This window comes from Limanda limanda, chromosome 7, assembly GCF_963576545.1.
Source record: "Limanda limanda chromosome 7, fLimLim1.1, whole genome shotgun sequence".
Lineage (NCBI taxonomy): Eukaryota > Metazoa > Chordata > Actinopteri > Pleuronectiformes > Pleuronectidae > Limanda > Limanda limanda.
This window is the reverse complement of record NC_083642.1, coordinates 24,970,165-25,042,253: the sequence shown is the minus strand read 5'-3', so window position 1 is coordinate 25,042,253 and position 72,089 is coordinate 24,970,165. Positions and strand designations below refer to the sequence as shown.

Sequence of the window (72,089 nt, the reverse complement as noted above, 5' to 3'; positions counted from 1 at the left end):
ACCTCCGGAGTTCATGTCTAAAAAATTGCTTATGAACGTGAATAAGCCTCTTTCACAATACCTCAGCTTCTTCCTCTGAGTATCAACTGGACCCAGCTGCATGCAGACTCCGTCGTATTGTTCATATGACCATCGTTTGCTGACCACAATTTTCCCTGCACACACGGAGGGGCTAATCATGCAAACTGTCTTCAGAGTCAGATACGGAGTTGAGAATTTGCATGGATTGTTGGTGAGTCACCCCTCCTTCTTGTCCGAGTTCATTTGACTGCCTCAGTTCAACACTGAGTCATCTTGAAAATAGGACGCAGTCGGAAATAGCTACCACAGCCTTTGAACAACAGTGTCTATGTTTAGCTTTTAGAAGAAAAGACACATTGATAACTCATTCGAGTCTCCTTGGAGAGGCCTTATGAGTGATAATGAGTGTCACTTGTCGTGTTCACAGCACACAGGACTGTGACGCAATATGGCCTCGTCTCTTACTCATTCTCAGCAGGCGTTGCTGGCTAGAGGCTTCTCACCAACACGAGCTGATTGGCTCATCTTCGTCTAGTTCCCGTAAGTCTTGTGCTACACCTTCTTCTTATGAGAAAGACAGAAATCTCAGCTGTTGCATAATCACCCTCCTCCGTGTTCTAACTGTAACAGTTTTAGACGCAGAGCTGAAGCTGCTGGGTAATGTTGTCAGGAACTTCCTTCCTTGTCTTTACCCCCCCTCACAACCGCCGCCCCTGTCTCTCTCTCCATCACTGTCGCCATCTGCACGTTTGTTCATCTGCCTGCTTGATGAATACACTTCAATCAGGAGAGTTTTGATTCGCAATTTACCAATGTTTATTTGACAAGTGCACACAGTAATGTGAATGTTTTAGTCTTTGGCATTTTAGACCCCTGTGTGATGTCATCCGGTTTAGAAAGGGGGTGAAGCAGAGCGCAGAACAGGAATAACAATCCAGAATCCATCGTCATGATCCATAATCGGCTACCAACATGATACAGGATTATACATATGAGCATGATCAGTTGAGGTCTGAGGTGAAGATGATTCTGCTGAAGACTGAAGGAGATCCGGGTGGAGGTGGAATATGCACGTCAATGAATGATTGGCTGAAAGAGACCGTGGCAGATCTGATTGGCCATTTAGGAACTCCCACACTCAACTGATCAATAAGCAGGTTATGTCTTCCTGACTGAACTAACGCTAAGCTTCATTACAGGAACAGGCACACACATTCTTACGCAAACACACTTAGCTAACAGATGAATGGGAAATCACATGTGTTATATTGTAGAGTGTGAAATATAATATTGAGAAATGTGCCATGAAGTAATGAAATCTCGAGAGTTATTCTATGTGTAATAGATTAAACCAGAGGTGGGGCTGCAAACGTTGAAGCTGATTAACACCACAGTTACAAAACAACAGCTTTATTTTCAGCTTAAAAGTACTGATAAAGGTTTTTTACTAATTGAGCTTCTTATTGACCTACAACTTGATAAATGTTTGCTTGTTCTAGTGTCTGTAAAGCCACATATTTTAAGTAAAGACATATGATAGAGAAACAGAATATGTATAAAGTCAGGGAATTTTTTCAATACATGTTGATGATCAATCTGTAAGAAGCTAACAAAAGTTCACTACTCTCCCACCCCCTGTTTTTGTAAATCACTAAAGGGCCTGTATGTAGGATTTGGTTGCCTCTAGTGGTGAGGATTCAGATAGCAACAACTGGCTACCCCTTGCCTCACCTAAGTGTGTTGGAGAATCTAAGGTGGCTCTCAGGCAATACAAAACATGAAAGTCCCTTTCTAGAGTTTGGTTTGTCTGTTCTGGGATACTGCAGAAACATGGCAGTGTAACATGGCGGATTCCAGGGACATGGCTCACCCACGATAAAGGACTCCTTCTAAGGTAACACAGCCAATCTGATTACACAGATTAAAACATAATTCTGAATGATATATTAAATCTATGCTGAGAGATCCTCCTAAATCCTACACACTACACCTATAAGAATGATAAGGGGAAGCAGCTAAATTAAAATGATTCTATTTAAAATTTCTGGACATTTTCATGGAAATAAAAGGATGTGCAATTGCATCTGCAGAATTTTTTTTCCTGCAGCTCAACTCGGCCCTAACTCAATGGGATCGTTCATGAAATCCTTCCTGCCTGGTACATATCCATATCTTTCATTCTTCTTGCCTCCTGTTTTAAATTAAGTCTAAAAGACATTATACAGAAGTGTCAAGCCGCCTCTTAATGGAACAACACAGTTTTCTAGGTGTCACTGGGGGGAATTCAGGCTCTGAGTCGTATTTTTGTTAGGTTGCTAAAATTTAAAATTACCTCCCACAGATCAGGAACTCACTGTTTCCATCTCTTCTCGGTAGAATGAGTCACACAGTGGTGCAGTGTTAAAAAAGTTATAACAATGGCCACCAGCTGCTGATCATTTATAAATAATATATTTGCCTCATTCAATCAGCCTGTGCTTAATTTAGTCCTATTGCCTCCAAATTAGAAGTTATGTGAAACTGGGCAGCTTCCATTTTTTAAATATCCATTGTGAACCTCCTTACTAGTTTAGTGTTTGCTTGTTGTCAGAGTCAGAACCTTTTAGGAAAAAGCTCTAACCCGAGTGTCTACCGACCTAATTATTGTAAAGCAGGGCGGGATATATCTTGGGCTCTTGGAAGATAGTAAAACTGTGTTTAAATAAAATTTAACATGTTGTTCTAGGAACTTCTTTCAAGGAACTTCAAGGTCAAAGAAGACAGATACTTGCCTGCATTTCCAAAGCGGTCTAAACACCAGGAGAGATGTGGCGAATTAGCCTGCTAACATACGACCACCAAAATGCAAAAGAGTATACAACGGTGATAAAGCTTCATAAATTGAGCGACACTACAACAAAAGTAAACATGGACGGGATAACAATGGTGCTGCTGACGATAAAGACTTACTGTCTTGCAAAAAGCCTTGAGTCAAAACAAAGCATATTCAAAACACCCAAAATACTTATTTACTTACTTAAAGTAAGGACAAAGATTTGAGAAGTTATTGCAGACAAGCTGGCATACGATGCAGGAGAACTCGACCAATCAGGCTTCTTTAGAACAGCAAGCCCCTACCCAAACTGTTATGTACTTTCCTTTACTTGTTGGGGGGAAAAATAGTCCCCTGAACATCCAAACTTCTACTTTGTCCACATGCGATTTGGCTCCATATCAGTTTTAATCCCTGTCCATACTTACATCTGAAAAAAAACACATATTGGTGTACACATACTGCTGGAATAACAGCTTCTCTCCTATGCATGTAATGTATCATTGTAAAACACAGAGTTTAAATGAAAACACAGCTGTTAGCAAAGACAACAGGGTCAGCAACACTTGTAATTGATTGCCCATGTTGTGTTCTCCACTGGTAGTCGAGGCTTATGATGGTTGTTTTCTTCTGGAAGGGGGTCATGTGACCGGATCCCGAGGAATCAGCGAAGGCTATGTTGTGATTGAAAAGCCCAATCAGCAACGGGTTGTGTTGATGTCATCGTTTGCAAATATCTGCCTGTTCTACTGAAACAAAGCCAGAAGGGTTCACAAACATTTAGCAGCTCCAACTTCACTCCACTTATCTAAAGCTAACGTGTCAAATCTTCAGGAAGTGGGACAAGCCAATAGGAGGCCACTATCCTTATAGGAGATTCAAACACTTGTCAAATAGTTCCAGGCTTAATTCTATGTTTTTGTAGTTAATAATTTATAACTTCCAAGGTCTCCGATTACAATGAGCTCGTAGCCTAACAATCGATCTTGCTGAATCCACAGCACGGAGCAATAAAGTGTTCTCAGAGCACCAATGGTGATAATTGTATTTTCTGTGAGGATTATATCTGCATGTTTGCAACAGCCAAGTGTGTAATTAATGACAGCAAAAGCACAGCATTTGTTCATCAAGAGATGTTCCCACGGCGCTGTTATTTATCACCTCATTAAATTCAAACGTTTTCCTCTGTCTTATGCAGAAGCACTTTCGGTTGAGTTTCATCTGCATGAGAACAGAGGGGACAATCAGTCTTACTCGACTTGTAGTCACATGAAGGCAGTTATGCTGTTGACTTTGTTTTCACATTTTTGTGAATGACTCAGACTTTAATAATGAGAGAGGGAGGAGAGAGAGAGGGCAGACAGCTCTCGGCCTCACCTCAGCAATCTCTCAACGGCTTTACTGAATCCCACGGGTGGTGGCCATCCCTGACCGTGTTGCACCTCCATGATTAACAAGCCTGGACACGGAGAGAGTGAGGAGGTCCATGGCTGTAGGTGTAGGTTCAGAGCAGGCTTATGCAAACATGCAGGTATGACCTTATTGTGCAAGTGCTACTGTTGAAACATTTTTTCCCACAGCTTGTCAGTTGAAGTTCTTCCAAAGAAATGTTTATCATTTTGACATTTCTGAGGAACACCATCAAAAAAACTGACAGTTACTATGTAGCTCCAGATAAGACAACCCTGTTATTATTTTTATTTATTTCTGCAACTATTGACTATTGCAACTATATAGGATGTGTCTATTTTAACTACAACTACGATCCTACATTTGGTTTAGCTATAATTTTGATTGGTCAAGATAACATCATGCTTACTGAACTAAATATCAAGGTCTGGACACATTTTATAGACAAACTGATGACTGAAGGTAACTGAGTCAGGTTACGGCTTTGTTGGTTTATCATATGAGTAACATCTGTCACATCACACATATAGAGGGAGTTCATCGTTGGGGCTAGGGAATGGTTCATTTGGATCAGGGCCAGGTGGACAAATCAGAATTCATGCAAATCGAGATGAGCTAAACTTCCCTCCCAGAAGAATACAACAGATAGACGTTCAAACCGTGGAAGGTATTAGGAGGTCTGAGCTGACACTGACCAGTGGGAGCTTCTCACTGAACACACACTTGAACAGCCTCTTCTCTCTCTGTTTGCCTGAGGTAAAACATGTTCAGTTGAGTATTTTTCCCAGGCCAGGCTGGGAACTGTGGGAGTCCAGGAACTCAGTGTGGTAGCTCAGTGGCTCAGTGTTTGTCTCCAGGATGCCTGTTGGGTTTCCAGGGTAGTGGGAGTAACTTGTCTGAGCCAGGGGTGACCCTGACTTTCTCTTTGGCTAATTCCCTGAGCAGCTGATAGGCTGCGGGAGGGGGAGGCAGCGGATCCTTGAATCCAAAAGGTTATGGGAAGGAGAGGTTCAGGAAGCTCTGAAGCATGAATTGGGACAAAATCACCAAAAAATGTTCAATGCTCTGCATTCACGATGGTTTGTGTTCAAGTTAATGTCATGACCTACGCCATGTCATTCTCTTTTCTCTGTAAACGGCCAATTACTGCACAGTCTTAAAGGAGCAGTTCAACATTTTAGGAAATACTCTCATTAGACTAGGGTTAGGGGTTTAGACCAATTCATGCTTCTGCATTGAAGCCACGCTGTATGTTCACACGCAGCCTAGCACAGCACCGAGCATTCATAGTAGTGTGTCAGGTGTGTGTGTGTGTTAGTCGTGCAGCTATTACACCGCTGAAACGCAACTGGTGGTAGAGTTTCAGTGCTGGTGTTGAGTGTCGTCCGGTTTCTGGTCCACTTATTTACAAATTCTCTGGCGTCTCTGTTTACTTCAGAACAATGGTGAGTGTTACTAAGCGGCTCATGTTGGAGGTGGGGGTAGATGTTGAAAAACAATTACTTTTTATTAAAGAACTGCAACGAAAGACCTCATCTGTGTTCGTTCCTTCAACTGAATTAAAAAGTCATGGGTCCGTTCAGGTTTACGGCTTACGGCTCTGCATAGGTTACACGTCTACGCATAGTCTACAGCGTATCTTAGACGTAGACTTCAGTCCAGAGTTGTTTAATATAGCTTAGCATAAAGAAAGAAAGCAAGGGGAGAAGCTAGAACAGCTCTGTCAAAAGTCAAAGAATATGTTCGCTGATAACAAGGAGATGTTTTTTATTACCAAAGCCGTTTTCAGACATGAACTCTGGTGGATGGCCACAAAATTGGGGCCGGACTTTCTCTGGATTTTGCTTTTTCACATGTGAACTACGACAGCAGGATATTCTCCAATCAGACTCGTGCACAACAACACAGATATCTCTGGAGCGTTGAGTGAGGGATGAAGCAGAAGGCAGAAAGGTATAAATGTAATTCTGCTGCAGAGATGATGTGGTTTTGTTGACAGACCATCAACACTTATATACTATACTAATCATTATACTAAGGGTCTGGCAAGAGAAACTGTGCAGAATGTCCTGAGGCTCCCACTCGGAAACTTGCATTCTCACTTATAGTCTCTCGGGAGAAGTTCCTGACATTATCTGGAGTCCAGCGAATGTCTTAAAATGGCTCAAGAAATATATCAGATATTAAGTAGAGATACCAGGAGGTCACTGCACCTGACGGCTGTTTGCCAAGAAATGATCGCAAATGAACCTGCTTAAGTTGTTTTGTTAACACAGCGAAGAGTAATAACAAAATACAGTAATACTAGTATACCGTAGTGTTTTGTTTCTCATTTAGAGAAGACTCTTCCTGTGACCTTCATGGGCGTCCACTAGAGTTATCTGTCTATGGGAATTGGGAAGTAAACTTTTCTATTGTCTTCCTGACAGGTTAGACCTGAGCTTGAGGGAGTGGCATTAGCTGAAGGGTTGTTCAAGCTGGCAGTCAGGTCGACCGGATCCAAAACTCTAATCCAGTTGGGACACTCTGGGTGGGGATAGTAATTGAGTTTCAATTAAACCAGTTATTATGTTAATGACATTGTAAACAGGAAACGGTTGTGGCGGGAAGTCTGCATAGTGTTTTATATAGTTGCCTCTCCATTTGGGGTTCTGAGGATTTCTTTTCACAAGAATAGAGCAAAGGTAGATCTACATGATAAGTTAGCTGTCATCAGAGGGGATTAGGAAGAGAATCATGGGTTTACATTAACATTTCGTGAGTCCTCCCTCCCAGAACGCCCCCCTTCAAATCACATCTCCCTGTGAGAACCTGTACGAGGTTTCCAGGAGATGCCGGTAGGGGAGTGCCACATTCCTCTTCGCTGACTGACTCACCACATTACACAGGGAGCCGGCTGCTGCCACGTCCTTTGAGGGAAAAGGTCAGGCTGCTCTTCCTCTCTGTCAGTGTCGGATAAAACAGACACAGCACCACCAGACGTAGAACAAACATTATAACAACAGACACACACAATCATGTCTGAACAACACTGTGTGTCATATGTTTGCATATCCTTGCAGTTTGTGTGTGTGTGTGTGTGTGTGTGTGTGTGCTTTGTTTTTGCACTCACACATTCCTGCGTCTGGAACATATTCAACAAACTTTTCATGACATTGGAAAAAGAGGGCAGCGTTTATCTTTGGCTCCAGCTGCAATAGTTCCCTTTTTGAAAAATCCTTCAGTTCCCCAAACAAGAGAGTGCTGTGACATTTCCTTTCACAATGACAGGCAGGTTTGACAGAAGACAGTGTGGGGACTGAGTGGACACTCACGAACTGACCACAGTGTCAGTATGATGAGAAATGTGATTATCCAGCCTCAAATTTAATTAATATTTCCACCTTTGCCTTCCTTCTTTTCCAGCTCGTCTTGTCTGTCTTAACAAATATTTGTCATAACCTCCCCACCCACGTGCATTCCCACCAGGCCCTCCCTCCCACACTCGCTGGCTTCCCGTAAAGATGCTGCCTCACTCACTTCCTCATTCCTGAAAAACCAATAAAGAACAGTGATGTGGCAACGCTCATGCTTCTGCTTGCTGGTACAGGATGCAGGTCTTTGATCCTCGGAGAATGTTCTTCTGGAAGTGAGACGTTGGTTCACAATGTTCTTATATTATTGTTAATCTAGGTCAGGTAACTGAATCTTTATCGAGTTATGCCAAACAGTGACGCATGAACGTGATATAGGTGCAGTAAGCAGGTATGTTTACACTGTCTGTTGCAACGCCTGTGAGCTTTGCAAAGCGGTGCAGGTAAGGACACATGACGCAGGAAAATAATTTTCAAGCAATATAGGATTTATGGGCTCTTTACACTGGACAAAAACAACATAGAGACCGGTTTTAAATAAAACATAAAATCAATGATTATACGTCAGCAATGAATGAAAAAGATCTTGGCAAATACCTACATTTATGCGAAATAAAAGTCAAATACAAACCAAAAAAAAATTTCTCAAATCAGGGAGGACAACATCTACGCGCCTTTGTGGGCCGCCTGAAGGCAGAACTGAAATGAGACGTCTTGAAAGTTTTAATTCTTTTTTTTTATGGTCATCCTTTTATAATAAATCTTTACATCTTAACATTAGCCAAATGTGGAAATAAGAAGGATCCAACTGAATGCTCACATGACATTATAACTAATGAGCAGGTGTATGAGCTTGTTGGATATGGTGATTTAGCAAGTGGTACCTTTTTATCCTGAGCAGAAGAAGGAATACAATGACACATAAATCCATTTGATATAACTTGTAAATGCGTTAAAGCAGGGAGGCTGGGGACGACAGGTTTATGTTTTCAGTTCTATTACAGAAAATATGTTTTATGGTTTTATTAGGCTTAACATTAAGCCTAAAAATTAGCTTCTACAAGAGGTTAAGTTTTTACGTCATCTGTGATTACTTTTAAAGGCAACATCACACACCAAGCGCATCACATGTTTAACGCAGTTGTCATTTCCTGTCCAGCAGCACAGTTTAAGGAGTAAACTCACCCGTGCTTATATGGTCACCATGTGTTTGTTTTTCTCAAAATGACGTGTGGTCAGTGCGTTGTTGGTGCAGGAACATTTTATATCTTCGACCAACATAAATCTGGCCTGAATTAAGTTGTGCAGTATTTCATGATTATTGTAACACACAATATCAAGATAGTCAAAGATGATGTGCCTTCATAGGCAGGTGCACAACACATGCACGCTCAATTTATTATGCCTTTGTGCTGGTGACAGCTTGTGGCCGGAGACATTAGGTTTCCTGGTTTGTCCGTCTGCCCCAGTTTTGTAAAACAACATCTCAACATCTACTTCAAATGTGGTACAAACATTTAGTTAGACTCAACATTAGAATTTTTTGGTCAAAGGTCAAGTTCACTGTGACAAGTACATTTGTGGCTTGTGAACGCGACATCTCAGGACGCCCTCCAAGGAATCCATTCAAATTTAGTACAAATGTTGACTTGGACTCAAAAGTTGATTCGATTTTAGTGGTCAAAGGTCAAGGTGACCCTGGAAATAAAATTGTATGTTGACAGAAACTGCACTGGTTGGCAGAGGCATAGACCGGTGGAGAGGTAATTTTAGTGACACAAATGATCTGTTCATGTGCAAATTGTTATTTCCTCCAGAGACATGTATTTTTTTTGTTAACTTGCAAATGCACCCTTCTAATCACAATCAACCAAACTGATGGTGCATGTTAAGACTCACGAATGATCAAGAACCTGAATTCAACTGGTGCACCAACATTTACCATCATTAAACTAACAAATGTGCTTTAGCTTATTCATTTTAATACACCCATTATCCTAAGAGGCTCTTGGATACAACACTCAGTAAATTAATGGTGTTGTAACGATTCAGCAAAATTTCATAACTATCCATCATGCATTCTTTAGCTATAGGTTGTCTTGAGTTTTTTTTATGCATATATTTTGTTCATTCATCAAGTTTATATTATAGTGTCAAGATTGTCTTCACAAATTTGTTACACATACATTTTGTTAAAATTTGTTACACTAATCTATTAAATGTGTCCCTAACAGACTGGTAATTAAAGGGTAATAATTCGAAAAAATTAATGAATATGTGTGAGCTATATTCAGGAATGATGATGCTTTAAAAATATCAATGACTGAAAGTGCAAATCAATATTAATACATACTATTTGTAACGATATTTGATGCAGGTAGAGTACTACACTATTGTCTTTGAACAATAAGTAAGAACATATATTGAATGTAAGCCAACACTGTAGGTTAAACCCTGAACTTTTAAAATCCTGGTTTGACCTGTTTCCTATTTTATACACTGACACATTCTTGCTCTTTAAAGAACTTTCTCTGTGAGAAAAAACCTTTTGAAAAGGTTTTTTCAAAAGGCCTTTTGATCCCGTGTTTAAACAGCTCATTTTCCAGCAGTGAATAAAATAATATAATGAATTTCCCGTCCACACACTGCCAGTGAGTACAGGCTCCAGCCAGGCTGATAGTAACTGCTGAGTAAGGAGGGCCTGTCAGTGGCCACTGAGCATCTATTTTATGAAGCTCCCCTGACTGAGTTTTCCATTGGGCTGTTTGTTAATCAGTCATTGATAGCAGAGGAAACGGGATTATGTGCTCTGCATTTTGTAGTAATGAAGAAGTGGAAAATGTAGGAAAACAGGAACTGACCTTGAGCCTTTCTACCGGCTGTTTGTGTGAGTGTGTGTGTGTGTGTGTGTCTGGTGTGTGTGTGTGTGTGATAGAAAGAGGGAAATAATGGTTTTATAATTCTTCTTTCTCTGAGCCAAATCAGGTGGACAAAGCTTTGAGTCTTCCCTACTGTGTGTGTACGAGTGTACGCGCGCGCGTGTGTGTGTGTGTGTGTGTGTGTGTGTGTGGCAGCTGGAATCTACAGTACATGGGAGTCATGGAGTTTCCAATGTGTTGAAAGTGTCTGTCACTGTATTGACTGTTACCGGCTCCTGTCACAACAGCAGACAGGATATTATCATCACACAGCAGTGACAAAACAGATGGTGCTAATAAACTACAAACTGTACAAATAGGCCTTGTGATGATATGACTCTACAAATATGAGTAATTAAACACATGCATGCTGTCAGACATTGTTAATAGTCACCCCAGTGCAGCCCTACAGCACATGGAGACAGTGATAATGTGGCAGATGTAAAGGTCTGACGGGAAAACGTATATCTAGATTACACAGACACAGAGTTTTCAAGTGAATTCTACACTAGAATTATCATTTTTACACATATAGACGACACAACTCTACTTCCTGCCTTTATCCAGATAAGAAGCCAAAACATTCCGAGGCAATGTTGCCATCTAAATGGTAAATGGTCTGGGTTTATACAGAGCTTTTCTAGTCTTGGTTACCACTCAAAGTGCTTTACAGTACAGTTATTATTTTCATTGCCATTCACCCATTCATACAGTTTACCTATAGGCAGGTTTTGTTTTCTATGATAATGTTACAGCCGCAATTAGGGGTTCAGTATCTTGCCCAATGACACTTTGGTATGCAGACTTTGACTTTGACTTTTTAGTTTGATCCATGTCCCATCCACTAAGATGAAGAAGTGTTTATGTCCAGTACTGCAGCCAGCCACCAGGGGGCGATTTAGATGCTTTGGCTTCAGTTTTGGGGAGCAGTCATGTCGTCCATCTTTATGTACAGTCCATGGTTGTACATCAGGTTCACATGGCTGAGACCAAAAAAGTCAACCATTAACCAGCAGACTATTCCTTCATCATGAGCCATTGCTGGCACACGGAGAAGACATGTTTACTATACAGTTACTAGAGATATGGAGAGAACCATAAACCTAGAGAGTTTAGTGTGGATGTATCCAGTTCATGTTGAGATATTGCACTGTGAAAGGAGAAGAGTTGGTGAATCACCAAATTAAGTGGGAGTCCTCCTCTGACCATGAATGTGTTTTAAAAAAGCATCAATGTACAAAACACGTGATGAGAATCTCAGTTTGGATCAAATAACCCGGCTGACCAATCAACTGACAGATGAAACCAGGTGCATAAAGTAGCTAAAAACAACCATATTACCTTTCTGCAGTTTATTTTGGGCATAAAATCAGTTGCACGAGGAGGCAGCGATAAAAAGCACAGTTGTAAGTGGGCTGCCGGTAAATCTGCATTTCCATGGACTGAAGGGAAAAGAGGGCGGCTGACGTAAGCTGCTGGCTTCATTCATAGATGTTTTCTAGAATTCAGAGCAGAAAACCAACAGTGATACCACAACAGGAAACGGGGAGTTGTGGCCTTAGCAGTGAAGGTACAATGAGGGCTGGGGGACACATGTTCCAGTCACTGACAGCATCAGTTTTACTTCCAGCTATTCTTGTTGAGGGGTGTGGGGGAAGTGGGAGAAACATGGCAGCAAGTGATATGTGCTTAAAAAGAAATCTCCTGTCTCCTCTCTGTCTCCCCATAACCAAGTCTAGTGTGATACCCGGTGTTTGTTTATTTCACACAAAATAAACAAATAAATACAATATAATGTTTTGATTATTGCAACGCTCTAAATAAATAATCTTAATCTAAATCAATCTTAATAAAGCCATTTTCCAGTTTCCTTTCACACCTGAACAGCACAGCAGGAGATTTTCCGCACAGATGCATTTACAACAACACACACATACTCTGGAGTGTTCAGGTGAGGAACTAGTGCAGCAGACGGGGGAATAACAATTCTGATAGGGAGATCACATGTTATTATTTACAGTACTTTGGCCTTTATCATCAAAAGCTCTCTTGACACCAAACAGCTGCAAGATCAAGATCTGACACAGATCTGCATCATTATTATCATTTGTACAACTATTACGTGGTGTTTATATCATTAATAACACCATTACAGCTAAGAGAGGGACATTTTCATTGTAACAACCAGTCCGACTGCTTAATAATAAGGGTAACAGAACTACTCCCAGTACCTCCCACCACAGAGCAACCAATCACACTGACTCTGGTTCTGATTTCGAAAGTGTTTGCTCATGTTGGAACTGTTGTCTCGACTTTGTTATGTGTGTTGTTGGCGCTATGCAAATGAAAGAGCAGGGTGACTGTGACCTACTTCCATTCCGCCATGACCTACATCTTGATTCTCTTCCACATACTTTAATCCACACACCCTCTACTAACACTTCAGAGAGACAGGTCACCAGCTAACTGGGCCAACGCTTGTGCAACTGGCTTATAACACTGCGAATGTTCGGTCTCGAGCTGCATCATGAGCATTTAGAGCTGAGTAGTGGGATTTGCAGAGGAAACAAATCAGGGAACTGCTGAGTTCAGGGAGTTCTACAGAGTTTCTGCTGAACGGTTCCTCTAACCTGACCACAAATCTAATAAAATATGAATGAGGAGCATTAATCCTCACTTTGGCCCAGGCAGACAATTTAAATGTGCAATCGCTTTGGATTATATCGTAAACAGTTTTAAAGGAATGGACACATCAGCACAGAGTCAAAGTAGAATTTGTCAACAGACACTCGAGTTGGTTGGTTTGATCTTTTCCATAATGAACTGAACACAGACAAGGGATTGATTGAGGCCATCCAACTTTATAAACAAAGCTAACTACCAATACTCTCGTCTGTAACTTTACAGTCACCCTCTCCCTGGCTCAACAGCATCAGGGAACAAAATACAGAGCTGCTTTCTGCTGCTCTGGTAGTTTCCTGTGGGAGATTCTCCGGTGCTGACGGCCGTCGCTGACATTGACCCTCATCGCTGGTGGATGACCTGAGATGTGTCACATTCTCATGTCAGCACCAAAGAAGAACGAAAACAGGAGGTGTAGAAAATAACAGAAATAGTGCGACTGGATTGTACTGGATTGGATATTATATAAGAGATGATACGCTATAACAAAGACTGAGTTCTATGACTGTAATGGATGATGGGGAGCAAAATGTTATCCTTTACTTTTACCAGTCTGGATTCTGATTGGCTGGAGGACTGAATTAACTTTCAACAGTCCAAGTTTTTCCTTATTACATGCAAAGTCATTGTTTATTGGGGTACCAGTCCTCTATAGAGGATAGCTATAGAGGACTGGTACTCACTTGTAATGAACATCACAGACCTTTTGCAGTGATCCTCAGGTAGGATATGTCTCCCGGATCTGGGGGATGGGGTCCCTGTGGTTGGGGTCCCCTTTTTTTTCCATAGTGATTTTCTGATTGTATGCTTTATTTATGTGTATTTGTTTGCATTTATATGTTTCTTTGGAGTATTTTTTTTTATTTTGAGATTAAATATTGTGACTAAATGGGGGGGACCAGATACGATACATCCTCCGTACTCAGAAACAGAAGAAACAAGAAAGGGGCTTAAAGTAAAGATTAGAATGATAAATTAAATTAGATTATACAGTTAGGTTATTGTACGCAAGTGTATGATAAAATAAAATTAAAGGTCTGTTTATCTCTTGAATATTAAATCTTGATCCGGTTATATACTTAAAATGCCTTTTATTGTGCTGCCACCTTGTGTTCAGCCTGTGAAAATGCAGGCTTCCCTTTAGTTTTAAAATATCTACATTTCAGATACCTTCAGTTTCCAGCGCTATCAAACAGAGAGAAGCAGCCAGTCATCACAGAACAAGGACTGGAATTAGAGAATGAGACACACATGGCTTCTGTGTCTATACTGCTGGCTCCATAAACTTATCCCAAACCAAGCAGATGTGAGCTGTCCATCAGAATGTGAGCGGCTCTCCCCCTAACCAACGCAGTTCAAATTAAGAAAGATTTCAGAAATGATGAACATTATGACATCAACATTGCACGCCATGCAAATACACCTGATCCATTTTCATATTAAAAACCTTTATCCATGATCTTTAAAGGTTCAGTGTGTAAGATTTAGGTGAAAGGGATCTACTGGCGGAAATTTAATATAATATTATTTTATTGATGTTGTCACTAGGGCGTTTCATCTTAATTGTACGGTTTGTTGTTTTCTTTACCCTATAATGGGCCCTTTATATTTTAATACTTAATACTTACTTCGGGGGCGGGTCTTCTCGACAGGGGCCGCCATGTTTTTTAAGGGAGCCCAGACTGGACAAACTAAACACCTTTAAAGTGCAGGCGACCACAGGTTCTCATCTCTGGAAGGGGAGGGTGAGGTGAAGGGTATTCAGCTGCAATTTGCAAATTCACCAATAGATGTCACTAAATTCTACACTCTGAGCCTTTAAATAACTGAATTTCAATCATCAAATAATTTAAATGCTGTTTAAATCAACATCTGATAATCTTTTACTTTAGAAAGGGTGAGTCCAGTCACACGTGGGTTAAAGAATAACTGCTTGGGAATATTATGAGATGTGATTTTTTTCTCTGCTACTCTCCTGTCGATGGCCATACATTTTCCTGATAAAGGTTACTCACCTTGGTCACCTCAGGGTTTTCTCAATTGATGGATGAACAATTCCAAACCTTCTCTCAACAGGCAGTTTGGTTTCTCCTCTTACTTAACTAATACATCATCTTCTTTGACACATGAAAAGCTTTTCAAATTCCCCAACAGCAGACACTAAGGAGAAGTGTGCTTTTCCTCATCATGTGGGGTCTCAGCAACCCCATTATCAAGCTCTCGCTTCAACTCCTCAAAGGGAGATCTGCCCACAACTGTGTGGGCATTTTTTCCTCTTCATTATCTTCATCCCGAGCTAAGGGGTTGTCTACTGTAATCTGTTTTAAGTTCTCTTACAGTTTTCAGAGTGACTCCATCAGCCAGAACGTTATCAGTGGCACAGATTTTTCATTTGTCATTTGACAAGTCCAATACGGATGGGGGAGGTGAGGTGCACCTAGCCTCCTCCAGAGAGTTAGGGACTCAAAAGTTAGGGACATCTTGTTTCTGTTCTGTAAACATGTGTTCACCAAAAGGGATCAGCTTGTCTAGTGACTTTTCCTGTTGTTTCCAAGTCAAACCCCTCACTCCATTTTGATTCCTACTCCCTACCATCTACAGCCAATGAGGGGTTTTCCTTTTGGTTTTGACCATGTAGGGTCACAGAGAGGTCAGACCAGTCAGAGGAATAACCAGCAAATTCAACACGCTTCGTTGATATAACCAAAGCTTCCAATCCAGCAGGTATTGGTAAGTCTTTCCTCTGAGCTCAGCTTGTTTGATTAACTCTGCACATTTATCTTCAAATTTCCTATAACCCAGGGGAAGGGAGACACACAAAGCCTTAATTTACTCTCAAAATGTATATTAAGTTTGTGGAGTAAGCTTTGGCTAAGAACTAAAAAATAATAAAAAAAATTGAATTTCTTTCCAAATGATTTATTTCTGATATACTGATATAGTCTGACTCTTGGCGCCCCCTATCCATTATTTAAGTCCCCTACAGTCTCCATCAAATAAACTGAAGGAGAATTGTCTTCCTTGAACGTTAATGTTTTTTAAACATTAATAGGCATGCCTTCGAATTCCAAATAAGGCATTTGATTTAATGTATATACATTTTGCTGAATCAACATAAGACTTACTTTTGTAATAACTTATAAGGCTTACTTTTACCCTTGATGTCAGAATGACCAGTCATGACCATTGTAGTGTCTCAGTGTCTCAAATATTCCTATTGTGAACTGCTCTTACAGGAATCTGTTAATCCAGGAGACTCAACATGATATGATATTTTGCTGTAATAGGCCAGTGGGAAGTGGAGTGGTTACACAGATTCAAGAATGTAACATTTGGAGTCTGTTAACAGAATAAATATATTAATACACCAGAGAAAAGACAAAATGTTTTTTTATTTCCTTCATCATATGTTAACAATTTCTCTCAATGTGTTACAATCACAGGATTGACCCTATTATATGGAACAGCAGGTCACAATATGTGTCACTATACTTTCAAAAGATCCACAGTGTGGCCTGTATGTAAAGCCCAGCACAAGTCATATAGTCTCATTGCAAAACGGACCTGAAACTTTAATAGGACATTCAATTTTCAATTTTCAGTAGAAATGATAATCCGTGCTGATGGATGAATGAATGTCAAAGTTTTTATTCCAGTGTCACTGCCACTTAACCCCAGAGCTTTCAGCTCAGAACCTTGAGCTGGATATATTTTTGGCATGAAAGGTACAATAGAAATTTGTTATAATGATTATTTTTGTTAGATTATTGTGGTATTGTATGTTCACTTCACCAGCTGTGGTGGCTGTTAATATGATTAACCTGTGTTCATAGATGTGTTAGAGGAATCTATTTACAATGAAGAAAGCAAAACCTCCGTGTTTAAAGTTCTTTTAGTACTTGGCATAGTTCAAGTGATAACAATAGTGAAATAAATCTCAGACAGCTGTTAATTAAGGACACTTTATCATTTATTTTTTATTAAACTAGTTATCTAGAGTATTCCTTTTAATATGGGCTTTCCTAAACTATAACTGTATCAGTGGGAGGCTGCAGTTAAATTGTATTGCACTATGTTGTAAGACCTTTTTTAACCAGCTTTTAATAACAGAGGGTGGCCACACTGGTTCACAACATATTGGAAAATGTTGTAGTAACATTTGAGTACCACAAGGTGGTGATTTGGTCCAATTTTTCCATGATTCTACTTTGAAGTGATAGTTACAAAACACATTATCCTATAAATGTCCCCATATCAGTATTTATTGCTATTATATATTAAATGATGCTTTTAAATCACTTAACATCAAGAAGTTTTATAACTTTCCTAAACACTTGAGTCTGTATATGAGAGCAGCCCTGCATTGTGGACAGATATAATGTAAAAAACAGAAAATTGGTCCTCACAAATCACTTTAGAGCTATAAATGTAATATATACTGTATATCTCTGACCTATTTCCTCAGTCTTTTCATGCTGTTGAAGCCAAAGTTACAATGCGGCTCAAAAGTGCAACCTTGTTTCCACCGTTTACCATTTGTGCATTTTGTGATGAAAGCCCAGCGAGGAAAAGAGTAACTTCTCAAAAGAGGAGAGGATTGTCCAGCACAGCGACTCCCGCTGCTACGCCTCCATCTGCGTGTTCTGAACTCTTGGTCCTCAGCAGATGGCCCACACACTCGTTCATCACCATGTCTTCACCTCGTCTGGAAGCAAACAAAGACAAACGATAAAGCAAGACGAGCTTAAATTCACTGTAGCTGCTGTAAGTCTCATCTAAAACACACGTGAATGTTAATAAAGTATAATTTATGTATCTTAAACTAAGGGTTTTACAAGGGAAACAGAACTTAAACATATTTTTTATTCCAAACACTCTCTAACTAGTGATTCACTTTATGTGTAAAGTATAAATCTACAATGTAAATTTGAATTCAAAACCTAAAAAGGAGAAGTTTCTTGTTGTATTCTCATACCTTGTGTGTATAAATGTAGAATAACGTATTTTAGATAAGCAGTACTCATGCAGTGTTGGCGAGGGAGGAAATATATGATCATGCCAGCTTGCAGATCAAGGATTATAGATTTTGTCATACACTGAGATGAGGAACTAATACTTCAATTGTACAGAGACCAGGAGTCTTCGCTGCACTTATGAGTGAGTGTGATATCAAAATACATTTCATAATCCTTTAAAGCTGTTTTCAGACATGAGCTGCGGAGGATCTGTGGAGAACGACACAGCAGGAGGTTTTCTGCTCAGATGAGGGGTGGAGCAGCAGACAGAGGTAGGTTGTAACGTATTAATTAAACTGCAGGGATCACGTTATATATTTTTTTTTTACAACACATCTACACCTTTGTCAGCTCTCTTGATTTGAAAGCAGCTTAAGTAACTTAGAATTATATAGCTCAATGTATCTTAACGATATGCATGATCTGAGGTATTAAGGAGCAGTTGAAGCTGACATGAATTGACTAGCTCTGACAGCACAACCTGTTTTATCACAATATCCCACAATATTTTTTATACCAGTGAAACTGTGAAAACATACCTGACATATGCTCCAAACGCTCCGAGTTCACAGAGACAGTTACAGATCTGGAGGGGAGCATCTCGTATCAGCAGGTAGTTCTTTGAGGGGGTGGGATGGATCTTATCCATCAGAATATAGGCCGTCCTCTCTGTAGGCTCCTTCATTCCCTCCAGGATCTTGCAGATCTCTGAGCCATAGATGTTATTACCTTGGAAAACAGCATTATAATAATGTGTCAATAAACCATGGAGAAATATGAACATAATATTTTCTCAACTTGCTGGAATAAGTATGGTTAAAAAAATACGGGCTTCTAGATTTTTTCAGAGATTATCCGTCTCATGTACTACATGTACTCAGTTTGAGCGAATATTTGACATAAATATTTCTGAAAATGTTCCCTACTCTTGCTTTAAGAAAAGTTGAGTATTGCCTTTTTTGTGCTCTATGTTTTCCCTTCCCCCACTGTTTCTCCTTTCCTGTGTGGCTTCTACCTGGAGCTGGGAGGGACCTGCTGTTGAATACCTGTGCAGCTGAGCTTCATCTTCTCATCAACTCCACCTCTCAGTCTACAAGACCTCAGCTCACCAGTGTTTTAACATATCTCAGCTTTATGATTTCCCCTCTCATGCTTTTTGATGCTTATTTACCCCGTGCTGCCTTTTTGCCACAGAACTAGCTGCGCACCATTCGTTTGTTCACCTTAATCTGCGCCGGCCTCACCCTGCCAGGACCTTTGGACCCCCCCTGCCTGCCACCCCCACCCCAGCACCAGCTTTTGAACAATAAACCTTTTTTTACTACCATCTTCCTGCTGTGTTTGTGTTCTGCACTTTGGGTTTGCAGGAAACAGATCATAACAAGTAAGGTTTCAGGGGTTTTAGTATTTGTTCATTTTAAAGTCGTTTGTGTAATCACACCTCCTCCTTCTCGCTGGGGCTTCAGGACAAACCGGTCCGGTGCTGCCAGAGCCATCGCTACTGTTTGGTCACCCTCTGGGCCCTTCAGGCAACAACAACAACAGATATGTTAATGAGGAAAGGAAGCCATGACAGGACAAACAGCATTAGCATAGAGAATTAGAGTTTAACTTTTCAGGCCAAATATGTTATGACTTAATACTTTTTCACAAGTGCTGTGAAAGTATTTGCTCTCGAATAACTTCTATTTGTCACATTATAATGATTCCGACAGAATATAACTTTTGAATTACAATTTCATTGAGAGATCTTAAAAAACCTAAATCAGCCATGTGAAAAAGTAATTACCCAACAAATCATAATTGTTGTGTCACTTTTGGTAGCAACAACTGACATTGAAAATGTGCAATAACTTGCTATGAGTCTTGTGCATCAATGTGGAGGAACTCTGCCCCACTCTTCTTGCCTTTGTGCTCAGGATCATTTTCCTGCTGCAAAAACCTACTGCGCTTTAGATATAGGGAAAGAAATTATAGGCCGACATGCTCCTTCAGACTTTTCACTCATCAGTTCACAGAACATTATCCCAAATATCTTGGGGGATGATGATAATGTTTTTGGAAAATACGAGACAAGCTTTTGTGTTCTTTTTGGTGAGCAGTGTTTTGCACCTTGCAGCTCTCCCATGGACGCCCAGTTTCTTTCTTATTGTGGAATCATCAACACTGACCATTTCTGTGACAAGTGAGGCCTGTGGTTCTTTAGATGCTCATTTAGGTTCCTTTGTGATCTCCTGCCTGAGTCCTTGTAGCGCTCCTGGAGAGATTTTGTTCAGCCAGCCACTTCTGTGGACTTGTCTAAGATAATGGTTTTGTAACCCTTTGCAGACTAATCTTTTTCATGACTTTGTTTTGCTTCTATTATTGAATTTCTTTAGTCTGTGGCATCACGTGCCACATCTAATATGGTCAATTGTTTAATTAGAAACTGAGTGGGAAATACTTTTTCACATGGGGCAGGTAGGTTTTGGTAGTTATTTTCAATCAGAAAAAGAAATCATCATTTATAAAATGCACTCTGTGTGTACTTGGGTTATCTTGTCTTATATCCAAATTAGATTGAGGCACCTTTTCACAGCATTCCATACAAATTCAACTTAGCACGTGTCACTCTCTTACCATGTCTAAAGTGTAGAGGCCAGCGAATGTTGCTCTGATCTGCTCCACTACCTGTGGCTGGTCGGGGAAGAACTTCTTCAGAACTCCAGGCTGTGCGAGCACCTGCTGGACCTTCTTGGTTCCAGCCAGGTGGGTGCCGATGTCTGGACACTTCACAGCCAGGGAGCGCTCGATCAGAAGACGAGCATCCCAATACTACAATAAGAAAAAAACATAAATCTGATTCTGGATGCAGGCCCACCTCTACACATAGTACAGTTTGGCAGAATAGCATGTGATCTGATTTACTTCCCTCATAAAGAAAGTTACTTTTACTGACCACTATTTGCAAAAAGTGATGTACAGACACTCAACTGTGTGTAAAAAAGAGCAGCAATCATTACAATTGCTAAAATCCTTTATGGATCCTTATATTTGAGACAATCAGCATTGGTTGCATGAACTATTCTTCCAACTGGGTCCAAGAGGGCTTACACAGTTTTGGGGATATTTTTGATGCCTGCTTTCTCTTGGTGGACATTCCTGACAAAGCAGAGGGCCCATTGGCCAGCAGAGCATGAAAACTGTTTGTTTTTCGTTGCAGGGGCAGGTATCATGTGACCTCAGACTGATGGACACTGACAGGAGAATGAAGGAGAGTAACACGCGGCCACACAATCAGCACTTTCAAAAGCGCATCAGCAAAAGAAACATTCTTGTGATGTGTGGTCACTATGCAGTGAAAACCCGACCATCGGTCACAATAAAATCTGACTTAAACTAACTTCAATTCAGCTGTGTGTTTGTTACAAACTCTGATCCAATAACTTTGTCTTTTGCTTAAAAAATCTAAATCAATATTGACTTATGTGGCTCTTATCAGATATTGACAGTTTACTGTTCATAATAAAGATATGCAGTGTGTCCTTCATTGCATTCAGGATGGTAAAAGTGATCAAAATAGACCAGAGTAAACAGCTTTTCTGTGAAAACATTTGACTGCATTAACATACCATGATTAGTTTTTTTTTTATTTTCTATCATGGCAATTAATTATTCTGCCAATACAAGTCCAACTTCCTAATTTATTTTGAAATTACCATTTGTTTGTTGCTGTTTTATTTTCTGTCTTTGTGTACTTTCCCTCCACTTGTCTGTAGCACCTGTGTCTTGTCAGCCATTTAGTTTCAGTGTAATTGGACTCTCAGGTTTGTCACCATGCGGTAAGATTCTTAGTTTCTCGCTGTTTGCCCAGCACGACTCAGCTAGAACCAAAGGGAACGTCCAGTCTACCAAAGCATCTGGGCTCCCAGTCAAAGTTTCCATTGTTCCTTAGCCTCGTTCCACTCATTGTTTTATTTCACTGTAACAGCCCCACTCACCCTGGAGCATTTGCTTTTGGGTCTCTCTCTTGTATCTGTTGCACTGGTCTTTACATCACCTGTTCTTTGGCAGCCCCACGTGTAGTTTGTTTTACGGTAACACTTGTTTAGGGTTTGTAACAGATATGGAGAAGTAGAAACTAAGTTTGCCATCTTGACTGCACTTCACATATACATCACCTAAAGCTAGGAGTAAAGAAATGAATCAAGACCTGTTCGGAAACGTAGTTCTGAGGCATGTAGCCATTCCTGAAGTACACCACTGCAACCTCCAGGCCATCACTGTAAAAAAAAAGTGATGTGGATCCACAGTCAGTAAAACTTATTGTAATATTCATGAACATAAATGTAACTGAAATAATCATTCTTACACAAAAAGCTTCTTGTCCTGAAGTGTTCCTGTTTTACAGACATCGTCAAACCGCTTTCTTCTTGTAGGAATGTTTCTGAAACACAATGAGATGAACCTTCCTGGTTAGAATGCGTTCCAAAAGGTCCACTTCCAACTGAAATGATGCCCACACGTTTTTGCACACAAATAAAACATTTCTAGAAAATACAGGGAAAAAGGCCATTAAAGCTAAGGGAGCGAAATATGTGAATCAAGGCACAAGGCCAAAGCAGCCATAACAACCAATGATGTTTAAGGTGAAATCAAAGATTGTGACATTTCTACATTTTCCATTAAAATTGCATTGCTTTTATATCAAATGTTGGTTGAGGTAACTGGTAACAGCTTCCTCCCCAGTACCAACAACTTACTTCTTCCACAGTTCATACTCAATGCATCGCTGGTCAAAGATGTTTCTTTGGGTGTCTTCCACCAAGAACATGACGATGGCTCTGTAATGACAAAAATTTCTCCTGTAAAACATCATCACCACTAGTTTGAACATTATTCTGGACAATCAGAAGATTAAATTACATTACATATAATTTAGCTGATGCTTTTATCCAAAGCGACTTACAATAAGTGCATCAACCATGAAGGTACAAACCCACAACAACAAGAATCAAGTAAGTACAATTTGCTTCAAGAAGGCCAAACTACAAAGTGCTACATGTAAGTGCAATATAAGTGCTACTAAATATATATATTTAAAAAAAAAAAAGAGATGTGTTTTTAGTCTGCAGCGGAAGATGTGTAGACGTTCTGCTGTTCTGATGTCAATGGAGAGCCCAATTCACCATTTGGGAGCCAGGACAGCTCGCAGTGAGGGAGCAGCAAGCTGATTGGCAGTTGCAGAGGGGAGGGGACAGGCTGGGGTGTAAGGTTTGACCATATCCTGATGTAGACAGTCTATGATATAGACTGGGCCCGATCCGTTCATAGCACGGTACGCAAGTACTAGTGTTGTGAAACAGATGTTGGCAGCTACTGGTAACCAGTGAAGGGAGCGGAGCAGTGTGAGTGAACTTAGGTTAAAAAACCAGTCGAGCTGCTGCATTCTGGATGAGCTGCAGAGGTCGGATGGCACTAGCAGGTAAAACCTGCCAGGAGGGAGTTGCAATAATCTAGGCGTGAGATGACTAGAGCCTGGACCGGATCCTGTGCCTCCTCTGAGTGAGAAGGGGACGTATTCTCCTGATGTTGTGCAGCATGTATCTACAAAAGTGGGTTGTTGTAGTAATGTTGGTGGAAAGGAGGAGTTGACTGTCGAGTGTCACACCCAGGTTCCTAGTAGTCTGGGTGGGGGCTAACACAGTGTTGTCAAAGGTAATAGTCAGGTCATGCAGGGAGAGCCTTTCCCTGGAAGGAGAGGTCTCTCTTGAATTTATTTTGACAGGAAGCTTCTTACAATGCGGATAAGTCTGTCTGTTTAGATTTGAAAATCTGGGACCTGTAAGGGTGACTGTCCATAGATACCAAAATTATATTAAATAAATGTGCTGTAACTTTATTCCTCCACGTTTTCTTCTTGATTTAATTTTGACAGAGGTTAACTTTTAATTCTTCAGTCGTTACAACTTTGTTCCACACTTCAAACAACAGTTTTGTTTGTGTGAAATGCAGCCTGGGCTTTCTGGTTTTGTGAAGCACCGGGGGTTTGCAAACTGTAGTGCATCGTCTTGAGGTTCTATTCAGGAAGTCTTATCTTAAACACCATGAGGAAAACAAGTCCGCCTACGCCCTGAAGAACAATCTCAGCTTGTAGTGCAATCATGAAGGGATTTATTCTTTGTCTTGCAAATGATTTTCTGCTCTTCCACGAGACCTGTTCTCAATCTGCCAGCTTGTTTGCCTTTTATTTTTTCCTTTCGGCACAGTTTTAGAACATGCCCACTGTTGACTGTGCAAAAGCAACCATCTTTGATAGCACTTTTATTTATCTTCCTTCGCCATGATCATCTCTTCACTCCTCATATTGAGACCACTACACCACAACCTAAATAACACATGTCAGCTATGAGTCAAATCTTAGTGTGAGCTCTTATGTCACACGTTGCTCAAGCATCATTTCATAGCCACATGCTCAGCTACTTTTGAACCCTTGCAATTACAGGGTTCTATGAGTTGAAAGACCTTCATCTCATTTACAGTTCTTTCTGTATTAACATACATTTTCAAGTTAAAAGTTGAGACGCAGCACTTTAACTTAGTATTAATTAATACCCAAGCTAAGGAGGTAATTATTGTCAGCCCAGTATGTTGATTTGTTGGTTTGTTTGCAGGAATATGCTCAGTCTATTGGACAGATTACCACAGTATTTGGTAGAGGGATGCCGGATGGGTCAGGTAGGAAACCATTAAACTTTGGTGCGGATCCGGATAAGGGTTGAACCAGGGTGTTTTATCCCCCAGTTTCATTAACATTTTTAGTTTTCAACATTTTAACTGATTTCCCAGAGAAATCCCTAAAAAAACAGGCACATGTAGGGGACTAAAATCTGAGTGTGTGAAATCTGTTGCAGCCTGATTGAATTGAATGGGACTGTTGGGCCGTGGCAGGGGCATTTGCCCTTCTGAATATAGTCTCACCTCTCTGATCCATACAGCTCCCAGGCTTTAGCAATTGCTCCAGCCAGACCAGCAGCAGGATTATTGTCGAGGATGCGTTGACTCTCCTCCAGCCGGCCGGCTACCTTAAGTATTTGTCTGTCGAGAAACATGAAGGAAACATATAGTTATCTTTTAATCAGAGCAAACCTGTAGGGAAACATATTATTTCACCCTTTGTCTACTATTTCTTCTTCTAATTTAAGCAACAACACACTGTCAGTAGCATTATCAAATCAGTTACAGGGCAGATGGTTTTGCTTTCAGTTTTGTTTTGACTGTGGGGGGGTCCATCATCAGACAAAGGGAAAAGCATTATCATGAAATGGATGCTGGTTTACTAAATCTGCCTGTTGAGTCCTTATGGGTGATCTATCATGCATGGCCATCCATAACAATTGTAAACTGTAGCAACATCATAAACTACAATCTGTGAGGAACAAATTAACAACTGACTTACCGATGTAAATCTGGCGTGCGTGACGTGAGACCTCCAAAACTAGCAGCAATGGTGTTGATCTCTATCTGTTTTAGAGATGACGTCCCGTCCTCGCTCTGGTCCAGCATGTAGTCAGAGCGATTGAGACCCAACACAATAGACTGGGAGGAAGGCAAAGAAACATCACCCTGACATTTAATACATCGTGCATTTCTGCATAGTGACAGAAACATCTTATGTCGTTTGGATGGTGCTCTGCATTTTTCTTCACGTCATGGATACAGGCAGGACATTTGCATGAAGTCAACACAAACACATTGGTCCAGATGATAATTTGGCTGCTGATCAAAGTAAATTGAATTCAATATTACGGTGTTTGAATAAAGAAGAGCAAATACTCCAGTCTGTGTGTAATCCCCCTGCTTTATGTCGTCATGACATGGCAATTTAAAAATAAGAAGTGTTAAGTACATACTTGAGACCTTCCTTCTTTCAGGATCTGTTGATGGATCTTGAACAACCTCGCAGTGAAGTCATCCACTGCGATGGTGCTAAAACAAATGATTTCACTCAGTTAACACAGACCCACTCAGAGAATTCATCAATAACATGGTGTTTAGGTGAAGTTGTGTATTGCCAAACGTCTGAGGAGACCATCATTATAGCAGCCTTATATACTACCTAGCAAGAGCTTCCTGCAGAAAGTCTGGATCCTGGCTGATCCTGTCCACCAGGGTGTTGTAGTGAGTTTGCACTGCCAGAGCCTGATGGAACACAGCTTTAGGCACAGGTGTGGGAAAGAGTGTGAATGAAGTGTAGGTCACCAACTGAAAAACAAGAGGGAAAATGTAAGAATAGAATGCCGACATCAAAAGACCATTGATCGAAAAAACAAAACCACTGCACACGGTATGAGAGGAGAGTGATCATTTGGAATGAAGCACAACAAATTCCTGACATGACTTCATGACCACGCCTGCTTCATCAGCCATGGCTCATCAACCCCTGGTGCGGTATCGTGTGCTCTTTCATTGCCTGGGGCTCATGTTGTATAATCACAGAAAGCATGCAAGTTATCTGACCCTTCTCAGACTGAATGTGTTACACTGTTGTCTTTTTTGTCATTTAGATGTCATCTAACATAACCTAACATGATCCTTACAGCTTGTTTAGTGAATATCGGAGACGATATGGTTAAGAAGCACGATGCTCACATAGTGTTTTGCAGCTGAGAGTGGGTGGGATGTAGACATGCCCTTCTTCCACAAGTATTTTAACAAATATACTGACAAACCAATTAAAAAGCATGTATTTGTATTAGATTGTATTAAATTGTGGAAAGAGGGACTCTGAATTACAGTGAAAAACATACAGTGCTGGTCAACTAAGGCTACATCCATACTCTGTTTCTGCTCCTCCAGACTAAAACTCTGCCCAAGGGTTTTCAAACTAGAAAGCAGCCAGAAGTGTTTCCAAACTTCTCTGTTTTAGCCGCTCTATAACTCTGAGGTAGTGTTTACTCCAGGCTTATCCGTAGCAATGTATGTGCATTTTCAAATGAAAACGTAGGAGTCTGGATGTATCCTAAATTGTGTGTGTTTCCACCTCTCACCTCCGATGAGTTGGGAGTCTCTTCGATCCTCATTAGGACACCCTGCTGGAGGGCTACATCTCTGGCCACATCTGCCAAGTCTTTTATCAGAGCAGTATTCATCATCACCTCATCTGGTGTTCCCTGAGCCATTCTGATTCACCTGCGATTTAGAGGGAAGTCAGAGTCTGTGGTGAGACAGTACCAAAGTGCAATACAAAAACATAACAAAATGGCTCGTCTGTGAAGATTGTCATTCATCCAGGTCATGGTATCTTCAGGTATTGTACATGTGTACTTGGGCGACTGGACTTTACCAAGAGGCTTCATCAAGTCTAACTGAATAGTGAGAGGAACCGGTTTAGGGGACACATACAGGATTTTTTTCCCCAAAAATGTTCATTGAATTTTGTGCAGATCCAAATAAAAATCTGTATAAAGTGAATTTAAATTTGTTTTCATAAAGTTTTTGACTGTCGTGCCTTAAAGTACGTATGTGGTTAGTCCTAATGATGGACAAGCTTCTGCCTGGGCTACGGCTGGGCTTATCGTATGTGGTGCTTCTGCAACTCCAGCAACATACACAAAGTCACATTATTGTTTAACATTTTTAACCTAAGTCCACACTGATCTGACCTGTTTGAACAGCCCTGCTCAGCAGCCCCAGGTACAGAATCATGTACTAACATGATCCACATTCCAAAAACCTGTTTTTTCATTTTTAGATAAATCGAAATTCTGACAAATTAAAGCCACCTTTCATATTGAATATGTAATGACCTAAATCATCACTGCATAAAAAAAACTCTACTACTAGTTGTGTGTTCACATTGATAATAATTAATTTGTCACACAACTTATTTACTTATTTCAGAAGACAAATTACTGAATTTACATGGTGTTTTGGTCTTTTATCTCTATTATTAATCATTATGATGAATATTATTTATGTACCTCCATCTCTATTTTAACCAGTGGTTTTCTATTGTATAGCACTTTGTACTTTGTGTTTAATGGTGTTTTACAAATAAAGTTATTATTATTACATTTATTAACTGATCATTACCAGTGTATGATCTGACTGCACTGTTTCATGAGTCCTTCTCAGACTCTGAGCAGTAACAATGCTGCTTGCATTTGTCTCTCGCTCATTCAGACATTTCCTTTCATTTGAATGATGCACTTTATCTAGAAAAAGATGACATGGCACAAAGCTCACCTGGTATTTTGCATATGAGAGACATGCTGCAGCTGAACAACATATTATATTATTATTATTATTATAACACTATAATTAGGATAAAGGAAGACGTGTGATTTCAGCTCCCTCACAGGTTGGGTCACTGTGACAATTCCAACCCTCCATACCTTTTGAATAGAGTGAGCACGACTCATCTTTGAACTAATGTCACCACTTGAAGTAGTTGGAGAAATAACTCTTGTCACTGTTCATTCATATAAACGAGAAGCCTCCACAGAGTGGAACCAGGGGCTGGTGGTGGCAGCTAGCCTAGCACACTTAGATTCCTACCTTCCGGGCTTCCGGGTCTCCTCGGTCAAGGTGTATGTCCGGTTCTAGAGCACAGGGTCGATCTGCTGTCAACTCGCTCGTCTTCCTGCAGTGACGCTGGGAGACGGACCGTCAGGAAGTGGACGGACTCGGATCCAGGAGCCACCTGTGAGGCACCGACAACAAGCCGGAGATGGTGTACTTCCTGGCGCTGGCCGCCACTGATTGGTCGGTGTGGTCCTGCACCCGCCTACACCGCAGCTACTGCCCGGTGACAGCGAATCATGGCGCAGAACGTCACAGAATACAATGCACGAAAAGTTCAGGATCACAAGTGTTCACATCTGCTCATTGGTCTAAGGGGAGGCTGTCATGTGTTATGACTAAACTGTGATAGTTTCACTCAGTGGTGCAGAGGTCATTACCTTTTTCTCCCTTTTAAGAAAATCTCTCGGATGAATACATCAGGCTTAGCATAATTATAGAATCAAGAATTGTAGCTTGAATAGATTTGCCTTATATAAGTCAGTGTGCTATAATGAGTGTAATCAGCGCTACAACTTTCAGGGAACATCTGATGATACATTGTAAACATTGCATGTCCGTCAAGCTCATCCAACGTAATCTGTAGAAACAGCAAAATCCACTGGGCAGTGGGCGGGGCCATGATGTGATGGAAGTTGTGGGTATATGAAAAGTAATTTTCAAATAATACTGAGAACAGATGTGGTATAAGTACAACATATGTGGTATACATACTACATGTATGTATGTCATACATTTAATAGAGGATAATTGCTCACAGAGAAAAACTTATTGGGACAATATCTTTAGAAGCACCAATTTGCAGAGGATATGTCTTATTACCATTTAAGTTCTGTTTCACCTCTATGATTAAAGAAGCGACATTTCAACATTTTACACACCATACATCCAACTAATCTATAATCCCGACATTGAAGAAAAATGTAAATTCTGCAGCAATGAACCAGAATCTTTGACACTTAATCTATGGGTTTTGGACGCTAGTGAGGATAATTTATTGTGTAAAATCGAATCTTGGTGTCAAATTTAATTAAATTTTAAAGATGAGGATTAAAACTGGAGGATTTCAAACTGCACTGTCCCTTTAGCTGTGTATTTTCTATGCTGAGCACATATTTGCAACATTTGTGCACATACAAGTTTCTAAACAAAAAGATCAGTGGCCGAGATGTATATTCACCTGTTGTCACTGCATACCCCACTGACCTTAGTTGACAGCATGGGGTAAAGCAGCTTTCACATATATAAAAAGATAAGTGAAAAAAGCACCTAAAAAGAGCAAGTGTACACACACATACACACAAAAACACACACAAAACAGTAAGAACAACTGCATCTGCAAACAGTGATGAGGAGGGGAACTGCACCTATGTTGACAGAGTCCTCCCGGGCCTCCAGGGTTTCTGTCACAGTCAACACGTACACATACGTCCTATGTTTCCGATCCTGGTTTTGCTTTAGAGACGAAAAAGAAAGAAAACCAGTAACTCTGTGTGCTGTAAATCAATCAACCCCTTCATTCGTAAAAAAACTATTTCTCTTCAAATTGATTTGTACAGGAACATAACTTCTGCCAGACAGAGGTGGCCCACTTTGACGAGACACAAATCTTTGTGTAGTTCAACCAACAGGTCAACATTTACAGTTATCCCGTAAACCATACACTGTATGTAAAGATGGATACAATGAGGGCTCCCCATAAGTGAAGGCCAATGCATCATTAATTTCAGGGGTAAGGTTGATTGGAGACTCTAAATTGACCATAGGTGTGAATGTGAATGGTGTTTGGTGTTTGTCTCTAATACTTATAATAGTACTTCTACTACTAAAACTAATAAATAATAATAATAACCACAATTGCTCAACCCTAGAAAGTACCAACTATAAAATACAATTTCTAGGGCTGCAAAGCACCACTGGGCGGGCCCGAGCACATGCATAAGCGTTGCATGCGTTTTGGTTAGGTTTGGTAGTAATAATCTGTTTATTCATTTATTTATTTAACTGTTCATGTGTTTGTGAGGGACAGTCTATATTACAACTGTAAATATACACTGCAACATAAGCAAATTTTCATCTGTGTCCCTGTCCACGTGTTTAATCATCAAGAAAAGGTGTATGTTATGTACATATTCTATGCAGTTTTATTAGATTATTAATATAATTTTTGTAATCTTTTGCTTTCTTGTCTACCTCATTCTGACTATTGGCTGATAAAACAAGTGAATTTCCTCTGCATGGGACCAAGAAAGTTTTATCTTATCTTATCTTATTTTATCATTAAAGCAAAACACAAACTCTGGCAAGGAAACAATGTAACAAATCAGCTTTGCAAAACATGAATGCTATGAACCCATTGTTGCATTTTTAAATGAATCCTTCAAAAAGTCTTCAGTGATCAAATTTTTTGACTTTTTGAAAATATGATTTTCTTCCTGAACTGCAGACAGACAATGCAAAACAAATAGCGATGAAAAATAATAAAAAATCATAGTGAATATAACAAAAGGCTTTAAACATAGTTACAAAACAATGGTGGAGGTGTTCCAGCATCCAGGTCACATAAAGAGCAAGGTTATCACTGATGGAGACATTTCAAATAGGCATCTGGGTTTGTTTTTAATGGAACATCTTGAAGAGCAAAGAAGTTCCAATTTCTTCTCAAGGGTGAGAAGAAGTGTGTTTGAGATTAACTGTCCCCAGTAAATTAGGTGATGCTGTCGTTCTATCAAACAGATTTGATCCTTTTGTTCCAGGTTGAAAATAATAAATCTTCCCATGTTGTCATTCAAAGACAAATGAGAACAACAAAGCAGAGATGGTTCAGCATTACTCTTAGATAACAGCTTCACAGCTTTAGGATTGGTACTTTATAATAGCATATTCCTCTGAGATAACAGCTTTACTCGAAACAGTAAAGAAAACAGATGTTAGAAGACGTTTTGGTCGGAAAGTCATCTTATTAAAAGGAAAATAAAAATGGAGCGTGTGTTACTGTCCCAATGATTATGAGAAAAAGCTCATATGCCACCAGTTTATTCACATGATCAAATATCCATTTCTATTTCGGTTTAACTCATTTTCCTCTTGTATACCACAGCGGCCTACAAAACTGTCTATTTGTGCATGTATTAGTATACGTCTATTTCAATATCTCCTTATACTAATGTAGAAATACAGTTTACATCCTCCTACAATCATACTGTTCCACTCCACTTTACGTAAGTACATTTATCTACAAACAATATTTCCATATGTAGTGAAAGGTGTATAGTATGTACATGTTCTCTGTATTTTTATTTGAATTATTATTCTATTGCATTTTTCTCTCTTGTTTTCCTCTTTATGACTTTGAAGGGAATTTCCCCAGCGTGGGATCAATAAAGTTGATCTTATCTTATCTTCTATGAATACAATATTAAAAAAAACGTAAACAAACCATCCAGGAAGTGATTCCAAAATTGTCAGCCTCCTCCAAACCAACAGAGGGAGCAAGAGCTTTTCTAATAGGACAGGTGACTAAAGCTTCCTGGTTGGGAAGTGTCTTCCTGGTCCTGAGGCCTCCACACTGATCAGCAGTGTTCCACTCAGGTCTGTTGAGACATTGAAATGCTTAAACTGACAGTGTGTATTGGGTGATGATGTCACTTTGGCAGCACATGACAGTAATCCAGATACACAGAGTGATTAGGAAGCACTGTGTTGTTTTCTCACTGTGTCTTTGTGTGTGCTTGTAGATGGCGAGTGGACAGCTGTCGAGGGCGGAGGCGTTGGCGTGCTCCGGCTGCTTGCATGCGTGTCACGTATTGCTCTACTCTGACACACCACGTCAGCTGTTTGGGAAAATTCCCATTAGACATATCATACTGGTGAGGAGGAGGAGGAGGAGATGTGTGTGTGTGTGTGTGTGTGTGTGTGTGTGTGTGTGTGTGTGTGTGTGTTGCTCATAGGGTCAAAAAGCAAGTCCCTATAACATAAATCATTATATTCTAAGGTTACAGGATGTTAGGATCTGGTTTGGTTAAACTAAGAGTTAGATTAAGGTTCAATTAATGTCAGGTAAAGCTTAGAGCTAGATTTAGGTTAGCGTTCGATTAACGTTAAGTTATGGTTAGCGTTAAGATAAACGTCAGATTTATGTTTGGGTTGGGTTAAGGTCAGGGTTAGGTTATAGAATTAGATTTAGGGGTTAGGGTTAGGATAAGGGTTAGGGTTATTAGGATACATTAAGATCAGTTTAATGTTGAAGTTAGGTCGAGGTTAGGTTTTTGTTAGGTCAGGGTTGGTCTCCAGGAAACCAATGGAAGTTAACACAATGTCCCCTGAAGTCATAGAGACAGGACTCTGTGTGTCTGTTTGTGTTTGTGTGTGTGTGTGTGTGTGTGTGTGTGTGTGTGTGTGCGTGTGTGTGTCCCAGTATTTGCACAACCGTACACACGTGTGATATTCAAGCCACCTTTGTTTTTAATCCCTCTGCAATTTTGGTGTCTAAGATTCTCTGCTGCCTGCTGTGTTTGTCTGTGTTGTGTGCGTGTACGCATCAGTGTGTGTGAATGTTTAACAGCCTCTGTCATTTTCCCACAGATGCAGATGCGCTTTGATGGTCTGCTAGGTTTCCCCGGAGGGTGAGTCTTTCCTGGCGCTGCTTTTGTTTTATTCCTTTTATGTGCACAGGTTTGTTTCGCTCATGTTGTTTTTTTCCTCACAGACGAGCCCAATCAAAAGATGTAGTAAGCCCTTATGGCACACAACATTTACTCTCGGAATCTCATACCACAACAATATACATATTTTTTAAGATACGAAAAATGCGGATGGCAGGTTCCTCTGTAAGGTGACTTGTCTTGCCTTGAAAAAAAAACAACGTAATTACAAATTTAGATTATCAGACAAATACTGATTGTCTCGTTCTCAACTTAATATGAATCACTTTTGCCTTTTTGCAGCAGTCGACGCTGCCAGAATATCAGGATATCACTCGCCAATACAGTGAGATTATGTAACAAAACAAGAAGAGAAGTCTGAAAAATTTAGGGAAACTGCGACTTCAAATAGGAATAAAACGTGTATATATATATATATAAACGTATATAAAACTTATATACTCCACACAAAAATTGCAATAGTTCATAAAGCTGTTATATCCCCTTTTGAATGTTTTCCTCTGATGTTCTTCAAGTGTTTCATAGGGAAATAAGTAGGTTCATACCACCTTTCTAACTATGGCAGCAGCATGAATCCCCAAAAGGATGAATGCTACAACTACACACTTCAAGTTTTCAATATGGAGCTATCATCAGGTCAAAAATTGTATTTCTTATTGCTGTAGTTTATGAAAAGGGCGGCACAGTGGAACAATGGTTGGCAAGAAGGTTTGAGTTCCAGCTGGGGAGTGGGTCTTTCTGTGTGGAGTTTGCATGTTCTCCACGTATTTGCTCGGTTGTCCCGGGTTACTCCAGCTTCCTCCCACAGTCCAAAAACAGGCAGATTATTAGGGTTAGATTATTTGTTATTTCATGACCCCTGTAATTTATTTGCTCACAGATTCACATATATAGCAAGGCTCCACTGTTCCATGCAGATATTATAATATGAAGCAAACACAGAAATTAAATAAAATGTTACTTCATTTTCTATTAATTTTGAGAGCAACATTGTGAAAAACTTTTTTTAATTTAAAGTTCCATTGTTTTTAACTTGAGACTTAGGCTACATCCAAACTAGTTTAAAATCCGATGACCTGTCACTTTCATGTGACCTGACTTTTGGGCTTTTTTTCATCAGCGTAGTTTATTTAACTCCAACAACAATACAGCTGAAATTGTGTATCTACTCTATATCTGATCAAGCATGATCTGATCATGACCCACCACCCCCTCCCACACTTTCAGGCTGGTTAACCCCGCGGAGGAGACCCTGGAGGCAGGCCTTACCAGGGAGTTGTCGGAGGAGCTGGGCGTGGCTCTTCCTATATCGGTGGAAGACCATGTGGACTCTTGCCATGCTCCTGCTTCATCCCCCTCCTCATCGCCGTCCTCTCGTCTTATCACTCACTTCTATGTGAAGAAGATGGAGGAGGAGCAGATTATAGAGGTGGAGAGAGCAGCTACCTCCACAGCTACAGATCATGGACATGAGGTAATGTGTCTGCGTGTGTGTGTGTCTGCAGGTGCATGTTTCCAAGTGGGAATAAGCTGATTTTTGGGGTCAGGAGGGGGGGTATGGAATCCTTTTCCTATCACGGACCATTCCAGTTTTTAGAATATCCTTCCTGGACCACACTAAATGATTAAACACATACATCACACTAACCTAAGAGATCACTGCAGAAAGCCATTTAGAAAATGACTCTCATTGGCAGGACATCTGATGCCAGGTAGTAGTGAGGATAAAGCTGCTCACAGATGGTTTTATCTAAAACAACAAGGCAACAAATCACCTTAAATAGAGACATACATGAATTGCAATTATTGCAAAACACATTGAATTCTCCCTTGTATCAAACTCTTCAGGGATATCACACATAAATACAGCTAAACTGTTGGTTTGCTGTTTCTCTGTAGGCCAGACAGAAAATCTCTAGAGGCGTTCTAGAGTTAACATCTTGTGCCATATCAGTAATCCGCTCTCCGACTGTTCTTTCAGACAATCTTGGACTTATACAAAATGTTTTACTTGGTCTGGTTCTGGCGTCTTCTCTGCAGCTATAATGCTCTTTCCTAGATTCCCACTCTGAATGAGGTTTCAGCCTCATAGCTTTTCACACAATCACCATGAAACATGTGATCTCTGTCAGAATGTGCTCTTGTGAAAGCGGCTTGGAACCAAACTCCACTGAAGAGTTTTAACTTTATTCAAGTACATTTTCCCTTGTAGTTCATGCAGTGAAGCTGTATGTTTTCAGCTGAAATGATGCTGAGTTCGGCTTTTTTCCTCACTGTGAATACATTCCTACAAACCTAACACACTGAATTGTCATTTAATGCACTTTAACAAAACAATGTTAGTTTGTCCATTTCTCTTGGCAGGCGTCACGTTCTAAATTCTTGACAGTCAGGCTGCTTTCAGACATGCACTGAACTACGGAGAATTCCAGGAGATTCTACGGAGTTCAGTGTGTGTCTGAAAGGACTTTGTGTGAGAAAGCAAATGTCCAGGTTCAGGATTTCCTTTGGTGTCTCTCCAGCTCTTGTAAAAAACTGTATAATGTCCAAATGAGCCCATGTGAGAATACAGCAGGAGATTATATGAAAGATTCACCCCGAACGATCGGTCGTGTTGACATTTCTAACATTTGATCACACAAGAGAGCGGAGACATATTGTTGTGAACGCATATGATGGTAGAATCTCCTGCTGCGCTCCTTTATATTAAAGTCCAGACCCCACTCTGTGGACATTCTCCGGAGATCATGTCTGAAAACGGCGTTTCGGCTATGTTTGTGTTCATTCACCCTGACCATGACCTGGCAGGCATACAGCCAGAGGGGCCATCCTGAAGGACATGTTAGCTAACTATTTTTGTTATGTATTTGTATTCATGAATGGTCTTGTGGTTTAGAGGCTGGAGGTTCCAAGTTTCCAGGAAATGACTGCAACAGCCATGGCAGCCGTTTACCTGATGTTGTGCTCTGATCCCCCTTCCTCTCACTCTCTCTTACTTGCCCAACAGGTTCTGGGAATGGTCAGAGTCCCGCTCTATACCATGAAACGTGGCGGAGGCCTCGGGCCTTTCTTGTCGCATTCGTTCATCGGCAGCGCTCGCACCCAGCTCATTGACTCTCTGCTGCGCCTCAACCTGGTCGCCCCTGAGGAGTTGCACGAAGCCCTCACCCGCTCTCTGGAGACACACTCGCACACAGCAGAGGATCTGAAAGCGACCCTTGAGCTGCCAGCGGTGAAGAGAAAACAGCTTTGAAAACCACCCGCACATGCAACAAAACCGCTTCTCTCGCGAACTTGTATTTTCAGTTTTGGCTATCAGCAATGCTTCACTCACACACTTTAACGCAAACACACACACACACATACACACACACACAAACACTCAGACTCAAACTGATTCTGAGCTGGTGACTCATAATTGCCTGCTGTGCATCAAACACTTTGGGGAAACATTATCATGAATCCTTTTAACATGAATGGAAATAAAACATTTCAGGGTGAATGTAATATTCAAGCATGTCTGTCTTTGTCTTTGAAAAACTACCTCTGAATAATTATAGTAGGAGGACTCGTATAAGCACCTTGCAAGCTACTAATAGTCCACACAGGGCTGTTCTACCTTAAATGGTAATGCATATGCCCATATTCACCCTGTGGTATTCTATAACTGCCACGATCATAGGGGCCGGATTAGCAGAAATGTACCCAGTCAGGTAGAATGCTTCCTCCATCTTTGTGCGGCTCACCTTTTTTGGGCATTTTCCTTTATTAAGTTATAGCGCAAGCCGCAGTGGTGGTGCAATCCGAGGATTAATTACGTCCATGACATACCATAAAGCCTGCGGGCGAAGATTTGATTCTCTTTAAGTGCACCCTGGGTGCACATAGCACGCCTGCACCAGATGTTAGTAACCTCATTCCCAGATAATATTGCTGCCAGTGAGCAAGAGCAGACATGATGCTGCCTAATGTCTTTAGATACCTGATGTACACAGTCCACACTATCCAAGCAGGTGAATTAAACCGTACATGCTGTATTGTAGGTGTTAATGTACAGTGAAGAAAAACTGAGCGAAGACAACAAAACACATGGTTTATCTTTGATTCATTAGTCATGCAGAGGGTTAACTACACTGCATTCAGCGTGATAAATCAACCTCAGTGACTGATGAGTTCTACACACAATCAACAAAGGATGAATAGAGGAGGTGAAGGATCCTGAGAGAAAGACACGTATTCGCTCATCACTTGTTTTTCTTGTGAGTATCTTACTGCAGATACAGCCATCGAACGTTAACTGCCTACACACACACTGGCTCCTGCTCGACCAGGTGCTTAAACAAGTGATGCGAGGACAATTCATTTCTGAAGTCCAACGTGATCTGCCGTCGATGCTTATCTCTGTCAGCGCGTGTTTTTTTCTAAGCTGTCAGGAGGAAAAACGTGCACCACATCCGCTGCAACAGACAGGAAGCACAGCAGACGAATGATACACAACACTGTTTTCTGTGGTTGTGCTTCTGTGCATCTTTTACACGTGTGTGTAACTGAGTACACGATGCTGCTGGAGGATTGCTCCTTGGTGCGTGCACATGGAAATGGTTGCATCTTGCACAAGAGTGTTTGTGTGTGAGTGAGGAGGAAGGATTCCTGTCATGTGATGGCGTTGTACGGCGAATAATGCAAGGTCATCACGAAGAGAAAAACACATTTCCAGAGAGAAAGGGATGGAGCGATGGAGGGAGGGCAGTGCAGGCGAGCGATGGATGGAGGGAGAGAGCGTGAGTGAGGGATGCTGAGGGAGAAAGGCGGTGTATTCATAGCAGCAGCGGTATTTATAGCCGCCCAGAGGAGAGGAGAGAGTGTGGGGGGGTGCGGGGGGCGTGGCTTTGGTTATGGCTTTCCCACTGCTTCACAACACACACAGAGAGAGAGCGAGAGAGAGAGAGAGAGAGAGAGAGAGGGAGAGAGGCTATTTGGCAGGAGAGGGAAGAAAGAAAGAAAGGAGGGAGGGCTGTTTTTGAGTGTGTGCCGGAGAAATGAGAGAGAGAGGAGGGAACTGAGCAGAGAGAAATCTGTCAGATTCAGACACACACTGCTCTGTGTGTATGTGTGTGTCTGTGTGTGAGAGGGAGATGAGAGGAGCAGAGGAGAGCTGAGGAACAGATAGAAAGAGACAGCAGAGGAGCACAAAGTGAGGTATGTACGGCTGTCATGCTGCTCATAGATCCTGTAAATACCTGTGTGTGTGTGTGTGCGTGTGTGTGCAGTGCATGCATGTGTGTGTGTGCAGTGCATGCGTGACTAAAGTGAATATGTCTGTGTGTTTATATATAGTTCAGCGTTTCAAAGGGACACTATTCACTTGGGCTTTTCTAAGTGGACAAATGGATGTGGGCTCCTGACTGTTAGAGGAGTATCAATTATGTAATATGTGTGCACCATTTTCAGTGTTGATGCCCTTATGTGCGTCTCTGTTGTGTGCTTGTATAATGACACTGTGGTGTTTGTGTGGCCATTGTGTGGAGCACTGCAACAGTCCATTGGCCATATGGGGTGATATACAGCCATTGTAAACATAACTCAGCGCTCCTGTGCTGTTCGAGCAGTAGGACCTTAAACCCCCCCCCTGCTGATCACCTACACTGCTGACAGATAATTCAGATTTTGTAGTCACATCACAGGGATCAGCTAATGGTTTAAACAGCCTTGTCAGTGCTATCTACAAAGTGGCGTTCCCTTTGTGCTGCCGGATAACAACAAGGACTGTGATGGTAACAGCAGCCTGGTGTAAGAAACCAAAAGCTCTTGTGAGCAGGTGAAGTTTATTTAGCCCTAGAAGGAGGTCCAGGTTAAAGTGTTGTAAACACACAGTGTGGCTGTTCCCAGACTGTGACTCATTGTTGACTTGTAGTCCACGAATGTGAAATCCTCAAGTATTTCTATAAATTGCGCTCAGATAACAAGCCCAGTCTGGTCTCAGAGGCAAATCCCTATAACCCCCAACAGCACGGATGGCCAGCCTTCACTGCATCCAACAACCATATATAATAATAATACCTGGGTTTTTGGTTATGTTGTCATCTGTGTTTGTATGTCTGTCTGTTAGTTAGCAGGATTACAAAACTACTGGATGGATTACAGAGAAAGCTGGTGAACGGATGTGGTTTGGGTTGTGAAAGAACGCGTAAAAAAAAAAAGCCATGCTATTGAAAATGCCGGTTGCAGAATCACATACCAGAATTGTCTCCCTTTTCTGCTGTTTGAGTGAATATATTTTGTATCAATACAAATATATACAAAACTATACATCGATAATCTAAAAAATTATTGGCAGATTGATTGCTTGATGAATAGTTGCAGATATAGAGATGTCTAATTCGAAATATAAAAAGATGATCAGCTCATTTCAAATGATTGCCTCCACCGAGAAGATTATGTGTTTGTACGTTTGTCTGTTTCTAAGCAAGAAAGCACAGAAACTACTGGATGGATAACCACAGAACTTGGTGTAAGGATGCTTATGGGTCAGGGAAGAAGGTGTGAAATAGTGGTTCAGATCCGGGCCATGGGGTGGATGCAGCAATCTTTTTCACTTTCCTTTAACATTGCGAGATATAGTGCGTTCAAAATGTTTCGATGATTTTTTCAGAGAATAATTTATGGGTCTTGATAAAAAATCTGGCATTTGTTTATGAGACTGATATTTATGTGTGTGCAAAATTTGATGAAGATCCAATTTAAGTCTGGATCTGGTGAATTTAAATGTGCATTCCTATGGAGACTGTTGGGACTTGGTGGAGGTGTGAACTCTACTCTAGTTTAATTTGCTGCACATGAACAAAGGGTTAATCTCTCATCTAATCCACTTTCCCCGGGCAGTGGTTCACGTGTGAACTGTGGTGGACAACAAACATTAAATGAGAAAACGTGACATCAGCTGTGATTTTACCTCCAAATATCAAACAATAGGAGCAATGTTTACAATCACATGGGAATTTTTTCCGCATGATGGAGGGATTCAGATCTTTTACTCAATGTAAAAATCACCCCCAGAGCTGCTCTGTTACAAGTGAAAGTCATGGATTCAAAACTAAACAGAATATACTCTACTAAGTACAAATAAGGTGAAAGAGCTAATTATAATAATAATGAAATAATATTTATCAATTATTTGTTGATTATATTTTGAGTTGTGTACATTGTAAGAGGAGTAAAACCAACAATATTAACATTTTAAAGGCAGTAGAGTAGAAATGAAAAATAAATTACATTCATTCAATAAAGTATCAGTACCACAAAACTTTACTTCATTGAGGGATTGTACATATTCTAGTAAGGTGTTTTTCACAGTGTTAAAGTAGAAACTATAGTTATAAAACAGGCAGGATCGACTCCTTAATAGCTCTGACATAGAAAGTGCCAAAGAAAACGTTGGTTGTGAATTGAAGGTTTCAGCACAGTCTGAGCGAATGTGGGCGACCTGACAGCCTCTCACCCTCACAGTACCCAGCTGTTAGGAGTTGTGTTCATTTCACTTCCTTATTCATTTTTGCCCCTTGCCAGGACCCTGCAGGTATGCATTCCACAAACATTTACCTGTAAATGATCCGCCACATAAAAACCCAACCCTGGCCAGACCTGAGAGATGGGGAAAGTTTTCTGTGCCCTTTGGCTTGAATTTTTTCATCCCTGTCTGATGCAGAAAGTGTCCCTCAGTGCTTTGGCAATTATACCATGCCAGAATCTGAAAGGCATCTTATACTCTGCAAAATAGCGTCTCTATGCTACTGCCAAAAGCTATTAATTTTCAGCCTTTTGCAGATGTGAGCCCTTGCATTATATGTACAGTACCTGAGTCATTGGTGGCCAACCTCTCTCCTAATGTCTAGCTATTACAGGATCCCCACACATCCTGGAAAACCTGGAAATGTATACCTGACTTTTCCAGGCATGGAACCAACATAAAAATCTCTTAAAATTATAAAACATCTTCCTCTTAATTGTCCTGGATTTGTTTTTTTTTTGTATTTTCCCCCCTTACATAAATCACCTTAACGTCAGTGCGTAATTAGTTTGGAGTTTAATCCACTGTTGGTAAGAAGCTGTGCTGTATAACAGGGAATCTGTCTCCTGTAACTTTAGGCCACTAGGTGTGTATAACAACCCATTTCAATATTACCCTTTTAAAACAAAGCTTTGGCAATAACTTTGCACCTTAAAGTAAACCTTACTGTTATTTACTATAATTTAGAATTGTTATAGAAGTAGAGCACAGTCCTTTTTTGTCAAAAGTTTGAAGTTCATATAAGGGGCCTGCATATAAGCGTATTAGTATTGCAATTATTATTATTATCTTGTAGGTTATTGTACAGTCAGCAGTGATGGATGTATCCTGACTAGTAATTACGCCAATTAATCCTAAACCCATTATTAAAAAGGAGGAATTTAAACAGGGTTAAATGTGAAAACTAAGCCAAACATTAAGTTATATGTCCTGGAAAATGATTTCAGAAAACGAGTGGGAACCCATGTACGGTTTTCTGCTGTCACCTCTGAAACTTCTCACCCCAGTGTTGAGTTGGTTTAAGGGCACCGATGAGAACCAGGATTAAACAGAAAACTTTCAGTGAGATGTGCAGGTACAAATTCTCAGCAGTTGGTACGAGAGTAAAAAAAAACTGTGGTGGCCCACTACGGTATGACTTCCTGTTTGCTACAGCAGTTTCTGCACAAGCCGATATGGAGAGATTCTGGCGAGAGGCAAACTTTGTCAGTGATGAAATGAATTTGGATTTTGCATTGATGAACTTGCATTGTGGTGAATTGCATGACACATTCTAAAAGAAACCTGTGGTCCAGAGCCAGCGTGAGAGCGCTCTACCTGTTGTGGTGCCGGCAGGTAGCAGTGTGAAATTTGTTTTGCAGTTCAGCCAATGAATGAGCTTCAGAGTAAGTCAGTTCTTCAGCAGCATGTTGTACTATCACAGAGCACAGCACTGGAATCTGACATGAATGAGTCAGTTCATTGACCCTTACCGTAACTGCTAAGTTTTTACATTCAGCATTTCTTTTTGACTGCTGTTTATTAAAAGTTACGTACGATCTAATGCCATGATATGTTCTCTCAATGTATACTATGTGCAGGCATCTAAATGTATCAAGTATTTAAAGTATTGCATGAAGTAAGACATTACTTTTTAAAACTTAATACCTCAAATAGTTAACACTAACAGACACAAAAGCTGTTTTCAGAAATAAGCTCCAGAGGAAGTGCTGAGAATTGGGTCCAGACCTTCTCTAGAGGTTTCCTTTCCCACATGAGTCTCGTATCGTGTCTTCTACATGTATGGCATGTAGAAGACACAATTGTATGTTTTGCATCTGTTGTGTGTTAGAAACACGAGCAACACACCAGCTCACAGTGAATCCTCCAGAGAATCTCCTGCTGTGTTCTCTTCTCAAGTGGCTTCATTCTGACTTTCTCCAAACATTTTAATGGGGGGCAGGCAGGAGAAACACCGGAGAGTTTGGTGCACATCTGAAAGCAGCATATGAGAGGTGTAACTAACCAACCAGCTGTGAGTCTCTCCAGAGTCAACCGACAGCAGGAATCAGGAGAAATGGCCACAGGCCAACAAGTGCTGAGTCCACTGTCTCACTCTGGTACATGAACCAATCCGAGGAGTCCCACAGCTCCCAGTCTCTTCAGTGTACTTTGGCGAGCAGGCTGCAGCTCAGTGTGTTGGCGGCAGAAAGTACGTACGAGAACTAGTGTCAGCAGCAGCAGCCAAGTTTTAGTACTGAACACGTACAGCTACAGTCAGCCTGGCAGGGAAACCACCACCTGCACCACTTTCAAGCAAAACTTTGTCTCACTCTGGTAACACACAAGCAGGGGAATGATTTTGAGAAGACACAGCTATTTCCTGGAGGCATTTGGAAGTTTAATAGTGATTTGTAAAGAACTCACAAAAGCACCAGTGGTAGAGATGACATGTTTCATTTCGGGCCAGCAGCGTGGCACCGTGGTGCAGTGGTTAGTACACGTGGGAATTGAACTCCCAATTGAACTGGGCCTTTCTAAGTGGAGTCTCCACCTTTAGAACACTACATTCCCCAGAGGTGTTGTCAGGCCGGTCGGTTAGTGACAGACACGTTTGCCAGCAAATTGTTTGATTTGTATTTGGTCCGATCAGAATGATAAGTCGTGTGTAAGTACAGACCTGTGAGACCACAGACAATGGCCTTTTTTTCCAGATGAATTTGATAGCTATCGGGACGTGAAGAGGATTTCATAAATAAACTGGTTCTGAAACAACTCACCATCGCAAAATCAATGAAGTGACCTTTGAGTATAGTGACCAAAGTATCAAGCCACTGTACGTCAATCCAGATAACAAATTGAAAAGAGTCAATTAAAGTAAATGACAGTGACCAGCATCTTTTATTCTAAAGCTGCATGCATACTACGACGTTTACGTCTAAAAATTGTGTTTTCACACTCAAACAATTTCTGTACAGACAAATGTTTTGGCTCCATATATCAGTTTTAATCCCCGTCCATACTAACGAGCCAGGAAACACATACCACGTGACCACCCAAGCACATTGGGCATGTGTGTGCCAGTGGACACAGGAAGGATTTGGTTGTAAACAACAATAGTTTGTCTCTTACTGAACAGGATCAGCAACACTTGTAATCGATTATCCGTGTTGCGTTCTACACTGGTAGGTACACTGAGGCCAATGCTTGTTGTTTTTTTGCCGGAGGGGAGTCATGTGATCGGAGCCTGAAATCAACTGATCACATGCAGAAACAGCTCCAGGTCCTGATGATGTGTGTGGAACAAACGCTGTCATAAGCTGTGACCTGACACCACAGCTCCTGTTGCTGATTGTTAATTCCATTATACTTAATGTCGGTGCGTACACCTACAACCCACTCAGTAACATGCTGCACATAAAGCATAGATCTCTCCTCTGCTTTCCTCTTGTTTCACGTTTCACAGTTCAAAGCCGTTTTTCTACTCACTAGCACTGTGACTAATAGACTTTTCAAAAGAGGTCTGTTTTATTCCACTAATGTTTGTCTGACTGCTCCCTCCTGCAGCGAATAACATTTCAACAAGCTCCATCTTCTCCCAATCACGTCTCCTTCCGTAAGAGCCTCTCCAATCAGTGTCTCACCTGACTCTTCCCTAAAAACGCAGCTGCAGCACAACTGACAACCCAGATTAACATATGATCGTTTTCTTATCTGTGATCGCAGCGCCCCGATAGAGACGACACTTCAGCTCCGGTGCACGCTATTACATCTCAGCTAAAAAAAAAAAACATATTTCCCAAAAGTCAGCTGTGTCAGGATGTGAGATCATCTGGCTAAGCGTCCCCATGAGCTAAGCGTCTTTTTTCCTTTTTGACATTTAACACTGCATTAGCAATGGTTTGGCTTTATCCTCATGGATGAGGGATGGTTTTATCTTTAGAAAACGCAGCTGCGGAGACAACACAGCTGTAAGAACTGAACATTTTTTTCATATTTCTGCAAGACATGTGACACGAGAGGTTCTGTGGAGCCAGCGACGATGTAACAGAGTGCAGTTGGCTCGCAGCAGTGTGAGGAAATCCCCATATAATATCAGCCCTACATCAAACACAATGTCCCTCTTGTATCCTGTGTCACTTCTGCTTAGCGCTTCATTTTTTTCTTCAGAGAAAATTAACAGAAAATCCCCTCAGAAGCAGTAAGGATCTGTCACATTGCAACACATGCATCCTCTCTTGTCTTCAACCTACTATATATTCACCACGCATATCACACAATTTTCTCCTTCCAATGACCTTGATGTTAAGTATGTTCCCCCATATCCTCCATCCCCCTGCTTTTGTGACCCTTTGTGTTTTGCTCTTGCTGAATCTCTTCTAACCCAATCCTCTCCCTTTCTCCGATCAATTACATCTGCTTTGTTCTGTGCAGACTAACTTTGTACACTGATTAGGGCTTTTGGAGCCTCCAAGGTCTCGAGGACCCTCACAGCCTAATTTGTAGAAACCTCTGCGTTCGTTCGCTGCATGTACTCTCTGCTAGTTCAGTCTGAGACTAATGCTTCAGTGTGTCTGGATCACATCCAGTACACGGCTTTGCAGGGGGAAATGAAACCACTGGCCCAAGAGCAAACGTCAAGTGAGAATGATATGCATCATGTCAGACCTTTTGAGGCTTTCCCACAATATCATACTTTGTAGGAGTTCACGTAAAAGCTGAAGAAAGGCCATGTGTCCTTTCATATGATGATAAGCCGCAATGAGTCACATTATGTGTTTTTGTGGTCATATATTGATTCAGTTAATGTCGTTTTTAGTTGACTGAGACTAGACAGAAAGCATTTGACACTTTGAAAGAGTCCAGAAACCTGTTGAGAAACTGATGCAGGATGTGGAAAGAAAAGCTGTGTGTGTGTGTGTGTGTGTGTGTGTGTGTGTGTGTGTGTGTGTGTGTTTGTGAGAGAGAGAGAGCTCGTCTTCCTGTTAAAAGTAGGATATGATATGTGTGTCTCCCCTCAGCACAGTTTAAGCTGACAAGCAAACATCCAAGCAAATTCCTGTGTCTAATGCGATGCAAGCAGTCAACCCTGTGCATGCAGTTCTAAATGGCTAAACATTTTAGATGTACGCCAATAGGCGCTGTCGCTACTGCAGCAGTGCAGAAATCCATTTTAATTGTTCAAATAAGTCCTCAAAAGTTCTCCTTACCAGCATTCAACATTGTCAGTGATCAATATCAAAATATTCGGAAAGTTGAAGGTGGAGTTCTTCAGGATTCCACTGAGAAATGAATGTAGCAGAGGCTGAGATATCTGGATTTTTGTCCCTAGTTGTTTATTATGAGCATGTAATGCCAACCATGGACAGTTTTATTATTTTTATTTTGCCCAGTGAATGTGCTTTTTGAAAAGAATTAGGCTGACAGTCGCTCATGTTGATTCACTACAAACTGCCAGTAGAGTATTGTTAGCAGTGACCTAACTAGCAATAGAAGCATTGACCTTGTGCACTGTCCCTTTGTGTTCAGCTCATTGTCATTGAGCTCTGACTGAACTCAGAAATCTTTGGAAACTAAAGCTCTTTCTGTTATTTCGCTTGGAACGTGGATGGATGCGTCTTCTTATCAGCTTGCAGAGCCCTGAGCACATATGACTTAGTATGCAGTCACACGGCCTCTAGAACTGGATAAGCATCTGACTAAATGATAGACATCTTCTTTTTCTTAGAAAAACTCTTCTGACTTTCATCGGCAGAGGTTTAAGAACTACGAGTCGCAAGTCAGATGTCAAAATGCTGTTACTATATTTCCGTGATAAATAACATGTTTTAAGGTAAATCAAAGTGCAGTCTACTGCTTAAGTGAATATAATTTAAACTTCTAGGTCAATTTCAAATGAATTATGCCTTATTTCTGTTTTGAGTAAGGGTGACTAAAATATAAGATGATGCAAATACATGAGCATGTCTTAACTTAAGTGGAATACTGATACAGAAATGTGCATAGCTCCTCTGCTATAATGATACAAAATATATACAGGTATAGGACTTAGAGTCAACTTATATTCATGTGATTTACTCACATCACAGTTATTTGTTTGTGTGGTGGGAAAAGCCCTGACTTCATGTGCATTCAGCTAGTTTGAGCTTGTGTGCACAAAAATATGCACTTGTTCTAACATGGTGATAACTTGAGCACATACGATTAAAAAAAGATTACCTTACAGGAGGACAAAGGTTTTGAGCTGCAACGTAGTTATGATTTAACAGCATAGTGTATGCTAGCTAAAGGCTTAGGCTAAGCGTACGCTCATGTTCGGCTTTTAAACGTTATTGTGATTAAAAGGCTGAAACACCTGATGACGCCAAGGTACAACTGAAGATTATGATTTTCATTTTATCAACCAGTCCGACCCAGTTCAAAATGTTTGTTTCTGATCTCCAGTCTGAATGCCAGTGTAGGTTTGCAGAGCCAGGAGCAACACTTTGGAAACAGATTCTGTAGTCCGCCATGGAGGATTCTGTTCTTGAAGTCCGCGCAATTAAGGCTCTGTCCCAATTCCTCTCCCTTGGCCCTACCCCATGCCCATTGCTGAGAGTGTCCCCCCCGCACAGGGAGTCGGGACTCGACTCGCTACGTCATCAGCAGCCAACCAACAATATTACAGTTAGGGATGGGGGAAAAAATTGATTCAGTTACAAAGTTTTTTTTTCAATCTTCGTATACAGGACAGGGGAGTATCGAGCGGTACTCATTACTCTCACTCAGACTGTTTACTTGCATGTTTCGAGCATTTGCTACTGGGTTAAATTAAGATATTCAGCTGAATTTTTTAAATGTTCATGGTTATTTGGCAAGATTTCATACTTACATTAATGACCATTTTATCCGCAGCGGTCACCATGTTGATTTGCTCTCTCCGTTGGTAAGGCATTAGAGCCCATAGATAATTCCCGTCTACCCCTTCATTTGTAGAGGGGTCCTGAATACATGAATTGAATTGGGACAGGATAAGTGATGTTGGGAAATCAGAGATGTACACAGTGAAAAGCAAACTGATACTTTAAAGCAGAACCAGCCCTGAACCAGCAGCTGTTTCACTTTGGTGGAGGAGCAGTATCCACTGAGTCATACTTCTCAAGGCAGGTTTACTGACTTTGTTGTGTATAATTGGTGGCGTTCTCCTTTAGCATATGTAAACAGTAAAGGTTACACGCTGAGAGAGTATTTGCTAATGCATCCACACGCTGTGAGTGGTGACAGAGATTAGATCTCAGGTCAGTGTGATGGTTCTCCACAGCATTTACTACATCGTACTGTCACTCTCTGACCTTTTTCCTTTAGAAATCTCATTAAGCTTTGTACTGTGTGTTTAAAACGAAGATATTGGAGATGTTTGCTTGTGTATTTGACCATTAACTTTATATACATCCCCGACCCCCGACCTCAGGGCACTGAATGTCCTTCATTACTGCCTTTACTCATCACCTCTCATCTTCCCTTCCCCCATCCTTCATCGCTCCCCTCTCACCTCCCCATCACTCTGGCCTCTTACTGTCCATTCTGCGCTCTGCCTCCGACTCAATGTCCCTCCTATTAAATCTCCCTTCTGGTGTCACCGCGCCTCTCTGTCTTATTGCTCTGGCCTCATTTGTCCTCTTCTTCAGGCTCTTTCTTCGTCTGATCCTGGCATCCTTTTCTCACCATTATCTTACAATTTGCTCTGTTTTTCCATTTTCTGCTGCACAGGCCAGTTCACCGATGGATCAGGATTCATACCAGAAACCCAGGGGATTCCATGGACACACATCGACCCGAATGACATCCCTGCCTAGTGCAGCCGATCGACACTAATGCCGATGCGCTGCATGCGTTTGTAGAGCAGCAAGGCCAAGGGGTCAGGGGTGAAAGGTCAAAGACTGCAGAGCCAGAGCGGACGCTGAGGTTGAAGGGCGTCAGGAGGGGGGACCACAGGGATACGAGAAGAATCAGGGTTCAGGAACTAAAGTCTCAGTGACAGAGGAGAGTCAAGGGGTCAAAGATGATGACATCACATGTGAAGCTGAGGAGGGAGAAAGGGAGTCTGCCCGAGTATGAATTGCAGATGAAAGGTAAGTCACTCGGTGTGTGGGTGTGCGTGTCTGTGTGTGTGTGTGTGTGTGTGTGCGCTTGTGACTGTGTATGTCACATGTGCATTCATGCGTGAATGTGTGCAGTTGCTCAGCACAGTCATCCAGCCATAAACTCTCTCTCTCTCCCTCTCTCTGAATGCTTTTGTGCGTTCACATATGTGCTGAAAATATGTCAACGTTGTCAGGACCTGATAGAATCACCTCTGCCTGCAGCTCGATGACAGCATGGGAAGAGTTTCCCTCTGTCGATAGGTCGGAAAATCTTATCAGCCAATGAGACTTGAATCAAAGTATGGACATATGACCAGTGCTGGCATTCCAAGGTTTTTACCGACAACAGCTGTGTGTGTGTGTGTGTTTGTATCATGTGCTGTGTTTTGGAGTGTGCATGCTGTGGCGGGCTGCCTCCCTGTACTGTACTACAAGGGTGTATTTATAGTCAGTATTAGCAATGCTGTCTCCTCACATCCAGTCAGCCCAGGGCAGTGTGCTCACACAGAGACGGAGCAAAAGAGTAAAGAAGGGAGAGATAGAATGGTCCGAGCTGTTTGGGAGGGGGAGGAGAGGGGGAGGAATAACAAAAAAAAAGACAGCTGAGAATGGGTAAGAAAATAAAATAAAAAGAGAGAGGTGAGAGAGCAAAGTGAAGGCGGTGTGTTATTTGGGAATGTGGTGTTTGTAGTAAGCTTCTCAAATCAAAGTGTAGAGTGGGGCCACGCTACTGTTTTATTTGTGTGTTTTTACAAGGATTTGTCTGTGTCATAAGGTTGTATAATATATTTACAGAATATGTGTGTTTGTGTCATTGGGTAATAATCCACACACTGCGGTCACATTACTCTGTAAACACAATCCATCACTCCCACAAATGGATTGCATTTGATTCAATCCTGTAATAAGGGAGATTTTTCTAATCAAATTTGTGATTAGAAATAACATTGTTAAATATGTTGTAGGATCCTATGTGTGTAGTTAAATTACTGAGTGACTGAACTGCTCCTCAGTGAACACTCTACACATCCTGACTTTCCAAAAAAAATGGTTAGATGTATACTTTATTCAAATATACATGTGTACATTCACTGTACAATCTAATTGGTTCTTTTTTAATGTTGTAGCATTACATTTAAATTGAAATATAAATTTTTTTATGGTTTAAAAATATACTTTGAACCGGATTGTTTCTTTTTTAATGGTGTGATTTTAAATTGCAATGATAGCAATGTGCAGATCTCCTAATCTGCTGAGCCACAACTTTCTTTCTCCTTACAAACCCTTCTGTGGTTGTTACTTCCTGCCCGGCTTCCTGTTTCACCTTTCTCTATTATTTGCGGGCCCTGTTGCACAAGCTTTTTTTTCCTTTTTTTAAAAAGTACAGTTTATGAGTGAATACTGGTGTAAATATTAAATTAGATTATTGTAAAAATGAAAAAAGATAGGAATCAGTGATGCTGTAAAAGAGTGCACAATGTTATGGACTGTAAGTCTGCATGAAGGTTGGTGCACAGCCTGCTGTTGTACAAAATATATCTCAAAAAGGAATTTCCAACTAGAGTCTAAACCATAGACTGTGATTTAACTTCCTCAATGCTCGAGTGCCCAAGTGCAAGTCGAGTGAGTGGAGTAGGACAACAATATTATTTATAATCATTTAGCGGGAGAACAGTAGAGAATATTCTTTTCTAACTGTATCAAGACCTGTTTTTATCACTTTCCAAAACCTCTTGGTATTCCAGTGTGTATTACACTGTGCTGAGATGTGCTTATTATAACCACTGGAAGGTCATTTGCTCTGTGAGGATGCCAACAACTTCAATTGATGTGAAGTCTGGAGAGTAATATATTCTCTGTGTATGTATTATATAATTATGATGCACCAAATGATGATGGTTATTTACAGTGGAGAGTTTGACAATTTTCCAGACTCTACTGCATTTAATTGAAGTAATAAAAGATGGTTTATCTTCACTTTAAACTGTCAGCAAGATGACTTCTGCAAAACTGTATGAATCTCTTTTACTGGAACTGGCCCTAAGTGTGGATGGAGAAATGACCTTCATTGAAAAGAGGAAGGTGATAAATTACAATTAATATAATTTTTATCATCGGGCCACCAGACTCCTAAGCAATCCTGTGCATATCTGCTACATGCCTGTGTGTTTACTCACCTCTGGAAAAAGTACAAAAAATTAAAGGTACATATACATGTACATTGTTCACTTTGGTTTTACCCTTGCATACTCCAATATAGCTTTATAATATAGTATGTGATTATTTAAATTTAGCTTTTACTTCATTTAAATTTATTAACATTACTTATTACTTATTTAAATAATCTGTATACACTTTATATTTTTTTATTCATAATGTTGGACTTAATAGTTTATTCTCTGTATTCCATTGAATATTAAATAACTGTAATCTGGAGCAAACTGGCACAAGAATGTCCTGTAATTTGGATTGATAAATTCTATCTTATCTTATCTTATCTTTCCTAAAATGTTCTTCTCACTTTTTCCTGCTTTCTGTTCTCTGTGACGTTGCTCTTAATACATTGCTGAGCAGACCTGTCCTTCTCGTTCAACACTTTTCATAGTGCTGTTGACCCTGTGTTATATATATATATATATAATAAAACCTTCAGCTACTAAGTATGTGTTCACCTCAAACAGAAACAACATCTGATGACTGTGTCCATCTTTGTTTGTGTGTTCTAACGTCCCTCTCTGTTTTCATGTGCGTGTACAGGTTTAAACATGTATTTACCTAAATGTCTCTCCTCTTCCTCTCTGTCCGTCTCACTCTGTGTGTTTCAGACCTCCGGGCTCAGCTGACAGACCAGATCAAGATTTTAGACTCTCAGGTGGAGGTGAAGCAGCAGCAGCTCTCAGACCTCTCCGAGTTTCTCCGGCGTCGAGGCGACATTGAGGCCGAATATGCACGCGCCCTCGACAAACTCACAGAGAGGTTCACCCACAAGACGAAGAAGTAAACATTTTTCCCCTCTCTCTCTCTCTCTCGCAAGATTGTGAAGTGTTGCCGTGTCTCAGTGAGGGTGTTTGTTTTGTTCTCCAGGAAGGAGCAGTGGGGTCAGTCTGTGTGTCAGGTCTGGTCGGTTTTGCTGACTCAGACTCGTCTGGAGAGTCGGGAACATGCAGCCCTGGGTGACACCTGCTGCAACACACTCACACAGAGACTGGCACACAGTACAGAGGACACACACCGTCTGCACAAGAGGGTGAGTGTGTGTGTGTGTGTGTGTGTGTGTGTGTGTGTGTGTGTGAGTGTGTTAAGACACATGGATGCAGAAACACACACTAACACAGAGATAGTACAATGGGGAGAGTTTTGCTGGTAACTTCAATGTGTGTGTACAGTAAGTGTGTATAATGCATACACACTTCTTGTCATTGCTATCCTCGGATCACATCCTCCTGTCATCCTCCCTTTGTAACATCACTGACTGTGTTCAGTGCTGAGATATGCAGATGTGGCACAACTGTTGTTGAAGCTCAAAGCAGCATATTTTCTGATTCAGAGTGACAACAACAGTAGCGTCTCAGTAGACCTGCCCCCTGACAGCAAAAGATTCAAATCGTTAGTCAGAGCCTTCTCGCTTTCATTCTGCTCTCTGTGAGTTTAATATATGATATTATCTTCTTCTTTCATCACTGTCTTTCTGATGCGGTATAAGCATCGAACATATGTCAGTATAATAAGAAAATGACAGAAACCATCTTTAAGGTTAATTTATCTGACTTTGACTTTTTTATGCTGTGTTCACACCAAACGCAACACAATGAGATTCCATACAATATTGTGGAAAGACACAAATTCCCTGTCTGTGGTGCCGGGCTGAAATATTTGAAATCGAACGAATCATTTGCCAGATGCTACTGGTCAGCCTCAGGTAGAAACGGCAGTCATCCATACACAACTCCACAGATACACACAACGACACTTGCGTTGCTGATGCAAGTAAACACAAATGATCCTGTGGCGTGAATCGTGCAAGTAACATGACGCAAACATTTGCTGTGCATGTGGTGTGAATGCCCCATTAGTTTGGGCCTTGTCCCATCTGCCAACATGGAGTTGCTGGGCTTTATGACCTATACTGCAGCCAGCCACCAGGTGGCGATTGAGATGATTTGGCTTCTCTTTTTGGAGCTGTCATGTCATATACAGTCTATTACCAAACTCCATCTCAAAATGGTTCAGTTAAATAAACTATTGATTGATAAATAAAGTTGAATTGTCTGTATAAAAAAACAAAGTACCAATTGTCTGTATCAGGTAGACAAATCTGCTGCAACTGACAAATTATTGAGGGACAGAAGATACCAGAATGTATGTGAGATGTAAATGTCAAAGAAATAAGTTGAACTTTGACCCATAGTGTCTGTACTATTATATTGTACTATTTCAGTTTGATTTCTGAGAACAGTCAGTATCTTTTGTATGAAGTCTTTATGACACTCATCATTTTATAAAGATTTCAGAGCTGCCAGATTTTCTGATACAGCACAACGGTTATATGAATCCAGTTGTTAGTTGGCAACCTTGAAAGATGAACACACTCACCAATCAAGCTCTTTAAGTCGACACATACTGAACAAGATGAAACTCTTCATTTAAATCATGTATTTGTGCTGTTAACTGTCCTTGGTGCCACAGCGGCAGTTGCTGTCTCATTCATTTTAAAAGAGTACACACAATCATCTTGCTCAAACGACTGGTTGTCAGCACTGACTGTCTAAAGCTTCACAAAGAAGAAGAGTGAGCCGAATTTTGATTTTGCCTCTGCAATAATTTTAGATGTGTGGTTGGGCCTGACGCCAATAAGCTACAGCCTTTTAGTAGTTTCTCTAAAATCTCAGTTGGCAGAAAACTGAATGGTTTAGTATGAGCATGAAAGTAGTGCTGTATAATCATTTAAAGTAGTTATACAAATGATAATGTGTATTATTATAAGTTTTATACAAGAAACTCTTCTTTAAAAGTAGCAAAACAAAGTAAAAGTCAGAGAGAGAGAGAGAGAGAGAGCAGTGGAGTCTGTGTGTGTGTGTGTGTGTGTGTGTGTGTGTGTGTGTGTGTGTGTGTGTGTGTGTGTGTGTGTGTGTGTGTGTGTGTGTGTGTGTGTGTGTGTGTGTGTGGGTGGGTGGGTGGGTGGGTGGGTGGGTGCTGATACCTTTCCCTCAGTTCTGGGAATTTCATATAGAAGCTACACAATTCGTTTACAGTAATTAACTGCTTGTAGTGACAGATCTGACCGGGGTAAAACATTATCATTATAAGCAGTTTCCTCTGTACTAGAATATTGTTGGGAGGCGGAGGTGGCACAAAATTTGACTGAGACAGCCGCCTCGCAATTCAGCAGGAAAAACCCTGCAGGGATGTCAATCTTCTCACAAAGGTATTTGTCAAAAATGTCAAACTATTTTCTTAAAATGACTAACATTTACTTTTGTAAATGTCAGAGCAAAGAAGTGGGAATCCAGATGCAGGATGAGTTGCTAAAGGTCACGACTGAACTCCAGACGGTGAGAGCTTTATTTGACTGTCCTCTACTTAGCAAAATGTAATATTTAATGCTGTGACAGTAATGCTAACGTGGAGTTTGTGCTATCTGTCACCCGTGTGCTGATGAAAGGCTACGAAGACGTATAACCTGTACCACATCGACTGTCTGATAGCTGAGGGGAAGCTGAAAGAAGCCGAGCGATTGGAGGAGAGACACACAGGCAAGTCGGCTGAGCTTGGCCCCAGCCAATACGGGGGACAGAGGCGGAGCTCCGTCAAGAAGATGGAGAGATTAATGGAGAAGGTAAGGTCACGTTTGTGGGTGTGAAAAAGAGTAGGTGACAGGAAGTCAGTTTTTCGAAGAATAACCAACCATTTCCTGTTGTTGCTTTGTTGGAGTGTGTTTAGGTGGATAAACTTTGAAATAGTGAAAACGCCTCCTATTTACACATGTTAATGAATATGTGAATGCCTTGAGCACATGATATTGTAATTTGTTGTATTAAATCAACACATGGTTGAGTGTATGTCATCTTCTCCTACCTGACATACATATGTGTGTGTGTGTGTGTGTGTGTGTGTGTGTGTGTGTGTGTGTGTGTGTGTGTGTGTGTGTGTGTGTGTGTGTGTGTGTGTGTGTGTGTGTGTGTGTGTGTGTGTGTGTGTGTGTGTGTGTGTGTGTGTGTGTGTGTGTGTGCGTGTGCATGCAGAGGCACGGCAGGGTGCAGGAGAACCAGCTGAAGTGTACCAAGGCTCGTAACGATTACCTTCTGAATCTCGCAGCAGCCAATGCAGCCATGAACAAATACTACCTGCAGGACGTGAGCACTCTCATAGATGTAAGAAACATGTAATTTGACTCATGCGATTGTGTGCGAGTTATCCTTTTGTGTAGTTCTTTCCTGTTATTTTCTGAAGAAAGAATTGAGATTTTACAGCTGTAAGACTGGAACCGTATTGATTTCTCAAGGACCCCCTGTCAAAAAATAAAAGCTCCCTCTCTTCCTCCCTTCTTTATTCCCACACCATCATTTTTAAAACTTTATCCTCGTCTTCCCTATACTATACTTTGACTACTCTATGATTGCCTGCACATCTCTCTTTTTCCTCCTTTCTTCTATCCTCCTGTTCCTTTTTCCCTCTTGGCAGTGCTGCGACCTCGGTTTCCATCTGGCTGTGGAGAGGGTGATGAAGTGCTACCTGGCCAGCAGGTGGCGCATCCAGAAGACGGAGGAGACGGGGCTTAAGCAGTTGGAGGCCGCTGTGACGTCCCTGGACCAAGGGGGAGACAGAGATGGGTTACTACAGCAACACGACTCCGCCTTCTGTCTCCCATTCAGATTCAACTACCACCCACACGAGGGAGACCAGGTATTGCATCCAATTGTTAAGGCAAACACGTGTCATTGACACCATTTTGGTTTGTTACTGCATTTTACAAGCAGCAAGTCCGTCAAATTTCAGAATGCTCGGTCATTTGGTTTTGGTTACTTTTACTATCGTCAAAGTCAGGTAAAAATCAACTTTATAGTCAATTCTGTCATGTATATGACATAGACAAGATTGAATTGCTGTTTCTCTCTGATCCCTGTTGTAATCATATAAGTAGACAGAATATATTAGTACGCAAAAACAGAACATATAAGAACACAGTTGTTGCACAAAAAAATCCAAGTGCAATAGAAAAGATTCAAGGGCAATGGAGAAATCCGAGAGAAACATTTCATGTGTGCACAGAAGCAGAATGAGGGCGATGAGAAGAGTTAATGCTGGAGAACAGGAAATGTAATCACGCAGAGTACATGTGAGTGAGAAATCTATAAGTTCTGCTCCCAAGCTGAAAGACCATTCCACTGAATAAAGAGAGAAAATCTCTCTATCATCATCAAAGACTTCACATCAGAGTGAAATCTGCACTTGAAAATATTAACAATGAAGTAATTTTTTTTCCATAGCACTGGTGAGGACCTTTTGCTTAGGACATGTAGCTATGGCCTCAGTATTTTAACATTAGTACATGTTTCATGTCAAATACCTTTTAAAAAAGTCATCTGGAAACAGCAATTTTCAACCAATTGCTCACAGAGTTAGATTTATTTTGGCTAACAAGCTACAGATAATGAAAGCTGCTAGCATCCGTATTTTTCCTGAAGGTTTTTTTGGGATGTTAAATGTTTCATTTGTACATTCCAGGTGTGTGAGGTGAGTGCGGAGAGCCAGGTGAGGTACGAGCTGGAGACCAGATTCCAGCAGCTTCAGTCTCGACTCGCTGCTGTTACCTTGGAAACAGAGGAGGTCAGCGAATTATTACCACTTAAATAAAATTTAAAGAACTTGCTTTGAGAAAATATCTTAATTAACTGAATCGACAACTTCAACATTTGTTTCCCTTTCTCAGATCAGTAAAACACTCAAAGCCACGCTCACAGCCCTGCTGGACGTCATGTGTGACAGCGACTGTAACCCCTCCCCCGATGTGCCCAGCAGCCTATCAAACGAGCCGCCCGGGGGAAGCACAGCCCCAAAACTTGCCCTCGCCAAGCGTCGAGCCAATCAGCAGGAGACAGAGACCTACTATTTTACAGTGAGTTAATGCTGGAGGCTGGTCAATGCCTTTCTTAGTCTGATGAACTGTCAGTTGTTCTATCAAAACATGTATTGACTAAATATAGACTTGACTCTGTTATTAGCAATCATCCTGAGAGATCCAGTTAGAAGAGGTCAGCGCATAGTACTGGTCTGAACACATCCAAATGCATCCTGAGATCTCATCACTCGGACCACATTCTCCTGGTGTGACCACAAATGAACGATCACCTACTTCTTCTTAGTGTCAATTTGTTGATTTATTTGTTGCCACCGACAAAATATGTGCACTTTTTTTTCAAATGTGTAAAATCACTTTTCACAGTAGGTCTGTAGCTCATTCATACATTCAGCCCCTCCTGGCAACGCTCACTCTCTTTCTCACTCTCTTTCTCTCTCTCTCTATCCCTCATGCCGACACACAGACAAGCTTTGTCATTGGACACATCTGTAAACTCAGACTGGGTAAAAACAATATCATTTGGTCATCACAAACACAAAAGAAACAAAAGCAATAGTGCAGGGAAGTGAGATCCAACCACAAGTGGTCTCAGGAGACACATTCAGGACACATTTTATTGCCCGATTTGAACAGACGAACGTAGGGCTGAACACTCTTGATCGGATCTCTCAATTAGAATTAAATATTCTTTAACTGTTTACAAATTATCTTTATTATTATGCTTTTAGTCATAGTGAGATGATGTAATTGTTCCAGGTTTCCTAAGGAGAATTTGAATGTCTCAGGAGCTTCTCCCCCCGCACAGGGATCCAGTTGTTATTGATTTACTTAATATATACAGCAATGTATGTTGTTGTGTGTTTTTTTATCTTAGAAAGTGAAGGAGTTCCTCACCAGCAGTTCTTTGACCTCCAAACTTCAAGCCAAACATGATATTCTACAAGATGCCATACAGAAAGGTAGTGTCAGAGGATGGGTAAGAGTGTTTCCTGTAATGCTTACACGCACCATTATACTGTCACTGGTTGAATCTGGGAAGAGATTCAGAGCACTTTTACAAATTATGTCATTTGTAAGACTGACTATCGTCCAAAGTTGAAGAGACCACATCACCAATCTAACATTAACCTCAGTGGGACATTTATCAAAATGGATCAAAATGAATACAGCTGAACCAGATATTTTGACTTATTTATTTCCACTCATTCTTCTTCCTTGTCTAAATGTAGCACCTGAAGCAGAGATAAGGAGCCGGCTACAGAGTAATTTATTTAGGACTTATAATAATAATAATAGTGATTTTTTAAGTCAGGTATGCAGTGGTAGCCCCCAAGAGCTGCACACAGAGTTTTCATTTGTGGTCGTGACACACATGAAACTAACCCTAACCCTTGCTCATGATGGGTTGAAAGCAACATAAACTAGTGGTTATTGGTCAAATTAAAGGTAATTTATTATGAAGGTTGGAGTAATTCAATACAAACGGATGCTTTAACCAAAGCAGGGGGACAGGGTGCGTGGATGCTGTTCAAAGAAATAAATAAATATATCACAAAAAGTGGACAAAAAGCAGATACCTAAAAACAAAAAAACTAGTGAAAACAAAAACCTATCTACAAAAAACTAAGTGAGAGTGATATCAACAATACAACTAAACCTGGACCAGTCCCTAAATTGATTTTCACACTTTTGTTTCATGAAGTACATGATCAAAAATTAGTTAACAAATATCTCCCTCTAAGCCCGCTGGCGAGCTGCATAGATCAGGTCTGACAGCAGGCAGGACAGGGACTGGGTCTCTAGGCGGTGTCCAATCAGCTGTGAGCTTCCACTCATCCTGGTTGACATCTCAACAGACAGATTAAACACATGAGGGAGAAGGGGCAGCGCACATTAACAACGTGAAAAATCTGTGAAGTTCTCCTTTTAAACTTTTTGCACATTCCTTGCACCAAGTCCCTCCACCAAACAAAACTATTTCATTTGTATTTCTGTCTCCTTCCACCAGCGGAGGCTGTGGACAGTGACCCTTCCAGGTAAGCAAAGTACTGACACATTTGACAGTGACTGAGAGAGGTGTGGAGACATGGAGAAAGCAGAGAGGACAAGCTGAAGAGGAAGGCGATACTTTGTGGGGGAGGGTTAAAATACTGAAATTGTAAATCATCATAGCAATTAGGCAAAATCAGAAGATCTAAAGTAAAAATACCCACATGTGAAATGGCATCATGCAATTGATTTATTATTATATTTCCCAGAATGCAATGCGCTCGGTCAATGCGCGTTTGGAAGTCCAGACCTGTTTCCCAATTCTGCCACACACTCTTCACCACAGACATACTCTCCTACATACAGGTAACTCTCTCTCACATACACATGCACATGATAATAATAATGAAAAGGAACGCAGCCTCTTGATTTGCTCGCTGCACTGTGCTGCACTGACGTTCAAGCCTCCAAAGGAAATTGTTTAGAAAATCCTTCCACTCTGATATAGTAGAATGGGGGCACACATCCCCCCCCCAGAGTTCTCACTGCTGCTTTCATGTGTATGGTCATGCTTACAGCTTATTGCTGGCTTTCTCTCCTTTCAGTCCATTCCCTTCTTTTTTTATCTCTCCCCCTCTTGTGAAAGGGATTAAAACTGAACTGGCCTCTTTGCTGCCTCCTCTCTCGACTCCTCTATTGAGTGTGGTGTCTGTCTGTCTGTGCTAATGTGCTCCTCTTCTTCCCACTGCTTCTAAATCTTTATTCCCCCTCGTTTCTCACTCCTCCTTTTTTATAATCTCTGCTTTTTTCTCTGTCTCAACTCTGCTGTGCTTGGCTTGGTGCAGACGAAGGAGGAGAATGTCTCGGACACAGGTACTGAACCCCTGCAGGCCAAGGTGCTGCCAGTAACCAGGGCCATAGCTTTTTTACTGGGAAATTGGTAGCTCTTGCACCTTGAAGGGATTTAACAGTTAAAAATCTATCAAGTAGTAAATCAAGTAGTTTAACTGACACTGTCCAGTCATTGTTATGTAACTCTTCATGTCGCACATTCTGGCCTCAACAAGTTGCACAGCTGAGCATCTGACAGAGGTGATATATAATCTTAATCTGAGATGAGCAGTACGTCCAGCAGCACAATGTAAAACGCAGGGTTAAATGTATTTTCAGTTGTTCTTGTGACTTTTCTCTGGCACATTGATCAACCAAAAAACATTAACATTTTGAACAGCTCTGTGTTATTCCCCTGTTAACAAATTCAGTTTATTTTCGGTTTCCCACACCCACACATCTTCATTTACACACTATTTTCTGCTGTATGACAACCTTTTCTTCACCTTTCTTTGTGTCTCTATCACCGCTCTCCCTCCAACACTCGTCTATCCTCCAATCATCTCTCCCTCTCCAGAGCACTGGGCAGCAGATTCCTGTGGTGGTTGAAAGCTGCATCCGTTTCATTAACCTTCACGGTGAGTCAGTTTCTATAATGTAGCACTAAGCCGAGCTCAGAGAGAGATTTGGACCCGAAGAACGTGTGGGTGGATTGTTTATGTATGAGGCTTCTATTGACATTTAACATAATCTAAGTGTGTGTGTGTGTGTGTGTGTGTGTGTGTGTGTGTGTGTGTGTGTGTGTGTGTGTGTGTGTGTGTGTGTGTGTGTGTGTGTGTGTGTGTGTGTGTGTGTGTGTGTGTGTGTGTGTGTGTGTGTGTGTGTGTGTGTGTGTGTGTGTGTGTGTGTGTGTGTGTGTGTGTGTGTGTGTCAGGCCTCCACCATGAAGGAATATTCAGAGTTCCTGGGTCACAGAGGGAGGTTAACCTCATTAGAGACTCATTTGAGAGAGGTAAGTGATTTTACCTTATGTATCTGTTTTTCATACAGTGAAGATGTGAATTGGAGGGTTAGGGTCATTGGCTGCAAATGATTTTCTACAAAGTATTACAAATATTCTTTGTATTTATAATTATGTTAGTTTGTCCAATTACTTTTGATCCTCTGAAAAAAGGACTTTTTATTATAATGACTTGAACAGTTGAAGTGATATCTTTGTTAAAGCTCTTGTATTAAAGCTGAAAATCCACACTTCAATTACATCTTGACTGATTCGTATAAGATCAAAACTATACAAAATATAGAATAGAATTGAATAATACAAAAATTGTACATTATATATATATATATATGTGTATATATCCCTCACACCTTTGGTTGTACTTCACCCCAGTCTTCACATACCATAAACCTGATTTTTAACCTTGATCTTTACAGTTTAACTAGTCTTGTGTTATGTTGCATCCATATATGTGCATCTGCTAATCTGCTTGGTTTTACTGTACTTCTTTATCTATTTATTTATGATTTATTGTAAGGTGTCCTCAGGTATAAATACAATTTATGAAAACTATTATTATTATTATTATTATTATTATTATAAAAAGGAACTTTTTACCATATGTTAGTATGTAAGTCAGTTTTGGCAAAATTGCAAATTCATCACGTGTGTTCTAACTCCCTGTAGGAGAGGATCCTCTGTCAGACAGTGAGTGTGACATGGATTCCGTGGCTGGTGTGCTGAAGCTTTACTTCAGGGGTCTGGAGCCTCCTCTCTTCCCGTATGGCAGCTACCTTCAGCTGCTGGAGTGTGTCCGTAAGAGCCCCCCCCCCCCCCTTATGTAACTTCTGCATATGTTAGTCTCTGTCTTCACTTCATGCATCGCTTTCACTTGGGTTTTCATGTCTGCTCTCAGTTCCTTTGTTATTCCTAGAACTTGTCTTACTTCTTGGTGCTCGCCCTTGTGTACAGTAAGATGTGGGTAAATTCATTTGCATATGAGTAAATCTCATTTTAATGGAGCTTTGTGCAGCGACAGTGGAAATCCTCCGCTACAAACAGGCTGCATGGGCTGTTGATGCAAGGTGCTGCAACTTTGACTCTCCTTCCTGGTGCATCTCATCATCTTGTTTGATTTCTGTTCTTATCTCTGTCTTTCTCAAATCTCCTCCTTTTTTTACTAGTCATCTTACTCCTTTTCTCTTTCCTCTCTAACATGATCAGAAATTGAGGACGATGCAGAGAAAGCTGCCCAGATTAAAGCGATTGTCTCCACCTACCCACGGCCTCTCCCCGTGGTGATGCGCTACCTTTTTGCTTTCCTCAATCAGTAAGCTACGACATAACACAGTGTGCGATATTCCCATCCCTGGTCATAAAAGTTTACTCCCAGACTAAGATTGACGAGTAAATCGTGCACCTGTTTTCCCCAGTGTGTCTCAGTACAGTGACGAGAACATGATGCAGCCCTACAACCTGGCAGTGTGCTTCGGCCCGAGCCTGCTGAGAGGGATAGATTCTGATGACGCTGTTGCTAGGCAGCCACAGGTTAATGACCTCGTCAAAACCATGATCCTGCTACATGACATCATCTTCCCTGGCCAATCGGAGCTGCCGGGTCCCGTCTACGAGAAGCACATGACTCTGGAGCAGGAGTACTGGTGAGAGAAGAGTGGTCACTGACGTAAAATGTTACATTTTTAAAAACGTTTTAATGTGATTACATGCTGTTAACAATATACTGTACGTTGCAAGTATGAGTTAAAAACTCAGGAAATATTGAATGTTCAACTAATAAAGGAAGTGTCAAAGAAATATGTAAAACTTTAGATTTTCCTCTGACTTGCTATAATATTCTTATTCATTTATTTAATTGTTTTCCTGACTGCCAGTCATTTGAGGAAAAGTAGTTGTATAATAAATGATAGCTTCAGTTAGGTAGCTAGCTCACTCAAACCCTAAAACAGAAGAAAACCATCCTAATGTTGTTTTTTGGTTCAGGTCCAATTCCAATTCCAATACTTGTAGTGCAAAGTGTTTACACTTTGCGAGGTAAATATGCAGAGGGATTGCCCTCTACTGGTTTAAACCTGGCTATTGTTATTGTATTTTGTTGAAGGCTGATCTGCAAGCAGCTTTCCGACTGAACAGATTGTGGATGAGTAGTAATATCAATTATCATCAGACTGGAAATGGTGTTATCAGCAAACTGGTCACATTCCACTAGCAGTGCATTACCTTTGGACATCCGTATAGAACACACTTTCTCTCAGGCTACTGCAGTGCCCAGACACACACCTGTTAGGACAGAGAGGACAGGAGGGCAGTGTGTCGGTCTTGATTTGTTGGATATTTTATTTGAGAGCTACAAAGTTCTACATGGGCTTTGGGAGAAACTGGGCCTGTAGCCAATGCCTTGACCAGGTGGGGCTCAGGACATCATGGTCCTCCACCTCACGAATGCCCACCTCAGGAGATTCTGGAGAGGAAAAGGCCTCCACCTCTAAAGATTAGAGTTGTCCTCTGTTGCTCTCTATTTCGTATGGCCTTTGGACAGAGAGTGACATCTAGCCCTATCTCCCCTTGTGTAACATCAGCACACGCACGTTAGCCAAACCATTTTTAACTAGTAGGATAATACTAACCAGCTAGTTTACAGTAATTTAGTATCAGCAGGTAGTGGATTAAAAGTAATTATTGACTGATCTTAAATGATCATAATTTATTATTTATTAATTTGGAATTTGTAAATACTAAAATGTGTTAACAATATTTTAACTTGTCCTACAACATTTTACAAAATGTTGTCAATTAAGAGGATTTCTGTAAAATTGTGTATTTAAGGGTTGATTACTCTTACTCACAGTATGTGATGAAACTTGCCTCCCTCATTTATATTTAAACATAATATCATCAATGCCCTGACGGATGTCTGTCCTTGGATGACTTGTAGTCTTTGAATGACTGAGCAACAGCCTCACATTGCTCCAGAGATGTGTTGATCATGTTAGAGTTGAACAGTAGAGTTGGTTCCGTGCATGTTTGCCCGTTTTTTTTGGCTTATCCTCTTGAAACAGAATTTCATGCCAGACAAACAGCGTTTCTGTGCAGCTTGCAATGCTTTGTTTAAAAACTGCTTAATACTATTAAGCTGATTGCTCATTTAATTGCGCACAAGCTTCTAGAATTATCAACGTCCATGTAAACCCAACAACAACTCAAATTCAGCTTTTTGGTGAATTCGATAAAACCTTCTCTTTGTGAACATATTATAATAAACTAAATATTTGACAGAGAATTATCTGTGATTTGGCCTCTTGTTTTCTGTAGAACACTGAGGTGTTAGGGTCATCTGAGACATCTCATGGTGTTACATGGTATTTAGTCTTTTGTGAAATAGCAGAAGCCGAGTGAGGGATCGTGATTTAGGAAGAAAGACTGTTGCATTATGACAGTTGGCGTGTGTCAACCAGAAGAGGAAGTGTACTTGACCACCGACTCAATTTTTTTTGCTTCTCTACAGTGAACCAATCACAGAGGAGGGAGACGGAGAGACCGAGCATCTGCCCAGTGAGGATGGTGAGTGCACACACATGTCGACACACACACACACACACACACACACACACACACACACACACACACACACACACACACACACACACACACACAGATAAATATGAGGTCACGGTTCACATTTGAGGACTTTTATAGGACATTATCATAAGCTTAACCTTAACCACTGACCCACAATCTATGAATAATCGCTTTAAGTCCATTCTGATTACATGGATCATTAAGATTGTATTTGAAAAGATACATTTTGACAATTGTGTTGTGTGTGTCTGTGTGTGTGTGTCTGTGTGTGTGTGTGTGTGTGTGTGTGTGTGTGTGCGTGTGTGTGTGCGTGTGTGTGTATGTGTGCAGAGTGGGAGGCAGTGGCTATGTTCGACTATGCGGCGAGATCTCCAGCAGAGCTGACATTCAAGCAGGGAGACCTTCTCATCCTTCACAGCAAGGCCTCAAGTGATTGGTGGAGAGGCGAAGTGGGAGGGGTTAAGGGTCTCATCCCTCACAAGTACATCAGCATGCTGGAAGGGTGAGTGACCTCTCCGCATGCGCCGGGCATTCAATCAGAGCAATGGTCTTCCCTGATGACTTTATTCTACTTTAAACTGATCATGAACCTCCTGTTCCAGTTTAACACATGATGTCAGAGCTTGCTGCATTTGTTGAGGGCCAGATCGCATCCATATGCATTCAAAAAAAGGATGATAATAAGGGGCGTGGATGCCTCTCCAGCATGAAAAAAAACTTAAATTCTTATACTTGGTAGTACTGATGATCAGAGGCAAAAGATTATTAGTAAACGCATAAACAATGTCACAAAGATTGCCTTTCTCTGGAAGATGACAAAAAGTTGACCGGTATACTCGCCTGGACTACTGCACTTTATTCAGGATTACATACAAAAATCCATAGGTCGTCTCCAACTTCTACAAAACTGAGCAGCCAGGGTTTTAACGAGAGAAAGGAAAAGAGATCACATTACTCCGGTTTGGCATCTTTCCACTGGCTTCCTGTATCAATACGGATTGATTTTGATTTTACTGGTTTTGAAGACTAATAATAATTATAATAATAAACTTAATTTATGTAGCACTTGCCTTAACAATGTTATTAAGTGCTTTACATTGAAGACACAATGAGAACAACTATAACAATGCAATACAATACATATGGATTTCAAAGAAGCTAGAGAATTAGTCTGTCTAAGTTCAATTGGGGAGAAAATCCCATATTGTGGGGGCTCTGAAGGTGAGACCTGGGGGTCACCATAGAGCTCCATCCGTGGATCTCAGCAGTCGAGAGGTAGCAGGATTAGGTGCAAGGACATTTAAGGCCTTAAAAGTAAGCAATAGAAATCGATATGAAATTGAACAGGGAGCCATTGGGAGGCAGACACAGGAGTGATGTGGTCATGTTCCAGTGATAAGCACGTCACAATGATTTAATTATTGAGATCAAGATGTGCTGGTGGGTAGTTTTCTTTTACCTTCCGACCTTTTTTCCCCTTTGTTTTTATGCTAAGTTAAAATAGAATGATCCCACTGCTTGCTGCAGCTTCCTTTTGAGCCTACATGTGTGTGAGTGACATCAATCTTCTTATCTAGCTCTCAGGAACAAAGTGAAGGAATGCATCGACTAAAATGTCAATCTTCCACTTTACCTTAAATCCAATTACCTGAAATGTAGAAATGTTAGAAATAAGCTTTACATATCATTTATTTCAAAGGAACTCCTGTTTGTCAGGGAACTCACCCAGTTAGAAATAGCAGCTATAGGAGCTAGCATTGGAATAGCAAACTGGTTGGGTGCAGTCAGAAGCCAAACAAATCCCATTCAAAAGGTATGGTACCTGGGGGAGTCAATGACATGTGACCTGTTGTTAAACGAATCAGAGAAAAGTAATTCGACATTTTCTGGCCATAGTATTTAGTGGTGCATATAAAGTACACACACACATAAAAAAGAAGATTGACAAAATAGTGTCTTATTGTATAACGTTTTTTTAAAATAGCATCTTATCATATCTCACTTTAAAACAGCCATAAGCCATGGCGTTAACAGTTTTACTGAGGTTGTAGTTTTGTAGAGGTGTTGTGTTGACTTGTACAGAGTTTGTCCACCCACTTTGTATTCCTGCCTCATTTTGTTTATCACAAATCATCTTCATCCCATATTCAAACTTGTTCTGGTTGTACGTTCTCAAATGAAGCTCAGCACATTTCTCTCTTCTTGTCCTCCCTCAGGTCGGAGCGCGGGAAAAGAGAAGATGGGGGAGGAGGGAGGGGAGGAGGCAGCACTGGAAACCTGTCAGTGGAAGATACACAGACGGAAAACACTACTCGGTACACACACACACACACACACACACACACACACAGAACTGCACACTGCGATGCATGAATGTCCTCATATCAGCAAACACGTGTGGGCAACAGATGCAGACAGTGAAATCTACCCATTCAGACAGAAACACCGTGCACCTCCACATTACTGCACACAGCTAAACACACAGACACACAAATTAGTTATGCAACGCAAACCTACATGGTTTTTGTGTGTGTGTCCTGACAGGATGCGAGTGAACAGCGACAGTGCTTCGTTACCTGGAAGACAGAGAGGGAGTGATGGGAGTCCCAGTCGTAAGGCTCCAACCTCTCCCGCCACACGACACCTGCCAGTGTAAGACTCTCATTCACAATGCATGTGCTGTGTTACATATGAAAATACTATTGGCACAATCACTCTCACTGCTCTCACAACCTTGTGTTTGACGTGAAAAAAGAACGACGTAACCGGGAGACTAGACAAATTGGAGCAGCTAAATGGACAGATATTTCCCTCAAGTGCAGAGAATATAAGACTGTTTGTCTGTAACTGCTGGATGTGTAAATAGGCAACTGCTCATCATACTGTATATCTGCCTTTATAAGGTGATAATTTATCACTGCTGTGTCAAAGCTTGTTTTCATTGCCCCCATAAGTGTCCAAAACAATCTCATATTTTAAGGTTTGATATTGAAAATCGCAGACTATAGACCCCAGCTGATGAAAGCTCATACAAACACACCAGCTCAGCAAGCATCAGTATTGAGTGTTGCCATTAGTCAGCGCCCATGTGATTGTGACAGGGTAATAATTTCAGTTATCTGAGCCTGGAGTGCATTTATTTTATTGATTGAAATTAAGGCATTTTGCCATGATCCCACTCCCATCTTAAGCATGTGTGAAGCAAGGAAGTGTATGTATTTAGCAACACACCACAGGAGGCTATTCAAGTGAGATGTTAGGAATACATTAACATTACATTAATTTGTACAGGGACTTGAGTTCAACTCAAATCTGCAGTCCTTTGGTGCATGTCTTCCCCTATTTATCATTTCTCTCCCATTTCCATGCTTATTCTGCCCCATCTATAAAGGCAGAAATGCCTCAAAATATCTTTTAAAAATTGAAATTAGATGGTTATGGTTACCCTATGAACTCAACATCAAGCTCCATCTGTCACTTAGCTAAAACCGTTTGGTCTGTTTCACCTCTTTTTCTCTCTCTGATTGTTTATCAGGTCCCAGGAGAGAAGACACACTTTGGACACAGTGAGACAGGGCGGCTTCCGACCCACAGACAAACCCCCGTTTGTTCAGGCAGAAAGAACAGCAGTTGACAAGGTCAGCAGCTCAACACATTAAATCATTTATGACAGACCTTCTGGTCCTCATATTGCATCTGTGAGTCCTCAGGTTAAAGTGGAGCTCTAGTTTTTTAGTAAATGATTAAGGTTGTGTTCTTACAAGCAGGTTTACTAATTTTCTAAAAACTGAATAAAAGACCAGGCCCTTCAACCTAGAACACGGAATGATCTGGAGAAAAGAAAGACAGATTTACTTTTTTCAGTAAATCTGCTTCTTAGAACAGACTATGTTTTGATAACGTTATAAACTTAATTTACTTTCAGACACACATTGAACTCCAGCTAATCTCCTGACATTATCCGGAGGGGCTGCATGTGCAAATGTCTAACTGTGAGGCTTCGGACTTTCTCCTGAGTTTCTCCGGCCAACCCCCTAATAAGAACTCCGGAGAATGTCCGAATGAGCCGATGTGAGAAGACAGCAGGAGATCCTGCGGAGGATTCACTGCTGATGAGTGGGTGTGTTGATGGCGTTTGAAGGCACCCAACAAGTTTGCTCTTCAAATGCTTGCTCTAATAGCTTCTATCTCTAACAATAGCTGCTTTCAGACATGCACTGAGCTCTGGAGATCCTCCTGACATTCCTCTGAAGGGCTGAGGGAACGCAAATGTTCAGCCTCCTGCCAGTCCCATAGTTTGCAGATCCTCCACGGGATTCACTGTTTGTAAATGGGTGATTAAGTTTCAAACAGGGAACAGAGGAAAAAAAGAAACTATACAAGAAGGATGAAAAAGAGGTGTCATACATGTAGAAGACGATCCAAACGAAGATGTCAAGAGAGATTTTGGTGGAGAAAAAACCTACATTACCATTTTTCATCCTGTCTGCTGCACCACCCACCACCTGAACTCCCCAGAGATTTCCGTGTTGTCAGCGCGTCTGTCAACAATCTCCTGCTGCGTTGATCATGTGTGAAAGGTGGAGAAGTGATTCTGAAATGTGTTACAGTGCTGCTCATTGACTCAGAGTCTGTATTCTGAAGTCTGACATAGCAATTTTCCCTTTTTATATAAGCCCGGTATTTTAGTATTTAAAGGTACAAATTTAACAAGTCATCTTGGCTCATTGCATTATCACACAGTTTATTTAATCCCTGTGCTTCAACGTACTGATTTTGAGAACACACCTGAACGTCAGGACAAGATATACGAGTACTATAAATGTGACAGTACCCTCCTGTCACAGTGCATAAACCTTCCAGGAACATGTCATAATAATCTGGCCACAGTCACCTGATGCACCTCTTAGCTTCTGGACGAGCTCGAGTCCACGCAGCATCTTGTGCCGTTGAGACGCCCACACCTGGATGGGACAGCTCCCATGTGCAGTGGTGAGGTGTCATCAGAGTCGGCCTTTACTGATGGGGGGGTCACCGAGGCCACTTTTCTCATCATCTACCATGTCTCTCCTCTCTTACTCCCTCAGGACATGATCAACCGTCAGATGAACTCCGTGTTCAAAGAGCTTCTGTTACGCCAGCCTACTGTTCAGACGTCAGCCCTCGCCACCCCTGCTGCCCCAGCTCCCTCTTCATCCTCCTCTTCCTCACTTCCCCAAGCTGCACCCGCTGCGAAAAAAGTAGGATTCGGCCTCAGAGGACGGACGCTTTTCAGACCAGTGGACTGACAGACAGGAGAGGATGATGATGATGATGATTACACTGTTAACGATGAAGTCTTGATTCATTTTATATAATGTATAATATTTGCGTCTCTGCCATCTCATAGTGCCACTAGTCTCGGTGCCGTGTTACTGTACGTCCAGTGTGTCTTGTTTTCCAGCTGGTTTTGGTCCTTTTTAGGTTCTGGTCTGACTTTCGTTCACCAGGTTTTTGCAATTTTGAGAGAATCAGGGATGTGACATCACCAGTGATTTCACCAGACTGACTTTTAAGAGTACTTACCATGATAAGACAGAAACAAGAAAAGACTTAAGCTGCCCCCTAGTGGCAGGTCTGAGATCAGCTCTGCCTATAATGTTTGCTTTTTGAATAGCAAAACTGATCCAGGGCCTGTGTCTAGGAGTGCCTTCACATCTTATTCTTATCTTAATATTCACATTCATTTCATTTCAAAAGACCTGCTAGGTTTCAACTCATGGTGTATTTATATTCAAAAAATGTGATCCAGAAAGACGAGGCCTAAAGAGTTAAAGTAAATGGGTAAGACATTATGAATTATTACTAAATATATTTGGCCCAAAAATTATGAAATAACTAAGGAAATTGATCAAATTGAACTCTTAAGTAATAACTTTTTTCAGAGGAAGAAAAATACTTTTCCAAATGAAATTTTATTTTACGTCACTTTTCCTATAACAAAGTGACGAACAAATGAATATTGCCAAGCATTTTCCCAATGAGCCTAATTCCATGTTACACTTTTTAAAGAGCATATTTATGCTATGATTATTTCTTTAATAAATAATACTGAACACTGTAGTGCTCTTTGACGCTAGCTGGAAAAACTGTAAGCAGTGAGATCAGTAATTAATTGCAGCATGCAGTGTTACACACACACACACACACACTAGATCAAACCAAGATTCCCCTTCATATGTGATACATGGCCTAATGCGCAGGCCAAATCTCAGGGCTATAGCAGAGTTAGAGACGGGCTAACTCAGGTTTGGCTTTGAAGGAACAGGTAGAGCTTTTTTCTCTCAGGGCTTTGGTTGACTTACTCCTCAACTGGAAACTGTGCCCTAGCCTCAAGAGCCCAAATGGCCCCCATATCAGAGAGGGTTTAAACTGTGAACGCTTTGGAGCCAAGATCAAAACTTTTGTCTCATTCATCCACACATTTGGCCCCCTGACTATATAGATCTATAGCACCACCCACAGGTCCAATTACAATGTATGTTTCGAATCTTTGGAGTAAGGTGTTTGATTCCTTGGACTCAAAAGGAATTTGAAATGTTTTTTACATATGGCATCTCTCCTCTGTCGTGTTTCAGTATCAGAAAAAAATAGAAGTAGAATCACCTTGCCAAATACTGATTCTGCTTCTATGATTAAAAGACCCTGTTATCCTGGATCACTGTCTGATGATGTCACAAAGTGTACTGTGTCAAACTGTATATGTGGTAAAAGAAATATGAATACAATAAAGACCATAAAGCAATGAATGATTAAGGGGTTGTCAGTGTATTCGAAATTAACAATTTATTGCAATATTCAGTCATTACTAAACTCTAAACGTGTGTCTGTTATCTCCAGAAAAAGCATGATCAAAGAAAAACAGTCAAATTCACTCGGTGAGTAAGAATGAAGATTGAATAGTCAGATGATCGTGATGATCAGTTCGGTCAAGTTCAGTTACCTGCTAAACCAGTGATGGAGGGTTTGGACCCAGATGTCATTTGGAGCAGTGTGCACACAAATTTTAGAAGTGATCCTATTATAAAATGATTGTTGTGCTGTAAGTCTGCATTGTTTAGCAGCAGACAGAATCAGAGAGAGACAGATAACACACTGCCTGCCACAACCGTCCTCCCAAACCTCCCATAACACCATAAAAACATTTGGATCAACCAATGCTGGATTCTGCTCCGTCACTTTGGAAAAGTTATCAACACTCTTGAAATTAGATTTGTTTTTGTGTGTCTCTCATTGTTTCAATTTCTGTTTTAAGACAGCAACCCAGTGCTGTAATGTGATCTTTGAGACCCATCCACTCCTCCTAAAATAGGCCCCCAACTACACACACATATACACAAACACACACACACACACACACACACACATGAGTAAGAGACACTGTACCACATTAGCACTTCTGCCTCTCTAAGTCAGTGTCGAATGCTGTGAGAGTGTGTGTGCGTT

General features: G+C 41.0%; 3 protein-coding genes across 3 annotated transcripts; 2 read left to right on the top strand and 1 right to left on the bottom strand.

Annotated features, from left to right (window-relative positions):
- Positions 1–16,568: 16,568 nt before the first annotated feature.
- Positions 16,569–28,921, bottom strand: gss (glutathione synthetase). The gene is made up of 13 exons (XM_061074478.1): positions 28,751–28,921; positions 27,241–27,382; positions 26,310–26,455; positions 26,104–26,179; positions 25,650–25,789; positions 25,172–25,288; positions 22,954–23,034; positions 22,563–22,637; positions 22,404–22,473; positions 20,831–21,025; positions 19,653–19,734; positions 18,751–18,940; positions 16,569–17,901 (listed from the first exon to the last, which is right to left on the bottom strand). Exons 2-13 carry the CDS (start codon positions 27,370–27,372, stop codon positions 17,778–17,780), a joined length of 1,428 nt encoding a protein of 475 aa, XP_060930461.1. The 5' UTR covers positions 27,373–27,382; positions 28,751–28,921; the 3' UTR covers positions 16,569–17,777.
- A 3,389-nt stretch (positions 28,922–32,310) lies between these two features.
- Positions 32,311–36,945, top strand: zgc:103759 (U8 snoRNA-decapping enzyme). The gene is made up of 5 exons (XM_061075295.1): positions 32,311–32,365; positions 32,512–32,643; positions 33,359–33,399; positions 34,666–34,912; positions 36,446–36,945. The coding sequence occupies exons 2-5, from the start codon at positions 32,512–32,514 to the stop codon at positions 36,689–36,691; spliced, it is 666 nt and encodes a 221-aa protein (XP_060931278.1). The 5' UTR covers positions 32,311–32,365; the 3' UTR covers positions 36,692–36,945.
- A 1,569-nt stretch (positions 36,946–38,514) lies between these two features.
- Positions 38,515–71,392, top strand: arhgap4b (Rho GTPase activating protein 4b). The gene is made up of 24 exons (XM_061074549.1): positions 38,515–38,637; positions 48,734–49,095; positions 51,933–52,104; positions 52,192–52,354; positions 54,597–54,659; positions 54,770–54,943; positions 55,350–55,478; positions 55,789–56,010; positions 56,833–56,934; positions 57,038–57,223; positions 58,062–58,146; positions 59,196–59,223; positions 59,446–59,542; positions 60,585–60,645; positions 60,942–61,019; positions 61,695–61,823; positions 62,232–62,337; positions 62,441–62,668; positions 64,531–64,586; positions 64,935–65,106; positions 66,821–66,919; positions 67,149–67,256; positions 68,140–68,242; positions 69,692–71,392. Exons 2-24 carry the CDS (start codon positions 49,026–49,028, stop codon positions 69,890–69,892), a joined length of 2,832 nt encoding a protein of 943 aa, XP_060930532.1. The 5' UTR covers positions 38,515–38,637; positions 48,734–49,025; the 3' UTR covers positions 69,893–71,392.
- The last annotated feature ends 697 nt before the right edge of the window (positions 71,393–72,089 follow it).

What these genes read in the sequence shown, in the direction of transcription:
- gss (XM_061074478.1), bottom strand. Translation starts at nt 27,372, where the DNA reads ATGGCTCAGGGAACACCAGATGAGGTGATGATGAATACTGCTCTGATA. An exon ending in CGCACGCCAGATTTACATCG is followed by an intron (nt 25,289 to 25,649) that starts GTAAGTCAGTTG and finishes GTTTCTCGACAG; the next exon opens with ACAAATACTTAAGGTAGCCG. An exon ending in GAGTATGAACTGTGGAAGAA is followed by an intron (nt 22,638 to 22,953) that starts GTAAGTTGTTGG and finishes ATTGTGTTTCAG; the next exon opens with AAACATTCCTACAAGAAGAA.
- zgc:103759 (XM_061075295.1), top strand. Translation starts at nt 32,512, where the DNA reads ATGGCGAGTGGACAGCTGTCGAGGGCGGAGGCGTTGGCGTGCTCCGGC. An exon ending in CTGCTAGGTTTCCCCGGAGG is followed by an intron (nt 33,400 to 34,665) that starts GTGAGTCTTTCC and finishes CCACACTTTCAG; the next exon opens with GCTGGTTAACCCCGCGGAGG. An exon ending in CTACAGATCATGGACATGAG is followed by an intron (nt 34,913 to 36,445) that starts GTAATGTGTCTG and finishes CTTGCCCAACAG; the next exon opens with GTTCTGGGAATGGTCAGAGT.
- arhgap4b (XM_061074549.1), top strand. Translation starts at nt 49,026, where the DNA reads ATGATGACATCACATGTGAAGCTGAGGAGGGAGAAAGGGAGTCTGCCC. An exon ending in CACACCGTCTGCACAAGAGG is followed by an intron (nt 52,355 to 54,596) that starts GTGAGTGTGTGT and finishes TGTAAATGTCAG; the next exon opens with AGCAAAGAAGTGGGAATCCA. An exon ending in CCGTTTCATTAACCTTCACG is followed by an intron (nt 60,646 to 60,941) that starts GTGAGTCAGTTT and finishes TGTGTGTGTCAG; the next exon opens with GCCTCCACCATGAAGGAATA.